General features: G+C 42.2%; 7 protein-coding genes across 9 annotated transcripts in view; 2 read left to right on the forward strand and 5 right to left on the reverse strand.

Annotated features, from left to right (window-relative positions):
- Positions 1-4,407, reverse strand: part of LOC120737773 (junctional adhesion molecule-like) — a 7,331-nt gene extending 2,924 nt beyond the window's left edge. Inside the window, exons 1-3 of the mRNA XM_040038634.1 lie at positions 4,186-4,407; positions 1,366-1,695; positions 441-782 (exon numbers count right to left, since the gene is read on the reverse strand). Coding sequence (XP_039894568.1) covers positions 441-782; positions 1,366-1,695; positions 4,186-4,246 — 733 coding nt within the window. The 5' untranslated portion in view covers positions 4,247-4,407. The remainder of the gene's footprint in view (positions 1-440; positions 783-1,365; positions 1,696-4,185) is intronic.
- A 136-nt stretch (positions 4,408-4,543) lies between these two features.
- Positions 4,544-11,100, forward strand: LOC120737774 (programmed cell death 1 ligand 1-like). The gene is made up of 3 exons (XM_040038635.1): positions 4,544-4,784; positions 9,544-9,882; positions 10,488-11,100. The coding sequence occupies exons 1-3, from the start codon at positions 4,721-4,723 to the stop codon at positions 10,661-10,663; spliced, it is 579 nt and encodes a 192-aa protein (XP_039894569.1). The 5' UTR covers positions 4,544-4,720; the 3' UTR covers positions 10,664-11,100.
- Positions 11,101-17,067: 5,967 nt separating this feature from the next.
- Positions 17,068-19,754, reverse strand: LOC120737775 (butyrophilin subfamily 1 member A1-like). 2 transcript variants are annotated; one of them, XM_040038637.1, is made up of 4 exons: positions 19,625-19,725; positions 19,163-19,264; positions 18,384-18,704; positions 17,068-17,555 (listed from the first exon to the last, which is right to left on the reverse strand). In XM_040038637.1, the coding sequence occupies exons 2-4, from the start codon at positions 19,212-19,214 to the stop codon at positions 17,407-17,409; spliced, it is 522 nt and encodes a 173-aa protein (XP_039894571.1). In that variant the 5' UTR covers positions 19,215-19,264; positions 19,625-19,725; the 3' UTR covers positions 17,068-17,406. The 2 variants fall into 2 exon arrangements, with proteins under 2 accessions (XP_039894571.1, XP_039894570.1); XM_040038636.1 differs by lacking the exon at positions 19,163-19,264 and having other exon boundaries at positions 19,625-19,754.
- A 1,385-nt stretch (positions 19,755-21,139) lies between these two features.
- Positions 21,140-34,215, reverse strand: LOC120737772 (obscurin-like). The gene is made up of 7 exons (XM_040038633.1): positions 34,113-34,215; positions 31,474-31,797; positions 29,965-30,285; positions 28,562-28,888; positions 24,833-25,165; positions 23,401-23,748; positions 21,140-22,983 (listed from the first exon to the last, which is right to left on the reverse strand). Exons 1-7 carry the CDS (start codon positions 34,180-34,182, stop codon positions 22,826-22,828), a joined length of 1,881 nt encoding a protein of 626 aa, XP_039894567.1. The 5' UTR covers positions 34,183-34,215; the 3' UTR covers positions 21,140-22,825.
- Positions 34,216-37,021: 2,806 nt separating this feature from the next.
- LOC120737771 lies at positions 37,022-40,827 on the reverse strand. Its single transcript, XM_040038631.1, has 7 exons — positions 40,694-40,827; positions 39,670-39,781; positions 39,195-39,566; positions 38,923-39,083; positions 38,680-38,843; positions 37,204-37,494; positions 37,022-37,108 (listed from the first exon to the last, which is right to left on the reverse strand). The coding sequence occupies exons 1-6, from the start codon at positions 40,736-40,738 to the stop codon at positions 37,227-37,229; spliced, it is 1,122 nt and encodes a 373-aa protein (XP_039894565.1). The 5' UTR covers positions 40,739-40,827; the 3' UTR covers positions 37,022-37,108; positions 37,204-37,226.
- A 6,227-nt stretch (positions 40,828-47,054) lies between these two features.
- Positions 47,055-54,274, forward strand: LOC120737776. 2 transcript variants are annotated; one of them, XM_040038638.1, is made up of 15 exons: positions 47,055-47,487; positions 47,947-48,444; positions 48,523-48,585; positions 48,673-49,236; positions 49,738-49,815; positions 49,960-50,114; positions 51,445-51,484; positions 51,560-51,757; positions 51,982-52,160; positions 52,245-52,424; positions 52,535-52,648; positions 52,728-52,811; positions 53,034-53,214; positions 53,300-53,458; positions 53,537-54,274. In XM_040038638.1, exons 1-15 carry the CDS (start codon positions 47,367-47,369, stop codon positions 53,701-53,703), a joined length of 2,781 nt encoding a protein of 926 aa, XP_039894572.1. In that variant the 5' UTR covers positions 47,055-47,366; the 3' UTR covers positions 53,704-54,274. The 2 variants fall into 2 exon arrangements, with proteins under 2 accessions (XP_039894572.1, XP_039894573.1); XM_040038639.1 differs by having other exon boundaries at positions 48,673-49,176.
- Positions 54,275-55,259: 985 nt separating this feature from the next.
- On the reverse strand, positions 55,260-57,739 carry LOC120737778 (multifunctional protein ADE2-like). The gene is made up of 7 exons (XM_040038640.1): positions 57,100-57,739; positions 56,836-57,015; positions 56,612-56,725; positions 56,449-56,532; positions 56,046-56,226; positions 55,802-55,960; positions 55,260-55,723 (listed from the first exon to the last, which is right to left on the reverse strand). The coding sequence occupies exons 1-7, from the start codon at positions 57,214-57,216 to the stop codon at positions 55,557-55,559; spliced, it is 1,002 nt and encodes a 333-aa protein (XP_039894574.1). The 5' UTR covers positions 57,217-57,739; the 3' UTR covers positions 55,260-55,556.
- Positions 57,740-61,073: the final 3,334 nt, after the last annotated feature.

The raw sequence follows: 61,073 nt of genomic DNA on the forward strand, positions 1-61,073 counted from the left end.
GTTTCTCTAGTCCAGGGGTGCCCAAGTCCAGTCCTCGATACCGTCCTGCAGCTTTTAGATGCATGCATCCTTGTTCCGACACACCTGATTCAAATGAATGGCTTGTTACCACGCCTTGGGCAAACTTGATGGCATGCTGAAGAGGTAATCCAACCAATACAGCAGCACGCTGCAGCTGTATTGAGTTAGATAGTACAGAGTTAGAGAGCAAGAGAAAGAGCAAGAGAAAAGGAGACTGATTCATAAATGTCTTTGTTTGTGCTCTAACCTTACCCAAACAATGCTGCTCTACAACTCTAGACTACCAGCCACAAAGACAACAACTGGAGAAACATCTGTCTACCTTTGACATCCACCAGCTCATCCATACAACAAACACATCAACAACCAGGAAGCAGCTTCACCTCTGATCACACACACACTCAACTCTACTCACTCACCTGGAGGATCAACAATCAGACTGAGGCTGCTGCTGAGCCTCCATGATTGTGCTCCTTCCATGAAAAATTGGCACTTGTATAATCCACTATCAGTAGCTGTCACATTCTTCAGAATCAAAGATATGTCTCCATCCTTTATCTGGTCGTTCTGCAGATCCACCCGGTTCTTAAAAGATTGATGCTGGTTGGCTGGAACAAGCTGCCCATGTTGGTACAAAAGCACATATTCTGACTCCAGGCCAGCTCTTTTCCACTCTACGCTTGTGTTGTTCTTGTTGTTGTTTGGAGCTCGGCATGTGAGAGTGACATTCTGTCCAGACTCAGCTGTGATGATTTTCTGGTCTGAAAGAGGAAACAACACAGAGCAAAGAGGTTAAAGGTCAACGTAAATTATGATCGGAATTATTATTCTAAAAATGTTTATTTCCGTTGATATTGAGTTTTTGGTCACTCCCAGTGACAATCTTAAGCTCCTCCTGCCATTTTATTAGAGCCACTATCTTAAACCATAAGTCATATCCAGTCTGACTATAATTATGTAAAGCTTCCCTTTCTTTCTTGCTGCTATCCAGTCTCAAACTGTCCCATATACTTGTCTCCGCTCACTCCACCTTGCATGCAGTTTCTTCTTCACCTCTCTTGTGCATCATCCATTGCTTTGGACTCCAGGTCCAATCCCCCTACTGTTCACATTTCCATCTGTGTCCGTTATATTCTGTTTTTCTTCTGCCCACTTTCATTCCTCTTCTCTCAAGAGCATGCTTCCCCCTCTCAGGCTTTCCTCCACTTGCTCTCTACTCTCACTACAGATCATAATGTCATCTGCAAACATCATAGTACATAGTGATTCATGACTGACCTCATCTATCAGTCTGTACATCTAAAAGAAGAACAAGCTCAGACCAGATACTTAAAGTAATCTCACCTGGAAAAACAGTTAGGTGGATGATGCTGATGAACTTCCATGAGAGGGTTTCTTCAATGAAGACATGACACTTATATATTCCATCATCAGCAGTGTTCACATCCTTCATAATCAAAGACACGTCTCCATCCTTCATCTGTCTGTCCTGCAGATCCACCCGGTTCTTAAAAGATGGATGCTGGATGTCTGGAACAAAACTCCCATTCTGGTACAAAAGAACATATTTCTCTACCAGGTCAGCTCTGCTCCACTTTACACTTGAGTTGTTGTTTGGAGCTCGACATGGCAGGGTGACGTTCTGTCCAGACTCAGCTGGGATGTATTTCTGGTCTGAAAGAGGAAACGACACACATCAGAGAGGCCTCAGTGATAATATGATCCTTACCATATGGAGCACCAGCAGGGCTGGACTAATAATCTGGAATACAGGGCATTTTCCCCAATACACTTTTGGGCCAATGGTCCTGCGCATCGGCCGCACAAGCACTGACAGCTAGTAATGTGTCATGCTTTGTAGTGAAGCAGAAGACTCCCAACAGTAGTGTGTTTCCACAGTAGGCTATTTAACTGTCGTCCCAAATATACCACATAGAGCATAATTTCTATGGTGAACGTAAACGCAGTTATGATCAGTGAACAAAGTCCAGACTGCATGTTTTGTGGTCTGTTTTGTGCCTCGGGTTTCTCATTGGCTCACACTAGTGATGGCCAAATGAAGCTTTCTGAAGCACTGAAGCTTGTATTAAAAAACGATTCAGTACTCGAAGCTTTTCAATACAATCCTCTCTGGTGACATCTGGTGGCCAAAAATATGAAGAGCAGCTTGAATCCACAAAATAAAACCAACTGCTTCATTATGATTGCCCACTCTACAGAGTGGAATTCTGTCTGATGTTGGGCCACCGTTGTGTTGCTTTAAACGTCTATTTTTTGGGGTGACAAAAATGTTGTTTATTTCTTTAATAAATAATTTTGACCAGTAAACTCTCCTTGTTTAAACATGCACCATGGTGTGGTCTTTCTTTGCTTGTGACTTCTTGATGTTGGTAAATACAATAATTGAAAAATACCATGTTACATATATATACATATAATAATGTAATGTAATAATGCTTTGGGTGCCTTGAAAAGCGCTATATAAATCCAATCGATTATTATTATTATTATTATTAAAACACATTATGGAGTATGCTTCTGCTGTGAGGTCTTGCCTCCATGCAGGTATGCAATTAATCGCCGGAGAGGTGTATTTATAAATAATATTATATTAAGGAAATTTTCCCAGACATATTTTTGACCTGGGGGTAGAATTGATTGTGAAATGGAAAGGGAAAATGCTTATGAACTTGCAAATTAAAAACATGATGCATTTTCATTTTTATTTAAAAAGAGAATTTGTTCTAGTGTGCGATGGCCGAACCTGTTCCTTTTTGTGGAGATAATTTCTCCTGCCTTAAGGGAAATCCCTTCACATGAAACAGAGGAGGCTGGAGTGCAGAGAAACTGGTAGAGATGCAGTTATACAGTCTACCTGGGCCCCACCAACTATCAGCTGAAGAGAATAAATAAATGAAATTGCTGCACATTTGGCAGACTAACATTTTCAGATTAATTAAACAATAAAATATATATTTTTACAACATTACATGTAAAGAGTCAAGTGGAAGTTTTTCTAAAGTTATTTAATGATATTTATATTATGGAAGCAGATTTTTGACATTTTACCTTTTTCCCGTTTTCAGATATAATAAACACGCACAAAACAAAAGCAAACGGCCAGAACACAAAGCTGGAAAACCCACCCGATTGACAAAAATCAACTCAAAATGCTCCCACACAACAGAACCTCCTCTATTCCTCGCTGGCTCCAAATCTCTCAGTAGAAATATCAGTGGTTCGCTATCTGTCACCATCAAAACACTCCACGAATGATTCGCTTCCTTTTAAACCATTGAATCAGATACCGAAGCAGTTAGGCTCTAAATGAAGCTTCGGACGTCACTGATCACGTGACTCTGGCCAAACGAATCAAGCTTCGATACAGTGCTTCTGAAGCAGTGTGTTGATTTTTTTGACACACGCACCGGAGCTTCAGCTTCAAGCGGCCCATCACTAGCAAAAAGCATATAAATATGACTGACACCCGTAAACGAAGCAGCGTCTGGCTGCAGTTTAAAGAAGAAGCAGATACTCACTAAGAGGAGAAACCGCATCAGCCCATCCAAGCTGAGGCATTTTGATTGCACATGATTTTTCTGAATGTAAACTGAGTACAAATTGTTTGGCTGCTGAGTTTGGTTCTGTTTCTGTTCTGTGGATTTGTTTGCAGTGGCGTGTGTGTTAAATTAAAAGTTTGGTTAAAATATTAAAGAAAAGTAAGAATGCCTGCCGTCCATGCTGTTGTAACAGAAAAAATACAGAAAATTAGGCAATTATAATTAATTAGGCAATTGTTTATTCTCATAGAAACACTAAATGCGAAAGGATTTATCAACACACGAAACATTCATATTTGCCAAGTAAGGCTAAAATATGAGGCTACAGATGATAATAAATTAAGAGCCATTTGAGAGCCCAATGGCCAATCAAATTTCTTAATGCGACAGACACCTCCCCTACCTACGTAGTAGTAAGGTAGAAGTGGTCAAAAGGTGGAGCTGAAAAGCTGAGAGAAAGCAATAAAAGAAAAGAAAAATAGATTCAGCAAATGTGACAAATTAACAAACTGCATTGTGAACAGCAGTACCAGAAACCACTTATTTATATACAACTAGAGATTAGAAGAAAAATATCACGTAGTTTCTAAAAGTTAAATCTCACCTGTAGTTACAAACACGAAGAAACCGAAAATCCACCAGAGTGATTTAGATACAGCAGACATTTCCGTGTTTTCTAGGTCTGCTGAACCGACGTTTAGATTGTTCTCAGTTTCTTGTGATGTTGCGATTTTTTTCTTTTCAACAAAATAAATTTACGTTTAGATAAAGTAGAAAGTCACCGATTAAAATAACAGATCTAAATTTCAGCTGCTCGCTCAAACTCGAAACATTCAGTGTTAGTGCGACGGTTGGTGGGTCGGATCAGAGAATGGGGTGTGGCTGAAAGCAGAGACGTGTTCTACGACGCCAGATTTAACATAGCGTTAAAAGTTTTCTGTGACAGCCAGCCTTTTACCTGGCAAACACAGGCCCCATCCACCTCGACGGAATGGGAAGAGTTTGAGCTCTCAGCCAGTGACCTTTATCTTTAAACCTTAAATTTAAACTAAGGCGTTACGTTTTGCTGCTGTTATTAATGGAAAATACCATCAGACGCAAACATTTGTATCAACCTAGATCAGTTGTTAAACACGGAAATGTTTGTTGGAACTGCGTCGTTATGCTTCATTTTCCTGTTTGCCGGCTTCTTCGTTTCAGCAGGTGAGATTTAGCGATTCCATCTACTCGGTGTTTCTATGGGCTCAAATTATGGTTCTAATTGTTTTATAGTTGTAAATCAGAATGCGTATTTGTGAACTGAGTTTTGCAATATTATAAACCAAAATATCGGAACATTTTATGTTTGTGCATCTATAGATGAGAATTTGTGTGCGTGCAAACAATATTTACACAAGTTACATTTTTTATTTTGTTTTATTAATTAATTTATTATTATTATTTTTGTTAAGTTCTGGTACAGATACAAAGCAAAAACCTATGTGTAAAACTCTGTACTCAGCTCAGAGTTTCAGCTTACAAGTACGGATTTTGACCTGACTTTTTTTTCCTTTTAGCTGATTGGTCAATGTCATGTCAATCACAAATTCAACAATCCAATCAGAGAACAAATGGGTTGACTCTCTAGGTTTGCTCTGGCACTGGAATGCTGCACCTTGTCTTTTGCTCTGAAGGTGCTGTCACAGGTTTACATCACTTTTTATCCAAGGTTTCTGGTTAAGGAAAACCTGTCAGCATTTTTTAGCAGTGACATTGGCAATGTAAAAAGGGATGTAGTACAGCTCAGTCTGAGTATAATCGGTATAATCCTTCAGGTTCTTACTCTCAACAACCATTCATGAAGCAGTCCTGTAACTGAGAGACAACCTGCTCTGGCCAGATGTTAATTTTTTTGTGAGCGGTTTGAATCTTTTATTGAGACGGGTGACGGCTGGCATAAGGTGTAGTGAAACGTGGTCTGGCTGCTCCACATTAGGCTGTGACAGTCAGGGCCATGCAGAGAGGTTTAAAGGGGCGGGTGCTCAAAGTTAAAAAGGGGCACATTGAACCAGGCTGAATAACAACAACACACATTCATCAAGAATCTAATATGGGCAACAAGGCAAAGCAAACGTAGCCGATGTTTTACCTGATGGGTACAATGTTGCTGTGGATAGTGCTGGAGGGCAGGGCTGTGTTGATCTGAGACTGTAGACATTAAAAAGTCCATAGGAGAGATGGTAGCTGAATAAACAAGTGATGAAATAATAACAAATTGCAAAGATTGGTGACAGCGCTTGGAACCATAAAGCAACAAAAAACTGTGAGAAATAATTTAGGCTCTGCCTGTGAATCACTCTTTGCTTCTCTTCTTCCTTCCACCCATCATTTCATATATCACTCTCCACTTGCTGTCTATCTGAGAACAAGGCACAACTTGCTATTGCAATAAACTATAATCTAATTATCCACACCTATTTATGATGATTCCATTTGTTTCACTATCCACTCTGTGCAGGGCAAAGCTTATTACATGTTTAAACTGTAGAGATACAATAATTTTACTGGCCCAGAGGCCAGAGGCCTGAGGGCATCCCACCCCCCGGAAGGGGCCCAGCCGGGCCACAGGTGCCCAGCCCCGCCAGTCAGCCACCAGGAGTGAGCCTGTACATACATGAGCGCCCAGCCCCAGACGACAAGGACCACCAACGTCTGAGGGCATCAGCCACCGGCAGGGAGTGTGGTGAGGGGAGATAGGCCTCCGTACTTTGGAGGGCCTGAGATGTACCCAGAGAGGTTGAGTCAAAGACCCAACCTGACATATAGACACAGACGAACAGGCGCACGCGGACACAGACGTGCATTCCCACCCCATATGCACCACCAAATACTCGGCACTCTCCCAACGTGTAGACAGACACAAATAGACACTGCACAGACAGTCGCACTCCCCAAACATACTCTATATCCCAGGTCCAGGTACCCCCGCCCCCAGAGGGGCAAGCCGCACCTAGACCCAGGAGATGTAACCCTTCTCTCTGGGGTGGAGGCAAGCGGGCCACCTCCTTATCTGCAGTAGCAGGGAGGCCCCGCATCCCAGACCCCAGTCTGACGGCCAGCACCTCCTCCCAGCCCCCCAGCCCTGACGGCTAACAGAACCGGGGTGAGTAAAGACCTCAAACCTCCCTCCGCCCGCTCATATGTAGTGTTGCTGTGTGCTATTCTAAAGTGCATTTAAAACTCAGGAGAGCATGGTTCCTGCTTCCTCTCAGAGAGCAGCACGGCTCCTCCCAAAAATCCTTATTGTCTATATGCATTTAAATTTGAGGGTAGGGCACCAGCGCCAGAGGTGGGTTGGAATACACCGACCATCCTCTCGATGCTGTAAAACATGCCCACCCCCAAGGCCCTATATGTATGTGTTATGTGAGAGTGTGAGTAATGTGGATGTCTAGGTTGTGAGATAAAATTGAGGTACAGGCGGCCAGAAGGGGACAGAGGGGGATTGCCTCCCCTGCACCAGCTCCCCCGCTGACCCCAGTAGGCACCCCCACACTCTGGAACCGACCAGGGCAAGGGGGCCCAGGCCCATCCGGACCGGGGCCTGCAGCAGCAGCACCGCCCAGCCCCACAGAGTCCGGGGCAGCCCACCCGACTCCACCCCAGAGAAAACTGCACCCACCCCATCATCCAATCATCTCCCAAACTACACAAGACAATAGACACCCAGGTTGAGTTCATTCTCCACCTCTCCTATATCTCTCCCCCACCTGCAGAGTGAGCTCCTGTAGAGAGGAGACCACCTGTAAAGATATAACAACCTCCCCACCAGTTAGAGAGCCCCCTAGTAGGGCCGATGCACCAGAGGTCCCCTGCACTGGGGCTGAGCCCCCCTCACGTGGTTGAGTGAACGGGCAACATAATACGGTAAGAGCTTCCATATTTGGTGCAAGAACAACAGAAGTGGACACGCATCAAATGTAATTTCACTACAGGAGATTCAGTGATCATCGTGGAGGACTCGTTGCCTCAAACTCCAGGAGAATCACAGACACAGTTGTGGACAGAAAGGGACGTGTATATCATATTTGCATCAAGAAGTGGGTATTTTCAAAGAGCCAGTTTCTCAACAAAATCAGTCCTCTAAACTGAAGAGCAAGAAGTTATAACTGACTTTCTTTTGTTTTGTTTCGCCCTCTGTACACTCATCATACACAGAACTTTAGTGACTTCAAGTCGGGGTCATGATTACCTCCGTTATGTCACTGAACAATTAACTTTAAAACTGATGATGAAGATTCAAAAATATTACTGTAATTATGTTGGGGGTTTTTGGTTTTTAAAATAGTAATTATTTGAAATATAACAATTAGGCAAAACGTATATTTTTGGTTAATGTTCTGACTTAGGTTTGTCACCATGGTGATATCAATATCAATCTCTGCTTAAAAAAACCCCACCATTGCCAAAAGACAAGAACAGAAAATTAAAACTTTCAATCTGCACTGTATATGGACATTTCTGCTCTCCTTCTTGTCTGAAGATCATAAAATATTACTACTACTATAGTAAAATAAATATCTACCAAAAAGTATTAGCTGAAAAACACGTGTGGTGGAGGAAGTTGTCGAACCATTCTTATGGGAAAAGAAGCAATAAAACATAGTGAAAACACCTCAGTACATACAAAACTGTATCATTTGAAATTTGTGCAAAAAAATTTCAAAGCAATAACAATTACTTGTTATAAAATGTTCCTTATCAATGTTAAATGAATTAATGTTATTGCTGTATATGTTTAAGGTTAAGCTAATTTGAAATATATATTTATGTCCAGCATAATATTCTATAAAGTATATGTTTGTTTTGGGTGTCCTGTGAGGATCTATTAAATAATCTGCTGTCCCTGAGTTCAGAAACCCAGGCCTACATCTTGATTTATATAATAAAATATATTAATAATAAAAGAAATCAGGATTAAAAGGCTTGAGCAGTGTGTAACATGGTTAACTGTGGACATGTACAGGGGAGATTAAAATATTAATAAAGAATCCATTTACTGGGTTAACCAGCCAGCATGCTGGCTGGTTAAACGTATGACTTTCAGACATTCTCATAGATGCTAATAGAAGGCTGAGCCTGCACCTGGTCAGCTTGCCTGTTTTATTAGAGCGGACAGGTTCAGAGCTGCTGACCCCTCTCCATCGTTGTTAAAGCTTTCCTTGATTATTTACTAAAAGAGTTATGAAAAGCATTTTGATGCTCCATTGTTTCTAGATCACACATGTTGACCAAGGTGGTCATCAAGACAAAACTCCTCTTTTACGAAGCTAAATCACTGAAGGTAGTTTATTTGCTAATGCTAGCTGTTTCCACAGGAAGCACAGTTAGAAACTGATCTGAGTGCCTTGAAAACAGACCAGCAGCAGCTTTCCTCACATACTGCTCTCTCATCAGTGTACAATAACAGACCAGATGTTTATCCACAATGTGCATGCATAAACCACCAGAAAACAGCTGCTGGCCTCTCACTTTACCCAGCTCCAGTCATTGTTAATGGGAGGTAGACAACTATGACAATGAAATTAGCAAAGGTGTACATTGCCAACTGAGGCTACAAGAGGGCAGTAAAGTAAATGCTGGAGGCACATTAACTGACAGCCAAGGAACTTTATGACACGGCTGCTCTCAATGATAGAGATCGCCTTACTTTGGTACTTTTTAATTGGTCTTGTTTTTTTGGATTTGGCAAGTCTCGTCCTGACAGAACACCTGTTCTAGAGACAAACACACATATTTTGGTGCTTGTATCGACATTTATTTAATGCAATAAAACTCAAATGTCAAAGGAAACAAAATATAATAAAATAAATAATAAAATATATAGTATAAAAGGAAATAAACAAAATATTTAAAGTCAATCATTCTGATCATAATTGTAATTTGACCTTTAACCTCTCTGCTCTGTTGTTTCCTCTTTCAGACCCAAAGATCATCACAGCTGTGCCTGGACAGGACGTCACTCTGACATGTCAAGCTCCAAACAAACACATCATAGTTGTAAAGTGGAGTAGAGCTGATCTGGGAGATGAATATGTGCTTTTGTACCGGGATGGTCACTTTGCTCCAGATCACCAGCATCCATCTTTTAAGAACCGGGTGGATCTGCAGGACAGACAGATGAAGGATGGAGACGTGTCTTTGATTCTGAAGGATGTGAAGATTAATGACGCTGGAACATACGTGTGTCGTGTCTTCATGACGAGAAAAAGACGCTCATGGCATCTCATCAGCACCACCGACCTTCATGTTGATCCTCCAGGTGAGTGAGTAGAGTTGAGTGTGTGTGTGATCAGAGGTGAAGCTGCTTCCTGGTTGTTGATGTGTGTTTCTAAAGATGTTGCTGATGAGACTTTGTAGAAAGCAGCTGGTCTGAGGTGATTCTGCTTCCTGTTTGTTCTTTTGTTTAAAATCAGGATAATTCTTCAATACTCCTAACACTGTTTGATGTGTTTGTATTAAAGTTGTTTACAGTGTACTTTGGTTGGTGGGGCACAGCTGTTATCACCGAATCACAGGTTCAACAATTTCAGTCTCATAATAAAGAAACACATTTTCAGAAATGATGGTTTTATTTTCAAAGTCTCAAACATCTGTTTTAATGAGCTCGCACAGATCTTCATAAAACATTCGGATTAACCAAACATGAACGCTGACCCTTAAACGTGCTGTTACACACATTGGTGGGAGTTAACTGGCCGTGTTGCCTCTAAATATAAATCCAGTAATTTAAATCAGCAGGTGCAGTTTGCTTTAACAGCGGCCTTTTTTTTTTTTTTTTTTAATCCACAGCAAAATCCACCAGCAGGCAAAGTTTCACACTTTATTTTTTGCTGGAGAAATCTCACACCTGTTTCTCACCTGCAGGTCAGTCAGGAGGATTTGCTGGACCGAGAGTTGGTCTGTCAGTTGCTGTTGGGCTTCTTGTTACTGCTGGGATTATTGCTGTTTTGGGTCTTCTGATCTACAAAAAACTGTGTCAAGGTTCAAACTCTGATGATCCACAGAGCAAAGAACCTTTTCAAAAACCTTCAGATCATTAATCATGAACATCCAGTCTGATGTTATTTCTCTGCTGATCATCATGTTCAGACGCAGACCAACAGTGTGTGTCTGTGCTGTCTGTCAGTGACTCTGAACTACAATTTATTCATCTTCAGGCTTTCATATGAATTTCTGAGCTATAATCTCAGGATCACTGTTTTTTGTGTTACATCTCTTTAGATCTTCTTGCTTTCTTTTGAGTGAAGTGAATGCAACACCAATATGAAATATATAAATGTATAAAGTACAGATCCATGTAACAGCAGCTCGAATGTCTGTTTGGGTCCCTGTGACTTCAACAGTGAGTGGGAGGAGTCTGCAGCAGTCTAATCCTGGCTTTGTAGATACAGATATATGAAGCTGAATGATGTCAACTTCTTCATGCTCTGCTTCTCTTTAACTTTTCTGTGTCAATAAAGGCTTTCATGTAAACCTCCTGAATGTTCATTTCACTGTTTTTAATGTGCACAAGTGAACGTGAGTTTCCATCGTCAGTCTCAGGCTGAAATCTGATGTAACAGTGATTTCAGATCATTGTGATATTTACAGGAACTCTGGGCCTCATTTCTGTGTGTAAAACGCTGAAAACTACAGAGACAAATTCAAAGAGCACAGTGTAGAACAGCTGACTGCAGACTGTTTGATGTGCACCACTGTAACATGTGAACATCTGCAGCTGCTGCTTGGATTGAATGTAGTGAGCCTTCAGCTGTAGTACAACCGTCAGCAGAGATCATTCAAACTGGAGCACAAGTTTAACACAGCCGCTCCACCCAAAGACACCTTCCTAAAATCCAACATGGCTGCTGCGTGTAAACAGGAAGTGTTGGCTTCACCTTTAAAGAATAAGAGGAAGTGGAGCGAGGTCACCCGTCTTTGATTGCTGGTTCACACTGAAACACGAGGAGTCGGAGGGCTTTTCTTCTTCTCTGGTGCGTTTGTGCCTCCTCGTCTGAAGGAGGAGATCAAGTGGAGGAAGCACAGATGTGTCCTTGGCAGCAAAGTTTTACCTTCAGTTTTAATTGAAGGCCACAGCTGGAGGATGGACAAGTCTTCCTTTTTATTAGAAGCTTATTAAATAAAGATGTCTTCATTTCTTTAATGAAACTTTGATATCAGTAAATTATAAAGAAAGATCAGTCAGTATGTAAACACTGACTGTTTGAAATGCTCCCTTTTCTTATTTCCTAGAATGCATCCTAAACTCCTCACGTCTCACTCCCTCTCACTGGAGGAGAGGAGTCAAGGAAATGAGGATTTAAGTGAGCACAAGTGCAGTCCAGCTACAGCTGTGTTTATGATCTCAGGTGTTACAGTGTTCATCACATGTTTTTATGCTGACTTTCAATTCACAACATGGATCAAAGTGACAGACTTTGAAGGGAAGATAGTTTAACACGCTGTTCAAAGAGTCTTCCTCCCTCCATGGTTGTATGCTTCCCCAACCTGCGAGTGAGCGTCCTGTCTCTTGTATTGCCTGCAGTCTCGTGGGTTTATGTGGCCAGCAACACCTGGTGGTGGCTAACACAGAGTTAGGGTTGCTAAGAGTGGTCTGTCTTGTTTCTTCTTTCGGAGCAGAACTACATCACAGCTGAGTCTGGACAGAACGTCATGTTGCGTTTCAAACAACAAGATCACAGTTGTGTACTGGGATGGCAATTCTGATCTACTTAACCAGTTAATCATCTTTGTTTCTGAAGAAAGTGACGACTGGTGATACTTGAAGATACTGATAACACACTCAGAGTACTAAACACACTGTGTACAGGACTGTTTGGTGTTTGCACAGATGAAAATGATACAAACTTCTGACCTGTTAAACCAGCTGATCCAGCCTTTAGTCTGAGCTGCAGTCAGTCACACAAACAGGTTGAACAGGATGTGTTCTGTGCAGCACCTGCATGTAAAACAGAAGCAAAGCTGTTCCTGTGAAATGAAAGTGAAAGCCTCTCTGAGCGTCTCCCTGTAGAAAATGGAGGCTGAGCTCAGTCAGATCACTCAGCCTGCAGACAAAATGGAGGAGTGTTTGAGACGTGCAGATAAACAGTCACAGCTTTGTGTCTGAGGCCTCTGAGGGCTCAGGACCGTCCTGCTGTATCAAGTGCACGCCTCTCTGCACACACCCTGAGTCCTTATTGACATTTTCTGTAAGTCCTCATCTCTGAATGATTACCCACAGTTCATAGTGCTGTGACAGTCAAAGCATTAAGAACAAGGATGGAAATAAATACATACCCCAACCATGAGTTTGGAGGAATGTAGCTCATCATAAAAACACGATGAAGTGTTAACAACAATGAATATTTGGATTATTTTACAGTTTCCTCCTGTAAAGTGAGAGCAGATGTATTTCTTGTACTTCCACAAACAGCAGCTCTTCTTTTTTGTTATCAATGGATCAAGAACATAATTTAAATCTGGAACATTTCATTATCGTCATCATTTTATTTTATTTTATTTTATTTGTTTATAGCAAATGTATTTAACACATTTCCAGCACAGAGGATAAAGCTGATGCTCTGTACAAAGAACTTAAAGCTAAAGTTAGTTTTCCTAACAGTAAAAAGTAAAAATTTTTGCTCATGCACAAAAATGACTTAAAAAAATTCTATGGATTTAACTTCCTGTCATTTGATTGTTTCTCTGTTACTTTATTAATTTAGTTTAGTATAAGTGGCCATGACAGAGGTCTTCATCAATAGGAAACTCTGTAAGTGCCCAGAGGGCTCTGAGGACTGAAGATTTATTCAGAGGAGAGCTGCATGATTATAAAGTGACCTCTGTAATGTGCAGAAGAGCACAGAGCATGACTCACTGTCACATCCTCAGCCGTCACTGTGACACGTGTCTGTATGTACAAATCTCTACTTTTAATAAGATGTTTCAACATAGAGACATGAATCTAACACAGTAACAGCTGTCTTTGTTTCAGATCCAGCAGAGAAGAAACTCATTCACTGACAGAGACAAAGTTTTGTCACTGCGATAACGACTCTGAGCCGATGACTCGCTCTGATAACTCTGATAACATCTCCCTCCGCTCCCAGCAGCAAGTTTTCTTCTCCTGACAGTGAAACTCTTACAGATACAGATGTGATGCTGCTACACATGTTGGTAAATCTGACCCCTAATCTTCTTTAAATTCCAGCCTTTGTAGTGAACACGTTTTTCAAACACCAGGGTCAGAAGCATCACTTTGTCAAGGAGAGATGAGAGTAAGGTCATTCTCAGCACACAGCTCTGTTATTTCCTAACTCCTTATCAGTTCTCCTAGCGACGTTTTGCTGACTGCAGTGGTGTTTTCACTGAGGTCAGAGAAAGGAGGTTAGGAAAGGAGACAGGAGAGACATTTAGAGCACACAGGTAACAACTGCACTGAGCATGAAGGTGTGTCTGAAACATGATGAAGCTCGTCTGGTGCAATGATTGCAGTCTGCTCCAGGGCAGCTGGAGAGTCGTGTTTCGAGTTTTCCCCTTTTGAAAAATACAATAACATCCAGAAGCTTCTTAACAATTTTCAGAAAATAGTCTTTGAATGTGTTTTATTTTATTTCGTAGGATCCATTAGAGTGACAGAAGATACATTTAATGATGTTAGTGGAGAATTGTCAGAGTTTAGTAAGAGGTCAGCGTGACAGTTTATGGTTCACCTCTCTATGTGTTTGTTTCCATCTTGTGTTCTTATATGTTGTTTGTTTGAAACTTGTGATCAGTATTTTAAAGCTCTTAAACTGAACTCAGACACTTAACAAACTGTTCAGACATTGAAATGAATTGTTCCTCTGAGTATCTGAACCTGCTGTTGTGTTGCTTTTGTGTGCTGGTGTCACTGATGGCTGCTGCTGCTGCTGTGACAACAAACACACAAACAGTTTGATGTCATCAGAAATCCCTCTGGAAATTGTTGGAATTAAATAATTTGCAGTGCCTCGATAATTCTATGCTTTTTATTAACAATAAGTGTTATAAAGTTATATAGTATTAAGTGGACACAGCCCTGAGAAATAATTGGATTATCAGATGCCTCTGAGGAATCAAAAGAACAAATGAGTATTTACAAAATACTCAGAAAAAAAAGACAATTTATGGTTTGAAGCTGATGTACTTTCACACTCCAACACTGTTATTATGTCCTGCAGTCTGAGTGTGTAACAGCACTGCCCCCATGAGGTCAAACTGAAGCATTGCACATTATAATTCTCATCCAGTAAACTTTAAACTTCCACTATGGGCTCAAATTGTGCTCATAAATATTTTTTGCGTAGTTGTGAACTGAGTTTTGTAACCATGTAAACAAAATATCTCAAAATGTTATGTTTGTGCATCTACAGATGAGAATTTGTGTGTGATTTGTGTTTGTAAAAAACTAAAGTTACACAAAAGTTAAATTTTTTTGTTAAGGTATGTTTACTACAAAGAAAACGACCTGTGAAACTCTGCGCTCCAGTTTCCTGCTTGTGTGTGAGTTTCAACTTGCAAGTACAAATTTTGACCCGATTTTTCCTCCTTTCGGCTGATTGGTCAATGTCATGTCAACCACAAATTTAACAATCCAATCAGAACAAATGGGTTTGGCTGTAGGAGTGGTGCTTTACTGAGCTGCAACCCGTCCACTCAGGGTCAGAGGGGCAGGAGAAACAGGCTGGGGTCCAGGAATGTCTGTAAAACGAGAGAAGAAGGTTACTAGGAGAAAGCACTAAGAATTACTTGGCCAGCCGGAGCTACACTGATGGTAGTTAGCACAATGATCCAACGAAGAAGCAGACTCTCCCGCGTTCTTAAGTAGTGTGAGAGGGGCATCACTCATGATGAGAAGCCATTGGGTGAATATGGTAGATGACCACAGGTTATAATCCAGAGCTTAACTTCACACAGCTTAGAAGAGGACGAAACATAGCCACAGGGCTATTGTCAACACACCAGTGGAAGCTGGGGGTCATCCGAGGGTATCTTTTGTACCTCCATCACATAGAATGAAGTCCAACTTGGATTTAGCAAAACTGACCTTCCTCTCACATTTTACACACCTTTTAGACAGGTTCCACATTGTTGGATGGGTCAGATGTATCCTTCATAGCCCAAGCTATCCCAGAATTCATAGCGCAGCCCAGCCAATTCCAGCTTCAACAATGGTGGCCGCTACTTAGTTTCAATATTACTCTGATTACGGTTTGTGAGTCATACTTTTAAGATATTTAGACGAGAATGTAGCTGTGTAAACTTCAAATATCTGCTCGGTTTATCAAGACATCACATATTCGTAAAAGTGCTTCGACGTTTTCGGAGACGTCTGTTACCCACCAGCTCGATAGCTAGAAGAGAACACATTGAGGGCACATTGTTTTCAGATCCCTGTGGTGAATTGGTGGTAACTTAAAATGTTATTTTTTGGCTATTTCCAGTGTTTTATTTGTTCCTGAGTAAATCGGTTCAGCTGAGATTAAAGTTATTAAAGTTAGTTTTCACAGCTGAATAAACTTCAAACAGAAAACTGATTAAACAGAAGAGTAAGATGGTGGAGAACGTACTCCAGTGTCCTGTTATATTTTAGCAAGCAAGGAGCAGACGGCGGAGTTTATTACACTCCATCGAGACAGCTGGTGACACAATTCTGAAGGCTAGACCGTCCCATTTCGCAGCCTTGCACTTCCAGCCTTCTCGGTCTTCGGAGGACATGGTCGACGCAAACCGAGAAGGCTGCGTCCTCTGGGTTTTGGGACATAGCTAGAATCTTTGTCCACATCTCCTATTTTTCTCAAAACAACAGTAATAAATTACATTACTTTGACATTTTTTTAAATCGTACAAAAACAATTTGCTATAATTGGCAGCTTGCAATTTACTACAAGTTGCATTTACTGAAAAAATGTGTTGCAGGGCTGGTTTGGATCTTTACAGCTCAGTTACAACACGGCCAAATGTTCTGTGGCACAGACGTGGCGCTGAAGTCACTCCACACGAAGGAAACACAGATGAGCCCTGTGTGGGCCAAAAAACACAGATAGTGTATGTGATTCATACTAAAACACATCAGGGGTGTCTCATTGTTGAATCGGCTGACCTCCATTCATTACCATCGAAACCCACTGCAGGTAACTGTCTACAAAAAACAATAAATACATTCAGTATTTTTTGTCTGTCCTAAATCGTCTGTTTTGATTTACAAAAGTATAAAACTGTATGATTATGAAAGATCTAATTTTGCTGGTTCTTATATAGTGAGACTCATTCACCCATTTCCACACCCAAGTGTTTTCTGTGTGGAGCAGCTTGATGTTTGTATCTTCCCCAAAGACTTCTCAGAGTGCAGACTGGAACACTCAGGGGTGAAACCACCAACCTTTCAACCAGCTCAACCTCTGAGCCACAGTTAGCCCAAAAACATTCAACAGGACACACAGAATAGAAAAGTCAGGAAGTGTTGTTTAATATAATATTGAAATACAGAGCTGAGGTTCAACAGGATGACTGGTGATGTTAGGATGTTTTCTCATTCATCATCATGTTGATCAGATTTAATCTTGATAACATGATAAGAATTAAGCATGATTAATTATTATCAAAGGAAACAAAAGTATAACTTTAAACTTTGTCTATTTATATCATCTGAGTCGCTGTTCTGCTGTCAATGTGATGATGATGCCCAGCATGACATTGATTATCTGTATTTCATCATGTTTGGTGTCAGCACTGAGAGTTTAGAGCACCAGCTGAAGACTCCGTTTAGAGTTTAGCAGACAGTCTAGTCCTGATCATCGGGAGGCTGGAAGGAATCCGGACTCTGTGGCTTTTGTTTTCTGCAGAACGATAAACCAGCAGCAACAGCCACACCTGCAACTATCAGGCCAACTATCACTCCAATAGATCCAGTTCCACTCGGTCCTGATCGATCTGCAGGTGAGAAACAGGTGTGAGGTGTCATGTCTGGGCCAAAAAACCAGAGATACTCTATGTAATTCATACTAAAACACACCAGGGCCGAATAACATGTTGGTCCTGGACCAAGCTCAACACTGGAGATCAACAGAGGTCCCCCCATAAGCCTTTGAGGAAGATTCGGCCGACCGCCATCTGGGTCTGCACAGCCTGTTCTCCACTGCAATTGGTGATGACCCCAGTTTTTATCAACCATCTGTCCCAGTTGCACCTGATCCTGTTCCAGTTGTGCTTGTCCTATGATCCCCGTTACATGTATGGGGCTGCAGTGGGCAAGCTACACCATGTGGACCAGCAGGCACAACTACTCAGTGTTGAACACTTGTTCTAATGTTTTAGGGGAAAAGGGGCAGTGCTTACATTCAATCTTTGGTTTGTATTTGTTTCCTCCTGAAAACTAGGAATCAGTGAGTGGTCTAAGGAGCTTGGAAAGAAAAGCGTCGGGACTTGTTTAAGTTGTTTAAGCTCCTTAGACTACGATGACCTGGATGACTGAGAACCTTCACAGACGAATCAGTGAGTGTTATTCCCGCCCACTATACAGTGATTACCATTATTATATCTTTCCCACTGTGAAGCACTTACAATGTTTGTGTGTCCCCCGACCACTGTTAGGTGATCAAAATAGTAAAGTTTAAATGAAGTGTAACATTTTCACTTACCAGCATGTTTTCAGTGAGATATAGATTCTCTGCTGGGGGATAGAGGAAGCTGTACCTTACTAAAAACCACTGAATGAAGTTTTCTAAATGATTTACAGAAAAATCAGAGTCACTCACTCACCTGGAGGAATTCTCAGATTGATGGTGATGTTTTTCCATGAACGTGTTTCTGCTATTTTAAAAAGACACTTGTATGTTCCCGAGTCAGCAGTGGTCACTTTCTTCAGGATCAAAGACGCGTCTCCATCCTTCATCCCTCTGAGAGCCACTCGGTTCTTATATGATGGATGCTGGTTGTTTGGAACAAAACGCCCATCCTGGTACAAAAAGACATTTTTCTGTCCCAGGCCAGCTCTGCTCCACTCTACAGCTGTGATGTTATTTGTAACTCGACATGGAAGCGCGACGTCCTGTCCAGACTCGGCTGTGATGTTTATCTGGACTGAAAGAGGAAACAACACAGAGCAGAGAGGTTAAAGGTCAACATGCAATTATAAGCAGAATTATTTACTTTAAATATTTGTTTATGTCTTTTAACATTTGGATGGATTTAATGAATGTTATTGTCTTAAAGCCCAGCAGAGGCCTGTACTATAAAGCAGCTTTGGGTTCGGGGTTTTCTGTGCTAGGAAGGTGGTTCACGTCTTATAACAGTGCATTGCCATGGTAACTTATGCTGTGAACCTGCTCCAGATCAGATTAAATCCAGATTAGAGATCATGATGCATAAAATAAATCTATGAACCAATAATGTTTTATAAGAGTTAATATGTGGTTGAAAACAAGATGCCTGCACTTCACTTGTGGAGCTCATGTTAAATTTGTACATAAACTAAGTTTAAATCCTGTTTTTGTATTTAGTCTTAAACAGAACAGATTCAATCACCATTTTTTCATTACCTGACTGATTATCCTGATTTCCATTATCAGAGTAAATAGATGGGGCAGACATGTTGTTGATATCACTTCCCAGAACCAGGCGAAGGTCATTTTAGCCTCATGCTAAACATGCAAAGTGTCAGAAACTACAAGATGTTAGCTTCCACAGAACAACAACATGTGCTGATAGTAAGTGAACATAATGTGTGAGAGAAAGCAGCCTCTCATTATAAGACACTGTGAGTCTCTGCATGCTGCCTTTATGGAGCTACAGCTGTTTGTGTACACTGAACAAGAAGCTTTGTAGCTGCATCCTGACTCCTGACACACGTTACACTTCTTTGTCTCTGTCACATCTGGATTACAGATGTTAACTCCACACAAACTGCACCCAGCCTTGTGTCTCCTCCACACACAGACAGTCTACTTTACTCCTCGTTTTCTCAGAAGGGCATTATGTTAGTTTCTAACAGTAAATCTCACCTGCAGAGACGAACACGAAGACGCTGAAAAACAGCAAAGTTGAGCCGAGCGAGACACTGACAGCAGACATTTCTTAACTCCACCCTTCAGAGTCAGAGAGAGAGACGTTAGGCTGCGCACCGCTGGTCTGAAAGGCTCTTAGCACATAAACCGTACGTACTAATTTACTTACTCGGGTTTCATATGTGATAGTTTGTATGCAGGACTTAGTTTTAGGGCTGAAAATGAATCTGAATAAATCCTGTTTCTCCCTCTCAAAGACTCACAAACTCCTGGCATCCCTGTTAGAAAGAAACATAAATATTTGAGAGTAAATGTTTGAGAACATTAAATTAAAAAAAAATCTGCCAACATTTTAAAATTTTGTCTGTGAAATAAAAAAAAAGGTAAGTGTGGTTGCTGAGAGAGATCTGTCCTTAAATGGACTTTGGCTGATCTGTTTGTTCTGTTAAACTTTGTTAAAGTTTGATATACTTTGATTTGATATGATATAGAAAATTTAAAAAAGAAATGATTTAAAACTCTTGTAAGTCAAAACATGATGGTGGACTAAAAGTTTACGTCTTTCAGTATTACAAAATTACTGTTATTTAAAAAAACAACACGCTTTTAATCTGATCGGTTGAGCTAAGTTATGGCATAAATGTGATGATGAAATTAAAGAGCTGGCTGGAAAGTCGCCCAGTATTCATGAGAAAGCTCCTTTAACTCCAGGGTGAGAGATGGTTTCACTGTGAGGGATCAGGCCTGCTGTCACACAGAGACTGATGACAGACATGCTCGGGGTGAGCCACTCAATGTGTGGAGCAGGTGAGATATGGCGTCGTCTGTGAAACGATTAGTCTGGTATGCAAACTGAAGTGGGTCAATGGTGACAGGAAGTGAAGGAGTGACGTGACCAGTCTCTCTAAACACTTCATCACCATTGGTGCTACTGGGCACCGCGGGAATCATTGCGTCAAGCGGACTGTTGCTTCTTTGGGACAGGGACGATGATGGACTCTTTGAAGCACGTGGGAACCACTGCTTGGGCCAAGGAGAGGTTGAAGATCTCCCGGTGCTAGCTGGTCAAAGCAGGCTCTCAGGACCCGACCCCCTTGCATCTGGTCCTGCTGCCTATAGCGTTCAGTCTCCTGAAAGCTTTCCTGCTCTGTGATGATAAAAGTGCTGTTGTCACTGGTGCACTCTGAGACACAGAACTGTACAGAGGGGTCTGACAGCCTGAATGAAGATACTGTCATTCTTTGTGTTGGACTGCCATCTTGTGTTGCAGTTAAGAATTGTTTTTAATCTTTAAATGCACCGTGCATTTTGTGCATGCTAACACAATTAGAGTGATGAAACTCCATAAAAAGATTTGAGACAAGTAATATTAACTGTATTTATCTTGTACTGATGCTTTTTCAGAAACCACATCTACTCCTCGTGCACCGTCACATAGCACATGAAACTTTCTCTTGCACGTAAATCTCTGGATGTTAACTGTCCCTTAAATTGCAGTAACACAATCCAGTATTAATTGTGTGTAAATATTTATTAACAAGGTGAAGTTGAAGATGACACAGGGTGTAGGTGAGGAACTTTACATTATTTACTCCTTGCAGCACGAGTTAAATTAAGGAAAGTGGCAAACTTCACAGTTCAGGATCAGAGAGAAATATCTACACATCAACTACACCACCGGGCAAAAGTTTTAGAAACATCGATGGATTTCCACTTATTTATTTACTTATTGCAGTTCAAGTCCAATGACTAGCTTGAAATGGTACAAAGGTGAGTATTGAACTTCCACAACAAAAAAGGTAAGGTTACCCAAAACTGTAAAATAATGTACATTTCAGAATTATACAAAAGGGCCTTTTTCAGGGAACAAAAAACGGGTTAAAATTTAAAGCTGTTCTGCTGTAATGGAGGTCGATCAAGCCGTGAGAGCTGGTGCTACTAACTCCTACAGGTGTTTCAACTTTTCTGGATTTCTTCCAACCCTCTGTCTGCATAAAAGTGCTGGAACACACTGTGGTACCACACCCATGAGCACCAGTGAACAGTACTGCAGAAAGTAGTGTGCTGCTATAGAAATGGTGAGAAAAGGGCAATTAACAGTGGAAGAGAGACAGACCATCATAACACTTGTAGAGTATGTTCATACAGAGAAATTGCCAAGAAGAGCACAGATTAATCACGGTCATAGCAAGCCTCAGTTTCAGCTTTGAAGGGAAGACTTTGAGCTGCAGGATTGACAGGATGAGTTGCAGCAGGAAAGCCACATATTAGAATAAGACACTGGATTGCCTGGGCCACGAAACACTGTGATTAGACTAGTGAAGACTGAAAGAAGGTTTTTTGGACTGATGAATCAAAATTGTAAATCTTTGGTTCATGCAGGATCTTTGTACGACGTTGAGTAGATGAACGGATGTTTCCACAGTGTGTGGCATCAACCAGGTGATGGTCTGAGGCTGTTATGTTGGATCCAGGATTGGTGACTTGTGTAGAGTGAGACGCACAGCAATGGGAGCCGTTTTGTTTGTTTACTAAAAAAGCTGATCTCTGCATGAGGATCAGTTTGTTTGGTTCACAAGTTCTTACAAACAGCTGAAGCTCCAACACAAAAACACTCACTGACTCTGAGATTAGAGCTCAGAAATTCATGTGTGTTTGTAACACAGTTTGACTTCAAATTTTTCAGAAGGAATTCGGGAGAAATATCTGTCATCTAAAAAGCTTTAATTGCCTTTGGCAGGTGAAATTACAAGTACACAAGGCTGAACCCCAGTCTGTCTAGAAACATGAACACAAAAACACATGCATAGCCTTGATTATCTAATGTTATCCTTCAGCTTATTCTAAGGCTCAGTTCAGGACATCTTTATTCTTTAACCAGAGACTGATAGAAAACTATTATCAGTGTATGTGTGAGCACGCAGCAAAGACTCTCAAGCGCTCTGCGTCCACTCTTCAGTACTTCAGCCCAGTCTTAGCACCGGAAGAAGCTCATGATCCTCAAAACACAGAGTGCCAACTTGTTCATGAGCACATTTGCATTGTGTATATATTCAAATAATAAAACAGCTTTATTGAATTCTTTTATAAACAATTTATATTTTTTCAACCCTAACAGCCGGAGTCTGAACATTAATCATCAGACATGTTAGACGTCTACAGTCGTCTGCTGGGTGTTCAGGACGACTCATCATGATTTCAGTCACAGACCAGCTCTTGGGGGGAAAGAGGCTGTTCATCCTCTGGATGATTATGAGTGTTAGAATGGCGTCGTTTTCTTTTGTAGATCAAAAATCCAACAACTACAACAACAGCAGAAACACCGATGATCAGTGCAACAGATTCTCCTGTCGGACCTGCAGGTGAGAAACAGCTGTGAGGTGTCAGGTAGGCGACGAGTGAAGAACAGAATCTTTTTCTTTGTCAAGTAGATTAGGTTAAAAAAAAGAATAAAGGGTGAATAAAGAATGACAATTTGGACACTCTGCATTTGAAGTGTTTCAATACTGCCAGAGCTGATAAGAGGATTTATATTTATGGGGAAAAATACCATTTAAATTTCCCCTAGGGTTAGGAGACATATATGTCTTTGTTTCTGCTCTAACCAAACAATGCTGCTCTACAACTCTAGACTACCAGCCACAAAGACAACAGCTGGAGAAACATCTGTCTACCTCTGACATCCACCAGCTCATCCATACAACAAACACACATCAACAAGCAGGAAGCAGCTTCACCTCTGATCACACACACACTCAACTCTACTCACTCACCTGGAGGATCAGTAACTCTCAGACGTACGTAGCTGATATATTTCCATGAGCGTGTTCCTTCCATAAAGACACCACACATGTATGTTCCACTGTCAGCAGGCGTCAGGTCGTTCACAATCATAGACAAGTTTCCATCCGTCATCTGTATGTCCAGGAGATCCACCCGGTTCTTAAAAGACCAATCCTGGTTGTCTCGTTCAAAATTCCCATTCAGGTACGAAAGAACATGTTCACCTTCCAGACGAGATCGCATCCATTTTACGCCTGTGATGGAGTTGTTGTTGTTTGAACTTTGACATGGCAGAGTGACATTTTGTCCAAACTCAGCTTTGATGTTCATTTTCTGACCTGAAAGAGGAAACAACACAGAGCAGAGAGGTTAAAGGTCAAAGTACAATTATGATCAGAATGATTGACTTTAAATATTTTGTTTGTTTCCTTTGACATTTGAGTTTTTAGTCATGTTGGATTTAATGAACCTCTGAACATCCAGCAGGTCACCAGTGACCCACTGAGGGGGAATTTTAGCCTCATGCTAAACATGCAAAGTGTCAGAAACTACAAGATGTTAGCTTCCACAGAACAACAACATGTGCTGATAATAAGTGAACATAATGTGTGGCTCTCATTATAAGACATGGTGATGGGTGATCTGGCAGCAGAGTGCGGGACAAGAAATGGGCAAATAGTTCAAACTGTGAGTGCACTTTATACACATGTATGAAAAGAAGTAATTATTGCCTTTGTGTGTTTGACTGTCTGCTAACCAACTAGTATAGTATCATAGTATTGTAGCACTTTTTTTTCTAATATCTCTCTAATACATTTTTCTTTCACAAAAACTGGCATGCTCAGTCATCCAGGTGACTAAGTCCCCAAAAGTTGATTCTGTTCATCTGGATGTTGCGTTACCAGAGATTTCGTCACTCATCCGAGACACTTGGATGAGTGACGAAATGTTTCTCCCACTGACAACATCCAGATGAACAGAATCAACTATTTGGGGTGTAACAAAAAGCTTTGTAGCTGCATACTGACTCCTGAAACTACAACACATTACACTTCTTTGTCTCTGTCACAGCTGGATTACAGATGTTAAGGCCACACAGATATGTGTCACCTTCATATGCACAAACATAATCAGTATTAAAATTACTCTAAGAAGAGGCTTCAGGGAGACGTTTGCTACGTTGGACTGTAGGACCATCAGAAATGTGTGCAGAAACAAAACAGGCAGCACTGAAAGCAGCTCTAAGTGTTTGTGTTGTTCAATGATTTGTGCACAACAACATCCATTTGTCATCATGTGGACATTTTTCTCACAGACGCCACAACTTTAACACCCACCAGCTCATCCATACAACAACAAACATCAACAAGCAGGAAGCAGCTTCACCTCTGATCACACACACACACAACTCTACTCACTCACCTGGAGGAACGACAATCAGATAGTTGTTAATGAGCAATTTCCACGAGCGCGTTTCCTCCATGAAGACACGGCACATGTATGTTCCACTATCAGCCGTGTTCGCATCCTTCAGAATCAAAGACACGTCTCCATCCTTCATCTGTCTGTCCTGCAAAGTCAGACGGCTCTTAAAAGATGGATGCTGGTTATCTGGATTTAAATGCCCGTCCTGGTACAAAAGGACATATTTATCTCTAAGGTCAGCCCTGCTCCATGTTACACGTTTACTGTTGTTTGGAGCTCGACATGTCAGAGTGACTTTCTGTCCAGACTCAGCTGGGAGGATTTTGTGTTCTGAAAGAGAGAACAAAACAGAGCAGAGAGATGTTAGTTGTTTATTTACTTTTGCATCTGAGTTTTAGGGCCTTGTGGTGGTATGGTAGTTATCACTTTTGCCTCTCGGAAAAGTCCTTGGTTCAAATCCTTGATCTACTCTTTCTGTATTAGCCCTGTAACAGACCGGCATCCTGTCCAGGCTTCACCTGCTACTAACTCAGTATCTGTGATACAGTCCAGGCCGAAAAACCGTGGCTTAGTTAAACAGAAGGAGATAGATTGAAGTTTTTTGCCATTTTTTCTTTCATTCATGTAAACCTGCTACACAGTAAAAAATGGAGTGTCAATATTTCAGAGTAAACCTATTTTAACCTAGATAGAGTATTTACAACTCTATGAGGAGTAAAGCAGCTCTAACATCAGAGTTAAAAGTCAGTGTAAAGTTTGTTAGTCACGCAGTGAAGACTTAACTCCAAACAGTGTTGATTATTACCAGTCCGCAGGCGTGTGCGGCCTCAGAGCTCTAATGCGCAGGGAATTTTCTCCGAAGAGCTGCCACAGTCAGGTAAGTGAAGTTAACGTTCCCATACTGGTGACATTGTTTAAAAGGTAGTTTTAAACTAAATAGGTCTTTATAGTTTCACTGATGTCGAGTGAGGACATGTTAGCAGCATTTACCCATAGGTTTAGTGACATTCCAGTAGCTACATGCTAGCAGTTGCTAAAAGTTCAGATGTTCGTTATCTTCTGCGTTAATATGAACCTAAAACATTTTAACTATGTATTTCTTCTAAATGCTGTCTAAATAATATCATTGTCACATGTCAAATCACAGTTTGAACAACTATATTACCGTTTATCAGTAAGCTAATAATCGCTAATTAGCTTACATAAGCGAACATACTTTCAGAAAAAGTGGGTAACATTACCATAAAGTTAACTTTACTGGTTTAAATTATTTTAAGCAAATGCCAAAGGCATACACTACGCTAGAGTTTTGCTCATTATTTAGTAAGAAATATGTATTTTGTGTAAATTAACTGATAGCAATGTTAATGACATGTTAAGTAATATTAAGTAATGTTTCTATTTTATAGAAAGGTTTAAGAGTACGCAAAAACCAAATCTCTGAGAGATGCAACCAGAAGACGGATGAGAAACATACTTGAGGCTGAGATGACAGAATAACATGGGAATAATTCTTTGTTTATTCGTCTGTAGACTGGGACAGTGACTTGTCTACCATCTTGCTGCTGCTACATCTGCTACCACCAGCTGCACAAGGGCGAAAGAGACCAGGAAAGATGTCTGCATCTCAAGCTGTCAATAACCTCATCAAATTCCCAAAGGTATGTTGTTTAAAATATACTTTCCATCACCTCTATTTACATGGACAGTGAGTTGAGCTAATCTACTGTCAGAGGATAGTCACTTAATACTGTTGTTTAATGTGTTGTTGTAGGCTGGAACCAGTGTACAGCAGCATCTAGACAACATCACCCGAAGCAGTCAGCCCTACCTTCTTACTCAGGGATCCACAAGAAGCAGCATTCACACCTTCATTGTGATTGAGAAGCATGCACTTCCATGTAAAGCAACAGGTTCAGTAGGAGCCCTTGATGAACTCTTTAGGGCCCATTATGTCTTTGGTACATCATACAGTTAATCCCTGACCAACTTTTTTACTTTTCTGCAAACAACTACGACATTGGGGAAATGTCATATTGCTTTCTCTAGTGAGCATCATAGAACTGTGAATTTTAAAGGTTTGTTATGTTAATTAAATGACACTGAAATGAGAAACATAATAAATGCTGTTGCTTTAACCTGTATATTTGTTATTATTTCCATAATGTTGGATAGATCACAGTTATTTAGTAATATAGCATCATAAGATGAATATGAAAAAAATCACACTACAAAGAAATAAAAATGATATATTATTACACATCAGAGTGCTATTATTAAACTAAATTTGGAGTAAAAATAGCTCTATAAAGTGTAATCAAATTACTCTTAACGGTGTGAATAACCCTCAGTGTTAAATATTTTTACACATTTTGTTGTTAATTTTGACACCAAATTGAGTACAATTAACACTGAAAAGTTAACACTGGCCATAGAGTAAATTTAACTCTAATTTTGAGTGGGACCAAATGTTATCTGAAGCAGAGTTAAAATCAACTCTGTAAGTGTAAAATTGACACTTGGTTTTTTACTGTGTAGCATCCACCAGATCATCAGTGTAGCCTCATGCTAAACACAACAGCTAGCGGACCTCTGAAATCCACAGCAACTGGGCCTCGCCAACCATAATGGTATGTAAGAAGGATGGGATATACTGTCTCTGCATTGTTGGCTATCCACTGGACCCAGTAGCAGTTTTTGATACAGGCGACATGGGCGGTTGCCCAGGGCGGCATAGTGGTGGGGGCGGCAAAAAAAAGTTGCTCGGGCTCATGCTGGACTCATGCTGCCCTGACATCATGCCGGCGGATTTTGGGGATGGCATAGGCACTGATCGGTTTTCTATCGCACATTTGCTGGGAGTAAGGGCGCCCTCCGTTGGCGAGGTGCGCCTACTGCAGATGCTTTTCTTTCTGAGCTCTGTAGACATCCAAGGTCCAAAACAAAATGCAGCAGGGACCTGTTTTCAGAGTCCAAATTGCACCGGACTGCCTGATGACTAGACGTTGACAAGCTGTGCTGGCTAAAAAAAAAAGAAGAAGATAGAGTCCTTCAGGCTCTATCTCGGTGGCTGCAGAAGCTGACCTAATACACACTGGTCGATTGGTGTATTGCACACTGATGTTTATAGTCTTTCAGAAGACCCTGCCACCAGTCCTGCCCATGCAAACAGCAGGATCCCTCCAGGCACCAAGGGAGTACTAGTCATCAGGCAGTCCGGTGCAATTTGGACTCTGAAAACAGGTCCCTGCTGCATTTTGTTTTGGACCTTGGATGTCTACAGAGCTCAGAAAGAAAAGCATCTGGACTTCTTTAAGTTGCTTGAAGACGTTTCACCTCTCATCCAAGAAGATTCTTTAGCTCTAGAGTCAAATGGTGGAGAGTCCCAGATTTAAACCCTGTGAGAGAGTCACACAAGAGGGAAAGTGGACCACCCAATGATCCTCTACGTAACCACATGAGCCAAGGTGTGAAAACAGGTTCATCAGCCAAGGTTTCGGGTGAGCTCCACCTAACGCCACCCTATCATGTGATGCCTTAATGCTCACTCACATCCTGGGCCATCTGACCTCAGGAAATCACATGACAGGGTGGGGTTAGATTTGAGCTCACCCGAAACCCTGGCTGATTTTTATCAGCATGTTTTCAGTGAGATTCTCTGCTGGGACTGCTGAATGAAGTTTTCTGAATGATTTACAGAAGTTTACAGTTACCTTGCTCACTCACCTAGAGGAACACTGAGAGTGATGGTGATGTTTTTCCATGAACGTGTTTCTGCTATTTCAAAAAGACACTTGTATGTTCCCGAGTCAGCAGTGGTCACTTTCTTCAGAATCAAAGACGCGTCTCCACCCTTCATCTGTCTGTCCCGCAGAGCCACTCGGTTCTTATATGATGGATGCTGGTTGTTTGGAACAAAACGCCCATCCTGGTACAAAAAGACATTTTTCGGTTCCAGGCCAGCTCTGCTCCACAGTACAGCTGAGATCCTATTTGTAATTTGACAGGGCAGAGTGACGTCCTGTCCAGACTCGGCTGTGATGTTCATCTGGTCTTAAAGAGAAAACAACACAGAGCACAGAGGTTAAAGGTCAACATGCAATTATAAGAAGCATTGTTTACTTTAAAAATGTTCTCTATTTTCTTTGACATGTTTAGTCCCCATGTTAATGTCTTAAAGTCCAGCAGAGGCCTGTACTATAAAGCAGCTTTGGGTTGAGGGTTAACACTGGGTTTTCTGTTCTAGGAAGGTGGTTCGCGTCTTATAACATCCAGTGCATTGCCATGGTAACTTTCGCTATCTTAAGTAGCTAACTTAAATCATGCTTTGAACCTGCCCCTGATCTGATCTGCTCCTGAACCTGATTAGATCCAGATTGAAACATCAATCAGGTTCCACAGAACAAAAACGTGCTAATAATAATTGAACATAAAGCAGTCCTCTCATTATAAGACACTGTAAGTCTGTGCATTCTGCTCTACAACTCGAGACTTCCCGCCACAAAGACGACAGCTGGTGGTTGTCTGTCGAACCCAGACATCCACCAGAGGCCTTTACTTCATCTCTCTGCAGGGAGAGGCTAATGTTTTCAGTAGCCTCTAAAGTCTTTGTGTTTCCCTAATAAGCATCAGAAGCAAATAATATATATACTGTATATATGTACAACTTTCCCACATTTTGTCACATTACAGCCACAAACATGACTCAATTTTATTGGAATTCCACGTGAAAGACCAACACAAAGTGGTGCACACGTGAGAAGTGGAATGAAAAGATAGATGGATGGATGGATGGATGGATGGATGGATGGATGTGTGTATACTTGTTCAAGCCACTGCATGCATACAGAACAGGCCTGTGTTTGAATTCAGTTTTAATATTCAATCTTTATTTGCAAATGAAAAAATGGAAATGGAAGTGTTGCAGAAATTGCATTAACTCATATGTGATGAAAGCTCAGTGGTTTGTGGTGTGTGCGTGAGCGTAGGCAACGTTTTCTTTACAGCATGTTTTCAGTGTCGAATAGATTATCTGCTGGGAGAATACAGAAAGCTGCACCTTACTCAACCAATGAATGAAACACAAACTCCATGCCAGATTTACAGAAAAATCAGAGTTACTCACTCACCTGGAGAAACTTTCAGATTGATGGTGACGTATTTCCATGAGCCTGTTTCTGCTATTTTAACACGACACTTGTATGTTCCAGAGTCAGCAGTGGTCACTTTCTTCACAATCAAAGACGCGTCTCCACCCTTCATCCGTCTGGGAGCCACTCGGTTCTTATATGATGGATGCTGGTTGTTTGGAACAAAACGCCCATCCTGGAACAAAAACACGTTTTTCTGTCCCAGGCCAGCTCTGCTCCACTCTACAGCTGAGATCTTATTTGTGACTTGACAGGGCAGAGTGACGTCCTGCCCAGACACAGCTATGATGTTTATCTGGACTAGAAGAGGAAACAACACAGGGCGGGGAGGTTAACGGTCATCGTACAATTATGAGCAGAATTATTGACCTTTTGTTTAATTGTTGTTTATTTCTCCCCTGTGAATTGAACACACTCGCATAAGACAAGGACTTTCAGAATAAAACAGGAAACTAACAGACAGGGGACCAGACAAAACACTGAACTGACAGACTCACGAGCAGACACAGTAGTGACACCATGGACAGACAGAGGGAACACAGGCAGGTATAAAACAAAACTCTAACACACAGCACACCTACACACAAGACATAACAGAATAAACAAGAACATAGAATAATATAAAGAGTCCTCAGACTCGGGACCATGACAGAAGGTGGTTTGCCTCTTTCAAGAGTGCACTGCCATGGTAACTAGTGCTAACGTTTAACTAGCTAACTTCACTTATGCTGTGAACATAACCTGCTTTGGATCAGATTAAGATCCAGATTAGAGATCATCAGGTTTGAAACATCTATGGACCATTCAGTTCTCCAGAAAATAAATAGCATAACTACTCCTGGATGATCCCTCAGTCCTCTCCGTGCAAAGAATGGGAGGGTCTAATTTTGTTTTGTTTGTTTGTAATTGGGTCTAATGTCTTTGTTTCCCTGATGAGCATCAGTAATAAATAATAAATAATGTCAAATTTTAGATTCAACTTTATCCTGTGATTTTCTATTTTTATATTCTGTTAGAGGCAAAGACATTTTAAAACAGTTGTAGTGGTTCTAAAAGTGTTAATATCTGATCGAAAACAAAGTACCTGCACTTTGCTTGTCGAGCTCATATTAAATTTTGACAAAGACAAAGTTTGAATTCAGGTTTTGTATTTAATCTTAAACAGCACAGAGTCAGTATTTAATCAATGTCTTTTTATCCCCTGACTGATTATCCTGACGTCCAATGTCAGTTTGAATAAACTCAGCATACCCTGGATGTTGATATCACTTCCTAGAACAGGGCCCAGGTCACTAAGGACCATCTCTGGGTAAATTTCTGCCTCATGCTATATTCGCAAAGTGTCAGAAACTACAACCTGTTAGCTTCCATAGAACAAAATCATGTGCTGTAAACCTCTGACCAGCTCATCCATACAGCAAACAAACATCAACAACCAGGAAGCAGCTTCACCTCTGATCACACACACACTCGACTCTACTCACTCACCTGGAGGATCAACTCTCAGGTTGATGATGGTGAACTTCCATGAGCCTGTTTCTCTCAAAAAGACACGACACTTGTATGTTCCAGAGTCAGCAGTGGTCGCTTTCTTCAGGATCAAAGACGCGTCTCCATCCTTCATCCCTCTGAGAGCCACTCGGTACTTATATGATGGATGCTGGTTGTTTGGAACAAAACGCCCATCTTGGTACAAAAAGACATTTTTCTGTCCCAGGCCAGCTCTGCTCCACTCTACAGCTGTGATGTTATTTGTAACTCGACATGGCAGAGTGACGTCCTGTCCAGACACAGCTATGATGTTTATCTGGACTGAAAGAAAAAACAACACAGAGCAGAGAGGTTAAAGGTCAACATACAATTATGAGCAGCATTACTTTAAATATGTTGTTTACTTTAAGTAATTTTAACATCTCAACATCCATCAGTGTCCTGTACTATAAAGCAGCATTTGGGTTCATTGTTAACATTGGGTTTTCAGTGCTAAGAAAGTGGTTCGCATCTAATATGAGTGTATCACCATGGTAACTTACGCTAACTTTTAACTAGCTAGCTTATTGTTACCTCACCAGATCCACGGCCCTGATCCATAGTAAGGAGCGCGCTGTCAAGTGACGCACTTCAAGGACAGTTTCCCGTCTCAAATCTCTGATTTTCTGCATTATTCATTGGCTTATTACCCACCAGTCTACTGTTGTGTACACCGCTCTTGGCCGCTGTCTTTCATTTTTAAGGCTATCTGCTATAAAAAGCCAGGCCAGGAAAACCTCATTCATGTTTTTCTGTGTTTTATTCTCAGTTACTTTGACACAAAGGCATCTGCTGTGATGTTCCCACCTCTGATGAAGTCTCACATGTATCAGTGCTGATAAATGATCAGAATTCTAATATTTCTGACTGTCTGAGGCAAAAAATGAATCGAATCAAAACCTTGTGAATCAGAATCTAATGGATTATAGAAATCAGTGATGATACCCAGTCCAAGTGAGTAGCCTAGGCCTGACAGAAGTGGATGTAGCTGTGTGTAATCGGAAAAGATGAAAAGAACTATTGATAACTTTTTGGTTAAGGCCTGGTCCGTCTAAAATTCATAACCAGTGCTCTGACACAGAGCCATTAACCTCTGAACGCTAGAAAAAGCACAGTGTATCCAGAAAACACACCATAAATGCACTGCCCAAGTGTCCCCTCTCCCCATTGCCTTTCAGCAGCATGCAACAGCAAACAGGTCGTCAGAGGAGTAGTGATGTTTCAGTTACGAACGAAACAGCTCTTAGAGCCGGATCTTTGAAGTGAACGACGCGAGCCGGGTTTTTTTTTTTTCTTCTCTCACCCTCTCTCTCTCTCGCCCTTTTTTTTCCGCTTCACTCTGCACACGAGCCTTGTGCTTATGGATTCAGAAAGTTTATTCATACAGGCCCATATGACAGTGAATATGCATCTTCTTTTTGTTTTCATATTTTAACTTCATATTTAATTGCGTTGTGGTTTGCAGTGTTTTGTATTGTTTCCCTTTAAACTGGTTTAAAAGGAAAAAGCTGAAAATTTATATGAGTGCTTGTGTATAAATACACAAACAACACACATCTGCTTTCAATTGTGTAATTTAAGTGGTCTGGGCAGCTCTGTTTTGGAAGTTCAGTTGATGCTAGAAATGTGTTTTGGAGTTTGCACGTGCTTTGTCTATATTTATACATAAACATATATAAATAAAACCACGTTTTTTTTACATTAGTAATTCCTTTTGTGCATAATTTTATATTTTTGTTAATAATGAATTAATTAAAGCAACAAAACCAACTGAATAGACGGTTGGGAGTCGGAAGAGTCGGCTCTTTTTAGTGAGTCTTGCCGAAAGAGCCGGATCTCTAAAAAGAGTTGGAAATCCCATCACTACAGAGGAGGCCGATATTATGATTAAGTTTAATATTGTCTACATCTGCCAAAGAATTTCAAAGCACTTTAAGCACAAAATTGTTAATTAATCATTTACAAGTCAACACTGTCTGTATGGACATCAAATTCCCCCCCACAGAAGTGCACATGTAAAACTGCGGTGTTCTTGTTTCCTGTTATGCCGTTTTTCTTCGGTAGCTACTCGTAATCCCTTTCCCCCACTCCCTTCCTCTCTCTCTCTCTCTCTCTCTCTCTCTCTCTCTCTCTCTCTCACACACACACACACACACACACACACACACACACACACACACACACACACACACACGGCGAGGGCGGGCCGTCCCGCACATCCTCCCCACAGCCCGGAATACATTTCCCTTCAAGAGAAGGGCATAACATTGTGAAATGTGAACCTAGCCAACTTCTGCTTCCACAGAACAACAACACGTGCTCGTGAAACGTGAACATGTGTGAGAGAAAGCAGCCTCTCATTATCAGACACTGAGTCTCTGCATGCTGCCTTTATGGAGCTACAGCTGTTTGTATACACTGAACAAAAAGTTTTGTAGCTGCATCCTGACTCCTGACACTACAACACACCACACTGACACACACATTACACTTCTTTGTCTCTGTCACAGCTGGATTACAGATGTTAACTCAGCCTCGTTTCGTCTTCGTCTACTTATCGTTTTCTCAGAAGGGCATCATCTAACAGTAAATCTCACCTGCGGAGACGACCACGAAGACGCTGAAAAACAGCAAAGTTGAGCCGAGCGAGACACTGACAGCAGACATTTCTTAACTCCAAACTTCAGAGTCAGAGAGAGAGAGCGAGACTGATGTGACGTCAGGCTGGCTGGACCCGAGCCCACCAATGGTCTGAAAATCTCTGGACAAACAAACGTTACGTAGTAATTTACGCCCTCGGGTTGTGATGGTTTGAGCAGCTGTTTGTAACGAATCTGACCAAATCAGTTTTCCCCTTTTAAAGACTCTAAATTATTGGCATATTTGTTACAGAGAAACGTATATTTGGGAGTAAATGTATGCAAAAATTAAATTTAAAAAAAAACTAGACACCTTTTAAAATGTTGTCCCTGAAAAAATGTGTTGTGTAGTTAATGAGAGATGTTTACTTTAGGCCAGTCTGTTTATCTGCCAATAAGGAAACACAAAGTTTGATTTGGAAAAATTAACAAAATATATTTTTTAAATCTTTTAATGCAAAAAAGAAAAATGATGGTGCACTAAAAGCTTTACGTTTCTTAGTGTTAAATAATGTTACTTTTAAAAAACAGCCACCGTTAATCTGATCAGTTGAGCAACATTATTGCATAAATGTGACGAGGAAATGAAAGTCGCCCAGTTTTCATGAGAAAGCTCTTCTGGCTCAGTTCCAGTGTGAGAGTGTTCACACTCAGCCTGTGAGGGATCAGGGCTGTCACACACAGACATGCTGAGGCCTTTACGTCTGCATTTATGATGAATTTGTCTAATGAGAATGACCACAATTGTATCATAAACCATGAGGAGACACGTGGTAGTTCAGATATTGAAGAAACTCTCTTTATCTTCATTCAGACCTTTGTTCTGCTCTACACTCTGCTGCTCCTCTTTCTCTGTGTTCATGACATACTTACACCAGAAGCTCGGTGGGAACAAAAACAGGGAAATAAATCTATTTGTAGTGAGGATTGTTAAGAAAAGAGTTGGATGTTTTTCTTTCTTTCTTTTTACAGCCTCACTTCCTGCCTGTGCATAACCATTAGAATATATTGATGCCATTACACTTTGGATCTCAGCCTTTAAGTGGATGGACTACACTGATCTTCATTCACAGAAAACATCCACAGTACCTCTCACACAGATAACCATTCTTACACTTAAATGCTGTTGATGGAGGAGAAGAAACCGTCCACAGCTTTCAGTCTCCACATTTGAAGCTCTGCAGGAAACCCTGACAGCAGCTTTTTAGCTCCAAAGCAGGTTTAGCTCTGGTGCAGAGTGTTGGTGACTCTGCCCGTGGACACAGTTATTTCTGCAGGTCACCTTGTTACAGGTGCATTTGGAGGAGACTCAAAGCTTTGTGGCAAGGAGTTTACTGCAGACTGCAGCATGTTTAATAGCAAGCATGATGTGAGCCTGATGTGGCTGATAGCTGCTTCTAGCAGTCTTCATGTATGTGGAATGAGAGGGGAGATGTCATCAGGACCAGTTGCTGATTGGACGTCTCAAAGCTGTGAGTGCTGAAACTTTGTCCTGTAGCTCTTCACTCAGTCCTCACCCTGAGTGTTTAGAGCCCAGCCCCACATATTCCTGCTCCTCAGGAATTCTGGGATTTGGATGAAACACAGCTAAACTGACCTGAAGCTAACACGGAGGTCAAGGGGAGGAGCCACAATACAAGCTGCATCCAGCCAATGGCTGCACTGTTGAGCCATGGATGTGCAGAGAGTCACATGTTTAGTCCCATTTGTAGAAATGTGTCCATGATGAAGACAAATGCAGTCACACAGCTCTGCAACAGCACAAATCACTTTGATGGAGTTTGTTTGTGCTGCTCTCAGATCTGTACAAGATGTGTGTCAACATGCTGCAGACTCACACAGATGTGCTGTGTTAGCTTCATGTGTCCATCTATCACAAACATGCTGCTTCTCCTAACAGGAAGGACTCCTCAGCCGTGTCCACAGCAAAGTAGAATCAAGGCTTTAACCAGGCTTTTATTGTGAAACACTGAACATGTGGAAAAGTCAGCCTGAAAGTCAGGGAGAGAGTGGGCAACGATCCCACAGGAAAAGAATGGAAGAGAGAAGACACATCCAGGGAGGAGAGAGATGGAAGCAACATGTAGCAGCTGATGAAGTCAGGCGGGTGGGCTGTGCACACAGAGGACTTTATGATCTGGTTCTCAGCTTCACCTCTCCATCGCCCTCCCCACGGCTACACTACAGGTGAGCTGACACATCCATCAGTGGAGGCTGTGGGGAGTAAGGAGCAGCAGCTGAAGCAGGTTCATTCGTGTTGATGGTTTACAGGTTTCCTTGGTCAAAGGTCACTCAGACCTTTGACCAAGGAAACCTTTGAGATTCAGCTCTGTGATTTCACCTTCTACTGATGGAGTGTAGACCACATCACCTTCACAGAGGACGACCACACAGTCGCCCGTGTGCAGGCCGATGAGTTCAGTAGCCAGCGACTGAAGATGTTAGCGTAGCTTACCAGTGACAGGAGCCAGTGGTTTTTCCCAGCTGATCATGATGGATGCATCTCCCACTTCCTCCACTTCATGCTCCTTGGGATCATCAGCTTCTATGAAACAAACGTTGATGCATGACACAAACTGTATTTCAGTCTGGCTGCACTTATTTTTAAAATTAAGATGACGAGAAATAAAACCAGAAATGGAGTCAGAACATAAAGTACGAGTGTTCGCACCTGTTGTTTGTCAAGTAGTAAGAATGAGGGTGTCCTCGCCTCCCTCAGGAACCTCGCAGACATTAACAGTGTACCAGAGGTAGCTGTGCAGGACACATCTGACAGAAACAAATCTGTGATGAGCAGAAGTTGTAATCAGGCAAGATTTCAACACACAACACTTTTGAACTGAACTTGTAAATGTCTGAATATGTCTAAGAACAACAGGTGCTCAATGAGCCCGTACTCCACTCTGAAACCTGAAACTGTGTCCAAGGCTGCTGGAGGTCATATCGCTCACAGACTACAGGACAAACAGAGAAAGTCAGAGATTCGTTACTCAGGACAGTCTCATACATGCATTCACTGAGGTGACTCAGCCAGCCTCTCTTAACTTACACGATCCATAAGTGGTGGTGAAGTCAAAATTCATACCAGAGATGGTGTAGGAGTTTAGATGGCAAGGCCACCTCTCTCCTCGGGCTGTGAGATAATTGACTGAAGGACAGTTTACAGGCTGAGATTATTACAAATGAAAAAAAGACATTAAGTTTAGCCCAATCATGGAGGAAGAGGAAACAAACCCTATCAGCTCTCCATTTAAGGATGTACTGGGTGATGATCCACTGAATAGCGAGTCTGGTTGGCTTCCCGATTCTGTGATGATCACCTGGACGGGACGGGGACCACCTGAGACAGAGACACAGGAGTAGAGACAGCTGCTTTACCACTGAGGGGAACAGTCACATCGGTTCTCCAGAGTGGGAAATCATTTTGTTAAGCCAGTAGCTTTACATAACCCAGTTTAACAGTGAGTGGGTGTGTGGGAGGATTTTCCTGAACAGAGCAGAGAAAAAGGTGAGATCCCAGCACAGTTTCCACCGTAGTTTACGATTTTTCCTGTTTCTCAGAAAGAAGCTAACAAAGTGCAAAAACACTTTAAAAACTGACACCAGTATAAAGCTTGTAGTTCTCTTACAGTGTTACCTGACATATAAAACTTATTCTTCCACCACAAACAGCTTGTGTTGCTATATAGTCTCTTTTCCATCCAAGAAACATGTTTCACTGCAAAATTAAGCATCAAACTTCACTATATTCACCCAAACAGGGAGACTGCTGTTTGTAGATTACAGCTCAGCGGTGAAACACAACAGTGCTCGGCAGACTGTTCACTAAGCTGAGGGATCGAGGACAAATTAAAGGGAATCAGAAACGTTTAAAGCAGCAGATCAACGGTAAAATACACACCTGCCAAGAACAGGCTGCAAGTGTCACACACTGATGTGGCAGTGATATCAGACGCAAACATTACCGTGTACATCATTACACGCTGCCTACAAACACTCAGTTTACCTGCACAGGTCCTGTTACAGCTGCACTTTGAATCTCAAGTCAGAATTATTTCACAATCAGAATACTTTATTAATCCCTGAGGAGATTATGCGAGGGAAATGGGGTTAAAGGGGGAGACTGCTGCAGACTTTGGGAGAGCAGCAATAGCTGTAGCTTGTTTGATGTACTACAGCACCACCATGTGTTAGAAATGAGTCATGGCAAAAAGCAGACTTCAAGGTTGTCTGAGGTGCAGTTTGACCTGAACTTTACAAACAGAGAACGACTTCACACAAATCTCTGGATCTCCTGATCAGACACGGTGCAGGCTTCACCTTCAGGTGTACAGACTGTGTAGGACGGGGCTCCACGAGTTACAACAACAAAGGATGTACCACTAAAAGCATGCACTGTGTATCCATGTGTCTTCAGTAGGGTGGAGTTCATATCAACACTGTGTGCACACCTCACTTTGTAGTTCTTCTAGTGTGAATTTATGAATAAAAGTGGAAAAAGTTCAACAAACGCAGTCAGATTTACCTCCAGCCTGCATCTGCACCCCGGGGGTCATGTGGATGAACTCTGGCCCCTCTGTGAGCTTGGAGCCACAGATAAACCCCATCACAGAGTCCGAGTGCTCCTCTGCCATTTGCACCTGTGCAACACAAAACAGCTGTAAGCTGTATGAAGGCTGATGTGTAGTCCTGTAACACATATAGAAAAAAAACCATCAGCTTGTTTGTTACATGTACAGACTGAAGGTTTGAGGTGATCCTGCTGTACCTCCAGGATGTCTGCATGGGTCTTCAGCATGCAGATCTTTGGACCGAGCGACTCAACCAGCTGCAGCAGCTCCTCGCTGTTGGTTACATCAGCAGACACACAAAGGTTGGACTGCTTCTCCTCCATAATCTTCAGCAGCTTTGATGCTAGAAGGTGAATGTCTGCAGATAAAAGAAGGAACAAATGAAGAAGGAACAGAAAATGAGAAACCAAAGAAAACGCCACCAGTCTCTGTTTGGACTTTAAATAATTAAGGTTTTAAAACTACATACTTGCTAACTCGGCTCTTTCTGAATAACTAAGCTGCTTCTTACTGGCAGGAGAGTCGCTGCCATTCTTGGGGCTGAGAGAGAGTGAAGGTGACAGAGTTACTGTACTGATATTTTGTTCCTGGATTGTGAAGCAACACAAATAAACACATGAGCCCCACTGAGGGGAAACTCTGTAAAGTTGTACCTGAAAGTGTTGCTGTCCCGGATGAACTTGTGGACACTCTGGGCGGTTTAAGCGTCGATGCGTTCGGCTGCCTGCAGCACACGGAGCAGCTGAGACATGGAGATGATGGGATGGAGCTTGATTCCCTTTGAAGCCAACATCTCCACACCACCTTGCTCTCTGTCCATTAGGACCACTGCATCCGTCACCTTGAATAAAAACATGTCAGAGGTCATTCTTGTGTGCTGCTGCTCTTGCTGACATCAGTGCAGCGTAACGATCGTATCTTTGCTGTAACGTCAGATTCTGGACCTTCTTTGCAGAGCCCTTCAGCCGTCTCCAGGATGCTGGTGCCGCTGGTCACCGTGTCCTCAATGATCAGGCACGTGTCCCCCTGACGCAACGACCACCAGCCGTTTGGTTCCTGAAGCAGGGTTACAGAAGGCAAATTACGAGTCCATACTGAAGGACAAACTTCCACTTATTCTCAAACTGGGAAATATTAAACAATAATATCACAGACACAGTTAACTATCTGACTGCACTGGATACCTGTGGGTACAGCCTGAAGCGTCAGGCTTTTCAAACATGTGGACTATAAGTCTGTTAGCCTTTTGAAAATCAGTTGAGGGCGGCTCTGTCATGGTCCTGGGTCGTGCGACCCAGTGTTTTGTGTTTTAGCCTATTTTGATGTTTATTCTTTGTTTAGGGTCACTAAGGCAGTCCAGCCATTTGTACATATTACCCGTGTATTAAGTCTCCCTTGCCCTTCGTGTGTTTATGTCTGCGTGTCTCATATTGTCAAGTCCATGCTGTCAGTTATGTCATCTCCCCTGTACTATGTCTCCCCGGTTCATGTGTCTTGTCTAATCTCCATGTTTCCTGTTTTACTTTGAAAGTCTGTATTCACGGTCAGTGTATTCAGTTTCACTCCTTTTGTCCTGTCGTTAAGTTCATGTGTGTCAGCTGTGTTCCCATGTGTGGCCACTTCCCCTGATCATCCCTAATGTGTATTTAGTCTCTGTGTTTCATACAGTCTGTCTGGCGTCGTCTGTGTTATCACCCCCCTGTGTTCCACCCTCGATGTTTCCATGCCCGGTCTGTTGTGTTCTCAGTCATAGTTCAGAGTTCAACCTTAGTTCATTCCCAGTTTAGGTTTCTGTTTAGTTTTGCTTTTGTGCTGCCCTTATCCTTGTTCATTTCTCTTGCATAACCAGCCACAAATAAAGGCTCGCTTTTTGTTAAAGTTCACTACTGCATCCTCGGTTTGTGTTCGCTCCTGGGTCCACCGCACACATTCCGCACGGTCTGCCTCTGCAGACTGTGACAGGCTCACCATAGTCTTTGGCCTCCTTCTGCCTGATGACCAGGGGCAGCTCATGCCGTGAGCAGGTCACTGTGGCCAAAGGCAAGGCTGTGTAAGTGGAACTGCAGCCCCTCTTCTTGCACTCGCTCGTAGATGAGACTCGCCACCTGGAAGAAAAAAATATATATAAAGGAGAGAAAAATGAGCAGTTTAGAGTGATGTGCTGCAGATGATGAACTTTTAATAAAATGTTCATTAAAAAGCTGATACATTTAAATGATCAGCTGTTTAAGGCTGGACAGTTTGAACTGCTCATCCTTATCTTATCCTGAGTGACCTGAAGAGGAGCTGCAGAAAGCTGCTGATTCATTTAAACATCATTGAGGCTTGAGTGAGTGATTAGCTGCTGACAGGTCCAGTCTGATCTGTTTGAACTGCCTCACGCTGTGTGAAAGGAGGAGTTCCCTGAAACTCAACCATTAAGTATTAATGTTACACAGGAGCTGACGAGTGCCTACACAGACACATTTGCCTTCAGAAAGTGCATCCAGCAGACGTTTCCTGTGTCCGGTATCGCTTTCAGCTGTTCTGAAGTCAGTATGCTGTGCAGTCATGAAGGCAGCACGTGGTTACCTGGTGCGTGAGCGCGGGGTGGGACACGAGCACCCTCAGGTGGATATAAATGGGTGCCAGCAGGCCGCTCTTCAGCTTGTATTCTCCAAACTTCACTCCGTTCACGTCGTGGAGCTTCAGGATTAAACTGTCAGTGGAAGCGCTACCAGGAACCCTTGCGCCAAATGTTTCAGAATAAAAGCGTCAATGTATGTTTTGAGAGCATTTAATGTTTACAGATAAAGTAGGTCAGTGAGCATGTGTGATGAAGCCTGGTAGAAAGAGTCGTTGTCTGTGAAAGTTAAAATGAACCTGATGGCAGACATGTTTCATTAGCACCTCAACATAAAGAAGTGCTGAGGGGTGTTGGCAATGAATGTGAGCCAGAGATCAGTGGATGAAACCATCAGAAGCTCATGTTCTGCAAAAAGAGAATACGTTTTTGTTTTCTGAAGCTATTCTGGACATTTTTAAAGTCTTCAGCATGAAGTTGTCGTTCATCGTACTGTGAGGTTACAGGCTAGACTGCTTAATAATGGCCTCCAAGTTTAACCTGACACTTTTATTCATATTTACTTCATATTTGTATTCTGTGTCTCCAAAGTCAGAATACAGTTACATTTTAGTGTCGCTGATTTGCAAAACAAAAGCTAAACTCGGTTCAGACGTGAGTTACAAGTTACAAAACAAAGATCTCAAACTAAAACCCACGTTCTCAGTCCCAATAAGTAAACACAGTGAAGCTCTGCTGTAAGTCTTTCTGACTGAATAAAGTCATACAAAGACAAACTTGCATTATGCAGCATTTTATTCAGATTGCAACTAATCCGTGTTCAGATGTTTTTACGTCTGTTCTGCTGTATTCTACTGGTTACACTTTTATTTTTCTTGATAAGAACTGAGTTATGCTGAGGTACATCCTTATACTATTCAATGTGGAACAACGATATAACTCACTGATTTTCCATGTTGTTGTTGTAAACAACAGGAGGAGATTCATTGTCTGTGTTTTTGCCATGAGCGGCTGAGTCTTTGTGTGAATGCATGTATGCATCTTTTCAAGGAGCGTCAACAGCAGAGGGCCTCCTTTGTTTTTCGGACCTTATTGTCTCTATTTTCTCTCTCACAGTGTCTCCTCTGCCTCAGGCCAACAGTCAGGTGTTGAAAATACCTGCAGTTAACAGAGACATGCGACTCTTGAGACGGCATTTCAGATAGAAACACTGCTGAGCCTGAAGTGTTTCTGTCTACAATCACCAGATTTTACAAGATACAAACACAGAAAGCTGTGTGTGCATCAATAAGAAGGCGTTACACAAAATAATAAATCTTCACCGTTATCATTTACAGCTTTCAGACTAAACTATAACTCTTTAAGTAACGGTGCACTCACTTCGTGGAACGCACTAAATTACTTTTATTTTGTTGTGGGTTAAACATAACCTAAGGTTTCTAACCAAGGTCCTAACACGATTTACAGTCCACAAGTAGAAGTCTGTGTAACTGTGTAAACAGTACACAATACAAGTAATGCAAGTAAACACTGACAGCTGTACCACAGCTATGTCTAGTTGTAGTTGCAGCTTCCATATTTAACAAAGCCCCAATATTTCTTCTTATACTCCTTATAATATTTCTTCAGAGTAAAAGATCTCTCAGCAGAATTATGCAACATTTTAGGCACACTATTGCCCCTATCAACTCAGTGAGCTGGGAGTGTTTATTCTAAACATGAACTACTGTTAAAGCAACACACATGGACTACTGGAGCCCCACACAACAACATCTATACTGTCCAGTCTCTCCTGGTGGACATGGCATCACGTTATTCATGGTTACAAACAATTTTAGACTGATGTGGGCCAAGCCCAGCACATACTTGCCAACATTGAGACCTCAGGTGGAAGCTGCGCCCACCTGAGGACCCGCCCTTCGCGGTCTAAGTGGGCGGGTCATACGAAAGCCGGTTTGGCCGGAAGTGAGCGACTGTGACGATCCAGCCTTCAGAATTACGTCACGAGCTCTCTCGGTGGCGTGACACTGCCGTCTGCTCCTTTTTATCTAAAATATAACCGGACACTGGCGTAAATTCTCGACCGTGTCGTTCTTCTGTTTAATCAGTTTTCTGTTCGTTTATTCAGCTGTGTGAAAACCCCGGAGGAACCTCCCGAGGGATTAATAAAGTTTTATTTAATCTAATAACTTTAATCTCGGCCAAACCGATTTACTCACGAACAAATAAAACACTGAAAAAGGCCAAACAATAACATGTTTAAGTTATTTAAGTAACTTTAGCGAAAGACCGCGGGAGTTTGCTGCTCTCGCCGGAGCTCAGATATTTGAAGTTTACACAGCTACATTCTCGCCTGAAAATACGCTAAAAGTTTATTTTGCGACCCAGAAAGAGAAATAAGAGTAATATTAAAACTAAGTAGCTGTAGTAATAGTAGCCATTGTTGGAAACTGGAATTGGCTGGGCCAATCTGGGATATGGTTTTTCAATTTTGTTGTCCAGGTGGGAAATCGGGAGATATGGGGAGAATGGTGGCTCCGGGAGAGGCACTGAAATTCGGGATTCCCACAGAAAAATCGGGAGTGTTGGCATGTATGGCCTAGCATAGCCTGTAACGTTATTATGACGGACACATTTTATGGGTGAACTTGACTTTAAGTGACTTACAGGTTTCTTTGAAAAATACTTTCTTATATCCAGGTTCTTCCTTTGTGCTGCCGTCCTCCGCTCCTCCTCGCAGCGCAGGCTCGCCGCTGCTAAAACTAAACAAAGCTCCCTGAAGGGCACAGCCAATCACATTTGCCATATTTGTCACATGACGTAGGACTCCAGTAGGGAACGTAATTTAACTCTTTCTGCACCGCTGGGTGAATGAGACGCTGACAGATCTTTTTTTTCTTCTTCATATCGGGTTGTTTTCTTTACTCGAAGACATCAAATTATTGGTGGGGACATGTCCCTTCCATCCATCCATTCGCGTCCGCTTATCCTTTTCAGGGTCGCGGGGGGCGCTGGAGCCTATCCCAGCTGTCATAGGGCGAGAGGCGGGGTACACCCTGGACAGGTCGCCAGTCTGTCGCAGGGCCAACACACAGAGACAGACAACCATTCGCACTCACATTCACTCGCACATTCACACTTATGGACAATTTGGATTATCCAATTAACCTATCCCCACTAAGTGCATGTCTTTGGACAGTGGGAGGAAGCCGGAGTACCCGGAGAGAACCCACGCAAACACGGGGAGAACATGCAAACTCCACACAGAAAGACCCCGGCCTGATGGTGGAATTGAACTCAGGACCTTCTTGCTGTGCGGCAACAGTGCTAACCACCGTGCCACCGTGCTGTCCCTTCCGTCCATGCCAAATCTACGCCTTTGTTCAGCAGGAAATACTTCAACCAACAGATTTTCCTCATCATCATTTCCCCATAACCCTTTAATGACTCTTGAGTACTTTTGAGATTTAAATTACAACAAAATAACACAATAAAAAACAATAAAACTGTCAATCGTGCATAGAAATTACTTTCCTGCACCGGATTGTATTTTCATATGAACCTCTATGAGGTCAGATGTAGAAGGGTTTAGGGCTACAGTGCAAGTGTAAGATTGTTTGTTTCTGGGCAGGATTAAAGACAGAGAACAGAATCAGCATGAAAACAGCTGCAAAATGTCATATTGGTGGGTTTTGTGTGGGTGTTTTGTTTTACTTAACTTTGCTAATTAATAATCTAATTATTGGACTTGGACATGAGGTCAAGGACACTCTAAACCCAGGCACAATGTACATTTCAAATTCCTTTAATTTTAAATATGTTTATATTGTCTATTCTGTAAAATAGTCAGATGTCTTATTAATGTACAGAATTCACCTGCTTGCTGCTACTGCTGCACATTCACCCAATGTATAGACTATATATATATATATATATATATATATATATATATATATATATATATATATATATATATATATATATATATATATATATATATATATAAAATGTTCTTCCTCCACCCCCCACCCCCTCCCATTTTTGCACATGTCGAGGAGCGTGTCAGGTTACATTTCACTGTGTGTTATACTTGTATAACTATGCATGTGACAGATAAAGAACCTTGAACCTTCAAGTTCTTTCTCTACTGGTGACCTGCTTTATTGTAGAGCTGTTTGCAGTGAAAGGTGAGCAGCTGCTAGTTATTTTGTTAATCCCTTGGATAACAGAGACAAAAAGGATACAGCAAATGGATGATAGATGGATGCAGATTGTTTTTTCTCTGTGAGGACAAATTTGAGAATCCCAGAGTTACTAAAACTGATTTAGAGCCACTTCAGTTTTCACAACAGTCAACAACGTTTTCATCATTTCTCTGCAAAAGCTGCATTTAACCAAATCAAAAAAACCAAAAAACCCACAATTTCATTGTGTGTAAAGAAAAACAAAACATTAGAATGTAGAACAATGAGAGCGACGTGTTTAAGATGCAAGATCCAGCTCTTTCACTACTTTTAAGGAGAGGTTTACACTTTTTACTGAATTTATATTGATTTCTGCGTGTGTTGTTGCTGACTGTGTCTAACTGTGAGATACTTGCTGCAGGTCTCCCTTGAAAAATGTTTTTAATCTCAGTGGGATCTTCCTGGTTAAATATAGATTAAATAAATAATAAAGGGACAGATGATTGAAGCCTGTAAGTATTTCTGTGCGTTTCTTTAAGGCACACAGAGCTTTTGGATCACAGCAGAAAAAGTGGAATCAAAACACGTAAACAGTTTGTTCACAGTGGCTCACAGCACAGACACGTGGACATGAAGTCATCGAGTCAGCTTTCTTTTCTGACTCGATGCAATAAAACATTTAAATACTCGTATTCATGAATCTCGTGATAATTTGGGGGTTTTCATGATTTCTTTGAACTTTTGCTTTTCCAGTTGCACTTCATACGTCTTCAATAAAGTATTTTCCACAGCAAACTGTGAATTGCTTGGAAATGGCAGTGTAGCCTTTCCACTTATTATGAGCCTCTACGATCTTCTTTCTGATTTCCTTTGTCTTTGGCGAGTAACAGTCGTCCCTGTCATGTGTTCGAGTGCCCTGTTCCTTGGAGTCTTTTTTATGCTTATTGGATGTTGTTAGGAAGCCAACTGACTTAAATTGAGGTGTGTTTTTAAAGGTGATTCATTACTGTAGGTGTGTTTTGAAAGCAAACATTCACATGGGGCTTTTTACTACATTTGGTACAAAGCAAGCCTACAAATGTATTTTATATTACAAAATGTACCAGAAGCTACTAAATAGCACCAGTGACTCTGATTATATCAAGTTTCATCAATACTGCATAAAATTGGGAAGAAGTTTAGGAAATTGTTCCAGATTTCCTCGGGGGCTAATAATTTTGGCTTCAACAGGATATTATGTGTCTGACAACTCTTTTAAAAAATAACAGTGTAAATTGTCATGTATTAGTGGGAAATGTGTTTTTGCATGAATGATTTTCTTTTCTTCTCTGCATGAAACAGTAAAGTCGCCTTGAGGCAAATCAAAACTGGTTTAACGAGGGCCAAATGGAGCAGAAACAAAATTCACCCGAAAACAAAAAAGCAGATTTGCTTCCCTGCTGTGAGGCTGCCATATATGGAGAGTCTTCTTGCTGCAGTTTCAGCCATTACCAAGCTGCTTCTCAGATTACACTTAGTCCCGCCCCCTCAGCACACAGCTTAAGCCACTGGTGAGGCAGCTTTTCAGCATGAAGGCGTTGCTTTCAGGCTTAACTGCCTGGTTTCCTAGGGAACCGTGCAGCAGACAGGCTGGGCGGAAAAGCGTTTCCGGGTCGGTCAAACTTGGAGAGAGGAGCAGAGAGACAAAGAGGAGGTGATAGTGAGGTGGGGGAGGGAGAAGGCTCCGTGGAGAGGCAGTGGGGGGAGGCTGAGGTGCTGGCTCTACTCTCAGTGTGGGACCAGGGTGGACATCAGCACGTGGTAGAGAACAGAAGCACATTTGAGGGGATTTCAGAGCGTCTGAGGAGGCTCAGTGTTGTGCGCAGCTGGAAGGAGTCTCAGCTAATTCAGAAGCATGAGACTTCAGAGCAAGAGGCCTGATGCAGGCACGTCAGTGAACTACAGCCCAGGAGTGGAAGAAAGGCCACGGGAGGAAGGTGTGGATAGTCAAAGAAGAATCTACCCAGTCCAGCAAGGTAACTGTGTTCAACACCAACTGTACTAATGACGATAACAACATGACTTTGTTCACTTGGGGAAAAAACAAAAACTAGCATCAAAGGATAAAGCTTGCTTGTGCTACAAACTCAGACAATTACATTAACCTCCTAAGTCCTGAACTCTTCCATGGCATGCGTTTTTAATTTCTCTTTGATGTTTGGGCTGATTGGGACCTGTTGAGTGTAAAAACAAAGAATTATCAGAATTATTTTTTCACCTGATTTTTGTTTCTAAGAAAAATGAGATCCACATATGAGGAGAAGAGTAGCAGTATAATGTCCTCGGAGGTGGATATCAGGCCCTTGTAGAGCAAAATGGAGTTTTGGTCTAAATGTGATGTCCATATATGTGGATCCTAGAAGGTTAAAGTTTCTTTTATTTAAAAAAAAAATCACCATTTAGCCAAAAATGACAATGTCTTCATGTTTGCACAGGAATAAAGATTCAATTTCATTCAGCTGTTTCTGACTCTACGAATGTGGCTGAAGAGGGAATCCGCAACTGGACAGATGATGAAGTAAAAGCGCTGCTGTGCGTCTGGGCCGACCGCAACATTCTGGAACGATTGAAAAGCACGCTGCGCAACAAATCCATATTCCAAGAGATGGCTCGGCAGATGCAAAGAAAATATGGGGTGATACGCGACTGGAGACAATGCCGTACAAAATACAAGAATTTGAAATATGACTATAAGATTGCTAAAAGTGCACACGCTGCAGGAGGCAGCAGTGCAGGAAGCCTGGGGAAGTACATGAAGTTTTTTGATGAAGTGGAAGCTATTTTACTGGACAAAGGACTGGAAAATGGGAGCATGGAGATGCAGAAGAGACTGTATGATGGTGAACTGAAAGCAGGGAGGCTACAAACGCCAGCAGGCCACACAGGGCAGATAACAGGCTCTGAGAGTGAGGTGGTCATCGACATGGATGATGGTAAGCATCACGTTTGCAAGCAGTTGTTTTAGATTCAAGACTCCATAAAAATAATTTTCTTATTTTTCCTTATTTAAGATGACAACAGTGATGATTGCAACATGGACGGAGAAATGGAAATAAAGAGAGAGAGAAGTACAGGTATGCCAACAAAGAAAAGAATCTGCCACCTGTGGAGTTCAGCTGCATATGTAAGCTTTTCCTTCCATATCTGTTCTTTTATTCCAGATGCCCATCGAGCACACACAGACTTCTGCTCTGACCAAGTGGTCACGGTGTCGGACGCTGGTCGCAACTGGAGCGACCAAGAGGTGCAGGCCCTGATCCAAGTCTGGTCCGATGAGCGCATATGCAGGAAGCTGGAGAGCTCAACCAGAAAGAGGGACATCTTTGTCCAGATCTCACGCAGGTTACTGCAGCAAGGCATCGATCGTGACTGGAAACAGTGCCACACTAAGTACAGGAACCTCAAGTATCTCTACAGGTCCCTTCAAAGGGGCAAGACTGATGAAGCTGACCCGAGATGCCTCATGAGGTTCTACGAAGAAGTGGACTCCATTATGAATCGCGTGACTAACGACTACACAGAAGAAGATTCGGACAGACTTACAATATCTGACAACTGTGATGAGAAAAATAACGTGGACGGCAATTTGGCAAACACGAGGAGAGCTGTGGAGGACAAAACCTGCACCTCTGATTCTGACTTAACCATCGAGGCATCAAACACGTGTGAGTCAGAGCGGCATAAAATCAAGGAGCATCGTTTGGATCAAGAACACATGTTGATGAGTGAGCTGATCATTTAATCATCAGTATGAATTAGATGAAAAGGTTACGCAATGCATTCAGTGGTCAGTTACCACGAGTAAGATAACCAAGCAGGAACACCACAGACAGCCAAAAACAAAGGTTTTGGCTGTTTTTGTCCCTTAAAATATTTCTCAAAATCTTATATCAACACAACACATTAGTTAGTATTTCAACTAAAACCATAAAATCTGCAGAGAAATTGTGGTTCAGTAAACTGACCCTTTAACACTGAATAGACTTGAAGGTAGAGGGAAATAAATATTATTTTCAAACGACAAACTTTCCGGTTAGTAAACAACTTGGTCCAACTTGAGCTGCAGCCACCCAGGAAGTGGTTTTAAGATGTGTTTTATTTAAAATGAGTCTCGAGGTGGTCGTAAGCCAGTTTTACTTTGTTTAATACCAAGACAATTCTTAGCTTTTGCAGCAAAGAAGCATGTCTATATCTGTTTTTTAACTGCCTTAAATATATTTTTGCAGGTGCTTCTGAGAGTGAGGTCGACAAAGAGAATACTACTGCATCAAACAGAAGACTGAAGAGGAAAGCTGTGGATGAAGGTCTGAAATGTGTCTCCTTCTGAAATAATTAAATATGGATAAGAACACGGCTGTGAGCTAAAACAATGCACAACTCATGAAACCCTGTTAGGAGCTGACATGTTACACTAGTCGTACGTTAACCTTTGTCCTTCTTATTTCCAGACCCTGAACTGCACACATCACTGAAAAAGCTGAACCCTCTCGGCCCTGTTGCTGCTGACAGACTGCACACCCAGTGTAAAGAAGAGCAGGACCACATCCCCATATTAAAGATCAACTCAGTCTGTTCAGTGGCCTCCCCTGCTCCATCGCCACAGGTAACATACACTGATCTCACGTGACCATTACAAAACTGACGTATTCTCCGACATAATAAACGCTGGTGTGGGTTCTTTTAAAACTACCCCAACTACTTGATTAATCGAGTGACAGATTATTATATAATTATTTTTCAAATAAAAATGTCCCACGTTAAAATTACATTTGTAAACTTTAACATGTTTAGGTTTCAGATTGTTTCAGATTGCAAAAACAAAGATGAATTGATTCATGCAAATATTGTAAAGCCTAAAGCTGCAGCTCTATGATGTATGTTGGGCTGACGTTTGTTAATCAAACCTGAGGAAAAGTTATGTCTTAAGTGTTATTCACTCATCCATGTTAGAAAATTCCAGAGTTGGTTTTGTTCACCTGGTCACAGGATTTTTAATGGGAGAAATGTTTCACTGCTTATCCAGGTGACTCCTTCAGTATCAGCTGACCACAACCTTAACAGTGCAGTACTTGAGCAGAACAGCTGCATAACAACTGAAAGCAGCACCACTGACTAACAATGAGCCACCAATTCAGTTTCAGGATCGTCAGTATGCAAACTGGTACCACGAGTACCAATCGCATCACTGTGAGATGATGAGCAATCGTTCAGAGGTGTCATCGCCTTTTCACGTAACGGCTCCCCGCTCAAACCGGGATGTGCACACCGTCACTGTGAGAGTTGCCACTGGCCTGTAGGTGTAAACAGACCACCGCGTCTCAGCCTGATGAGCTAGCTCTTCTGCGCTGTGCAATCTGCTAACCTGTGGTTGTCTGGTTGACTTTCTGAATTCAATGTAATTGGAAAATAAAGAAAAATACATTAAACTGCAAGCTAGTTGAAGGAAACCAGGGTTTTGGTTCATGAAGACATTTCACCTCTCGTGCATGATGGATCGTTGACCTGCCCGGTTTCTATGCAGGTCGTTAAGGGTCCCATCAGTTGAGCTGACGTGTGACTGAATGCATGGGTTATGTGGGTCACATGACCTGTGGTGTGATTCCTATGTGGGACAGCTTCATGAACCAAAAACAAAGTCTAGCTGCTGTCAATTTAATAACTTCAAACTAGCCTGGTCTCAACACCTGTATCTTATGTTTCATCAGAAATAAGAATGTGGCAATCATGTGACATCCTTACAGACAAGCTGCATGATAACATGTCGCTAACAACAGTGACACTTGAAAAGGCGATTTGTGTTTCCACTATTTTCTTCTTTAAAAAAGAAACAAGTGCTGCCTGCTAGGAAATCAAATCTGGCTTTTATGGGCGTAGACTAAAATGAAGCAATTCTTCTGTAAGTTCACTGGCGTGTTGTGTGATTTGTCGTTCAGGCCTGCTCAGGATCCACGAGCGCCATGGCCCCCGCCCCAGGTACTGCACGAGCCTTAATCCGCACTTTAGCGCTTCAGTTAGATGTGCATGTTTTAATTCTTTCCTTGTTTTCAGAGTTGAAAATCGGCCAGAAGCTCAATGAGGGCAAGACTAAACAGATTTTCGAGCTCGTGGACCAGCCGGGACTGGTTCTAGTCCAGTCTAAAGACCAGATCACAGCTGGGAACGCCGTGAGCAAAGATCAGATGGAGGGCAAAGCTGCCATTGCCAACAAAACCACGAGCTGCGTGTTCCAGCTGCTGCAGGAGTCTGGTGAGGTTTTTATTTCTGCACAAGGTTTTGGGAACAACAGATTGCATCAAAGGTTGATTCAGTGACAGGAAACAAACAGCCTAAATCTCGTGCATGAACAGAAATGATAATCATGCAGTAATACTTCATGTATACAAATTCAATAAAATATCGTTTTTAATCTCAGATGTTGTCATTTGTCCGTGAGTTTGAGGTTGCTCTGATATCCACCCTTCTCTCCTCAGGCATTAAGACGGCCTTTGTTAAGCAGCACTCGGACACGGCGTTCATCGCTGCGCGCTGCGAGATGATACCCGTTGAGTGGGTGTGTCGCAGGGTGGCGACTGGATCTTTCCTCAAGAGGAATCCAGGAGTCAAAGAGGGCTACCGCTTTTCTCCTCTAAAGATGGAGATGTTCTTTAAAGTGAGTCTTGCTGCGTGCGGTGATTGTCTCTGTGTGTTTTCAGTCTGAATGTTGTCGCAAACTCATCACTGATTGTGTTTTTAGGATGATGCCAACAATGATCCTCAGTGGTCAGAGGAGCAGCTGCTGGAGGCCAAACTGTGTCTGGCTGGGCTCACTGTTGGTCAGTGTGAGGTGGACATAATGAGCCGCAGCACTGTGGCCATTTTTGAGATAGTGGAGAAGGCCTGGGCCACTCAGAACTGCTCCCTGGTGGACATGAAGGTAGGCTGTGCAGCAGCGCCCCCTGCTGGTTGAAGTCACATCTTGGTGCGATCACTTCTCTACTGTAGCTGCAGCAGAACTACAACTAAGGACTTTTTCTTTGCTTATAGATCGAATTTGGCGTCAGTGTGAAAAGTCGAGAGATTGTGCTCGCTGACGTGATTGACAACGATTCGTGGAGGCTTTGGCCAGCTGGAGATCGGAGCCAGCAAACAGACAAACAGGTGATGGACTGACTTTGATTTATTTTCATGCTGATATGAAAAAGAAACAAGCCTCAAACTTTTCTTTTCCCCTTTGTAGGTGTACAGAGAGCTGAAGGAAGTGACCCCAGAGGCAATGCAGATGGTGAAGAGGAGTTTTGAGTGGGTCTCTGAAAGGGTCAAGGTACAGCAAACAGATGCTTCTAATCTATTCTTGATCTTGTAGGAGTGTTTAGCTCTTTCTTTGCTTTGAACATCCAAACCAACAAACACTGTTTAACATCACAAAAGCCTGCAGCTGCTTCTGATGTAATTCAGGAAAAAACCAGCACAGCTGTACGATTTTTCTTTTGAGCAGGTAAAACTGACATAAAGTGATGATTCAATGGTTTCTGTGTGTCTACAGTTGCTGCTGGAGCCCCAGGCAAGCAGCAGGGTGGTGCTTTTAATGGGCTCCACCTCAGACGTGGCCCATTGTGAAAAGATAAGAAAGGCGTGCGCCTCCTACGGGATCCCCTGTGTCCTCAGAGTCACCTCGGCACACAAGGGTCCAGATGAGACGCTCCGCATTAAAGCTGAATATGAAGGTGAGCTTTAATATTGACGTAACTGCATCTTTATACTGATGTGGGATTCTTTCTAATCGGATCGTTTCTTTATGCTGTGCTGCAGGTGATGGCATACCCACTGTGTTCGTGGCTGTGGCTGGGAGGAGTAACGGCCTCGGCCCAGTGATGTCTGGTAACACGGCTTACCCTGTGATCAGCTGCCCTCCTCTCACTCCAGACTGGGGACCACAAGATGTCTGGTCATCCCTCCGCATGCCAAGTGGTGAGCAGAGCTCTTTACTGTAGCGTGCAGCGTTAATCGTCCGTGCTGTTTTTGGATTTATTTATTTTTGTCCTGCAGGTCTTGGCTGCTCCACCGTGTTGTCTCCTGAAGCTTGTGCTCAGTTTGCAGCGCAGATCTTGGGGTTGAGGGACCACCTGGTGTGGTGCAAACTGAGGGCATCCATGCTCAACACCTGGGTGTCTCTCAAGCTGGCTGACAAGAAGTTACAGGCCTGCAGCCTCTGAAGAGCCCAGCGTGCATCACGCTCAACAAAAGAGCTTTGGTCCATTTAGCACCCTTGAAGCGAACTGCAGGACTGAAAACGACACAATTCATTTATTGAGGCCAAGTTTATAACATGGAACTGTTTCTAACAGATTTGTTATAGTTTCTCAATTTTAATGGAATTTTATAGAACTTTTTAATTTGTTTATTTATTTTTGCATGCATGTTGTTGCTGCCTGTGTTTAATGGTTTCATTTTTGTAACTAGCTGCTGCCTATCGTCAGGTCTCCCTAAAAAAAGGTTTTTGTTTCAGTGGGATCTACCTGGCTGAAAAAAAAGTTCAATTACAAACATTGTTTACTATGAAAACCCATTAACTGTAGATGTTTGTCACACATATGATTGAAGCCTGTATGTATTTGTATGCTTTTTTTTAAGACACACCGAGCTTTTGGATCACAGCAGAAAAAGTGGAATCAAAACATGTAAACAGTTTGTTCACGGTGGCTCACAGACACGTGGACAGGAAGTTGTGTCATGGAGCTTTCTTTTCTGACTCGATGCAATAAAACTTTTAAATACTCGTATTCATGAATCTCGTGATAATTTGGGGGTTTCCGTGATTTCTTGAATCTCACTCAGTGCACGTGCTCATGTGTCTTTAAAATCAAATCAGTCTTTTATGTCTGATAAATATTATAAATATGTGTTTAACACTGTGTATCTAAACTAATTCAGCACCACAGAGCTAATTACAGAAACGTTACTACTTCAAACAAACTCCCTGATTGTCCCCCACTCTGCTCCATCTGGGCGTTTGTGTGCGAGTCATGCTGTGTTTGCCACATACACAGCATCTTTATCTTTAAGTGATTATATGACAGACCGGGTGGCCGAGAGGCTTTGTGTGGTGAGGAGACAATAGCTCTGTGAAAAATTGTTTGTTGCTTAATTTGTTTATGCTGCTCTAAGAATAATGTAACGCGTCTTTGACGAAGTCGTTCTAACTACTATGATTGATGCTTTGACAAAAGCTAATTTACTTTTTTTGCTTTACTTGGGAATGAAAATTCATTTTTTTGAGCTACAAAGTCCCAGAAATGTTATTACACCAAATAAATAATGCATCTTAAACTATAGTGGGCAGAAATCCAAGGCTGGATTAAAAGCTGCTTGGCAAGATGGCTGCGTCTACATCGGCTCACTTCTCACCCTGTTTGTCATGTGCTTCATGGTGTTGTGATGTGAAGCTGTGCAGACGAATTTTTTGTTTTCTGTTCTCATGCTGACCTCCCACAAGCAGCCCAGTATGAGCAGGGGCCTCTTTCCCCCTCCTCCAGTTGCCCATTGAGCTGTGCATATCTTCCAGTTACTACCTGTCTCCCATGTGGTGTCTGTGCTGTGTATGTGTGGTCGGGGTTTGCAAACTTGCATGTGACAAATGAAGGTTTCATTAAAAGTTTTAGGTCTAATCTTAAAGGTAGAGACAGTGTCTGTCTCCTGAATCCCAGCTGGTTCCACAGAAGACGGAACTGGAAGTACTGTGTTGTGACAATAAAGCACTATGAGATCTTTTAGCAGGTATTTATCCATCTGACCTGCAGCCGTACTGGCTTTATTTAAGGAACACTGATTATTTACATTTTTACAAAAATGACACCATTAAAACACAGGTAGCAACAATACACATGCACCAAAATAAATAAACAAATTCCATTAAAATTGAGTAACTATAACAAATCTGTTAGAAACAGTTCCATGTTATAAACTTGGCCTCAATAAATGAATTGTGTCGTTTTCAGTCCTGCAGTTCGCTTCAAGGGTGCTAAATGGACCAAAGCTCTTTTGTTGAGCGTGATGCACGCTGGGCTCTTCAGAGGCTGCAGGCCTGTAACTTCTTGTCAGCCAGCTTGAGAGACACCCAGGTGTTGAGCATGGATGCCCTCAGTTTGCACCACACCAGGTGGTCCCTCAACCCCAAGATCTGCGCTGCAAACTGAGCACAAGCTTCAGGAGACAACACGGTGGAGCAGCCAAGACCTGCAGGACAAAAATAAATAAATCCAAAAACAGCACGAACGATTAACGATGCACGCTACAGTAAAGAGCTCTGCTCACCACTTGGCATGCGGAGGGATGACCAGACATCTTGTGGTCCCCAGTCTGGAGTGAGAGGAGGGCAGCTGATCACAGGGTAAGCCGTGTTACCAGACATCACTGGGCCGAGGCCGTTACTCCTCCCAGCCACAGCCACGAACACAGTGGGTATGCCATCACCTGCAGCACAGCATAAAGAAACGATCCGATTAGAAAGAATCCCACATCAGTATAAAGATGCAGTTACGTCAATATTAAAGCTCACCTTCATATTCAGCTTTAATGCGGAGCGTCTCATCTGGACCCTTGTGTGCCGAGGTGACTCTGAGGACACAGGGGATCCCGTAGGAGGCGCACGCCTTTCTTATCTTTTCACAATGGGCCACGTCTGAGGTGGAGCCCATTAAAAGCACCACCCTGCTGCTTGCCTGGGGCTCCAGCAGCAACTGTAGACACACAGAAACCATTGAATCATCACTTTATGTCAGTTTTACCTGCTCAAAAGAAAAATCGTACAGCTGTGCTGGTTTTTTCCTGAATTACATCAAAAGCAGCTGCAGGCTTTTGTGATGTTAAACAGTGTTTGTTGGTTTGGATGTTCAAAGCAAAGAAAGAGCTAAACACTCCTACAAGATCAAGAATAGATTAGAGGCATCTGTTTGCTGTACCTTGACCCTTTCAGAGACCCACTCAAAACTCCTCTTCACCATCTGCATTGCCTCTGGCGTCACTTCCTTCAGCTCTCTGTACACCTACAAAGGGGAAAAGAAAAGTTTGAGGCTTGTTTCTTTTTCATATCAGCATGAAAATAAATCAAAGTCAGTCCATCACCTGTTTGTCTGTTTGCTGGCTCCGATCTCCAGCTGGCCAAAGCCTCCACGAATCGTTGTCAATCACGTCAGCGAGCACAATCTCTCGCCTTTTCACACTGACGCCAAATTCGATCTATAAGCAAAGAAAAAGTCCTTAGTTGTAGTTCTGCTGCAGCTACAGGAGAGAAGAGATCGCACCAAGATGTGACTTTAACCAGCAGGGGGCGCTGCTGCACAGCCTACCTTCATGTCCACCAGGGAGCAGTTCTGAGTGGCCCAGGACTTCTCCACTATCTCAAAAATGGCCACAGTGCTGCGGCTCATTATGTCCACCTCACACTGACCAACAGTGAGCCCAGCCAGACACAGTTTGGCCTCCAGCAGCTGCTCCTCTGACCACTGAGGATCATTGTTGGCATCATCCTAAAAACACAATCAGTGATGAGTTTGCGGCAACATTCAGACTGAAAACACAAGGAGAGAATCACCGCACGCAGCAAGACTCACTTTAAAGAACATCTCCATCTTTAGAGGAGAAAAGCGGTAGCCCTCTTTGACTCCTGGATTCCTCTTGAGGAAAGATCCAGTCGCCACCCTGCGACACACCCACTCAACGGGTATCATCTCGCAGAAGGTGTGCAGGCAGCCGAGGAGGGGAAATGGGCGTGTCTTACCTTTGCCGGGAGCCAATCGCGGTCCTCAGCTCATCTAACCAGCCAATCACAGCCGGGCATTGATTTCCACGTGAGGAGAAGACGCTCAAACATCAAGAGAAGACGTTTAATTAGGTACAAATAAAAAATAAAAACCTTTGGAGCTTTTTTCGCAAAAGTTAATCGTTTTACTCTTTGATAAGAAGTGATGGCCAAACGAAGCTTTCTGAAGCTTGTGCTGAAAAACGGTTCATTACTTCAAGCTCTTCAACACAGTCCTGTCTGGTGACACCTGGTGGCCAAAAATATGAAGAGCAGCTTGAGTCTACAAATTAACGTGTACTGCTTCATCATGACTACCCACTCTACAGAGTGATTCACTTCCCTATAATCCACTGAATCAGATACTGAAGCAGTTACGTTCTAAAGGAAGCTTCAGTCGTCACTGATCATGTGATGTTTTTTGACACACACGTCGGAGCGTCAGCTTCAAGCTGGCCATCACTAATAAGAAGCTTGTCTTATCAAAAGCTCCAACAGGTCAAAACAGTGTGTTTTTGATCGAATCAATTAGTTTGAGTTTGAACACCGACTCGTGATCTAGAGCTGGTGTCACCCAGAGTTTTGTTTTTAGAGATGTGTAACAGAACCAGGCACAATGGATCCTCTTACATCAGGTCTTAGCTGAAAGAAAAAAGGACAAATAGGAGCAAAGAGGCAACAAGGCTAAATGAATACAGGAAGCATAGATAATAACTGGAGTTAACATTCTAGACAGCAGCTACTGATGTTGTTGAATGTGATGTGTTGTTTTTACTTGTATTGGTCTGTAATGCAGTAATAAAACGCTAAACTCAGTGATCACACTGCAATAATGTTTCCCATTACAAACCACCAAACATGCCTTTGTCTCCTGTGCAGCGTGAGCTACAATCACCTGATTTCAGTTCATGCAGAGGAAGAAAAAGGTGGAATCATCTTACAACCTTTGAGGAGTGAAGATATGGACATTTCTTTGTTTTTAATTATTGGATTATTTTAAGCAGTATCACTGTGGTTGTGACTGTGTGGAACTTTTAACCTCCTAGGACCTGGCGTCCACATATGTAGACATCACATTTTGAGTTATTTAGACCAAAGTACTCGATTTTGCTCTACAAGGGCCTGATATCCACTTACGAGGACATTATACTGCTACTGTTCTATCAACGTTTTAAACGAATATCCTCATATGTGTCTCTTATTTAAAAAAACAACAAAAATAAGGTAAAAAAAAAAATCTGGTAATTCTTTGTTTTTGCATTCATCAGGCCCCAATATGCCCAAATATCAAAGAGACATTAAAATTGCATGGTGTGGAAGAGTTCAGGTCTTAGAAGGTAAAGGCCCCGAACTACCAAAACTGTCTCTGTGTGGTAGTAAATCATTTTATTTAGCGTTTTAGAGTGATTTTTTTATTCTGTTTCCTGGGACTTAAGACCATGAATGAAACATTTAAGACAGAAGGAGACACAGGGGTCAAATGTCACATTTTGCAGAGCCTCTGATCCTCCCACAGGCTACAGCAATGTAAAGCTTTTAGATTTGACTTTTTAAAAGCATTTATGGATTTTACTTGAGTGATTCTTCGTTTATCTTTTACCTCATTGTTCCAGTGAGCGATTAAAGGAAATCTGTCTCACATGCACGTTCAATTTAGGCTCACCAGTTTACCAAACGAGCGTGTGTTTGGATTGTGGAGGAAAGCTGGAGTACTTGGAGGACTGCAGGTAGGTAGAGAGCAAACAATCTCCTCATAATAGGTGTTCAAACCAGTAACCACCTTACTGTGCAGCTGAGTTTAACAAGCACTATCATGAGGCAGTTATTCCTCTGCTGTCATGAGACTGCATCGTGCCCCCAACAAAGAAGTCCAACTGCATGAAAACAATAGCAAAGGAAAATCATCATCTCGATTCCTCTTGTTCTGTGTCAGTATACAAATCGCTTATCAGTACACTAAGCTAACGTTGTAACTAAAGAAATATAGTGATTATAATTTATGATGTAACAAGAAACCTCTCTGATTGACTCTGATGACCTTTAAAGTTATGGTGTAGAGTTTAGAAGGGTTTCCTGGTACACTATAAGTTATGGTGTGATTTAACATGTAGATTTCCAGCTGAGGCATCAAAGCTTAGTGTTTGTGTCCATTTCTGTAATGATACTGAATGACAAGATCTAGTTACTTTTTACAAGATTTCCCCCCCCACCGGTTGTTGGTTGAAAAATGGGTCCCCCCACTTAGCCCACCGAACAACAGGGTTTTGGAACCTTTTTTTTGTTGTTGCCTTTCCAGCTTTTTGTTTTTTTTTTTTGGAATGACGTTTTGGGGGAAAGCGTGTTTTTTGGGGGAAAAATTTGGGACAAAGGGCCCTGTTTGTCCATTAAAAAACAATTGCCTTAAACTTCTCATAAAAACCCATGTTTTAAAACTGCAAACTGAAGGGTAATAGGAAATCAAACCACTCAATACCAAAAATGCAAAACGGGAAAGCCCCTGGTAAAAACCCCAGGGGGGCAAAAGCCCCTAAAGTCCCAAAAAAAATTGTTTTTTTTGTTCCCCCAGTTTGTTCCAAAGTGTCCCCCCCCAGCAAAAAATGACCTTTGCCAGAAAAATTAGCAAAAAACTTCCCCCTGTGGGTTTTTTTCTAAATCCCACCCTCCTTGTTTGGGTGGTTTTTTTCATTATGCCAAGTTTTTTAATAATACCTTAATCCTGAACTGTAATCTTGCCCCTTACCGCTAACTTCCCAATAATTTTCCCCCTCTGGGGTCCTCCCCGTTCCCTTTCTTCTCCTTTCCCCTCCTCCTCTTGCCCCTCCTCTCCCCATGGCCCCTTTGCCCAACCCTCAGAAAAAAAGTCCCGCCACTGTTTTTCCCCCCCCAAATCCTTTTGTTGGGCCCTTTTTGAGCCGTCCCTTGCAATTTTTCCCGGTGTTCCCTTACTGTTGGACTTGTTGTGCCCGTTTCCCCCTGCCCTGGACAAAAAAAAATTGGGGTGGGTCCCCCCCCACCCCCCCCCTAGGAACAGGGTTAGTTGGGGGGGCAGCTTCTAAAATGCCTTCAAGGGCCTTTTGGGGAAAAAGGTTCCTTTTGGTGAGCGTGTGGAGTAAAAAAAACTACCCCCCAACACTGGGGGTTTTTGGGGGTGGGCCATGGGGGTCTGCAGCCAAGTAAAGACTACAGGAAGCTTTGGGGAAACCAAAAAGGAAAAAAAAGCCCAGGGATAACGTGTGGGACAAACATGTAAAAAAACAAGAAGCCCTTTTGCCCCCCCAAAACCTGCCAGAATTGAGGAAAAAGTAAAAAGGAGTTGGTTGGGACCCTATGCCCCCCACAAGAAAATTGGTAAAAAAAATTGTTAAATTAATGCCAGTTTGTGCCGTGTGGAAAAGGGGCGCGTGCTTTTGGGCGCCCTCCCCAACAGACCCCCCTTTGGGGTTTTCCCCCCCCCACCCCCTTCTGAACAAAGCCTGAAAAATGAAAAAAAGTAGCCCGTCCCATAGAGCATCCACTGGAAAAAGAAACAGAGAAATAGTGGGGGGTGTGCTTTCCACAAACATGGAGGTGCATGAGCTCAGTGTTGAAGTTGGGTACAAGTTTTGTTTTTGTGTTTTTTTTTTTGTTTGTTTTGTTGTTGTGGTTTTGTTGGGGTTTTTTTTTTTTAGTTTTTTTGTTGGGCAAATAAAAACTCACGTGTGTCCCCTCTGTTTTTTGGGTCCCCCAAATAGAAGAAAGAAAAATTGCCCCCTGGGGCTTTTGTGGGAAGGTTGGAATAAACCTAAC

The sequence above is a fragment of the Simochromis diagramma genome, unplaced genomic scaffold, assembly GCF_900408965.1.
Source record: "Simochromis diagramma unplaced genomic scaffold, fSimDia1.1 OVJJ01000547.1, whole genome shotgun sequence".
NCBI classification, from domain to species: Eukaryota; Metazoa; Chordata; class Actinopteri; order Cichliformes; family Cichlidae; genus Simochromis; species Simochromis diagramma.

What these genes read in the sequence shown, in the direction of transcription:
- LOC120737774 (XM_040038635.1), top strand. Translation starts at nt 4,721, where the DNA reads ATGTTTGTTGGAACTGCGTCGTTATGCTTCATTTTCCTGTTTGCCGGC. An exon ending in CGGCTTCTTCGTTTCAGCAG is followed by an intron (nt 4,785 to 9,543) that starts GTGAGATTTAGC and finishes TTCCTCTTTCAG; the next exon opens with ACCCAAAGATCATCACAGCT. An exon ending in CCTTCATGTTGATCCTCCAG is followed by an intron (nt 9,883 to 10,487) that starts GTGAGTGAGTAG and finishes TCTCACCTGCAG; the next exon opens with GTCAGTCAGGAGGATTTGCT.
- LOC120737778 (XM_040038640.1), bottom strand. Translation starts at nt 57,216, where the DNA reads ATGATACCCGTTGAGTGGGTGTGTCGCAGGGTGGCGACTGGATCTTTC. An exon ending in GCTCCCTGGTGGACATGAAG is followed by an intron (nt 56,726 to 56,835) that starts GTAGGCTGTGCA and finishes CTTTGCTTATAG; the next exon opens with ATCGAATTTGGCGTCAGTGT. An exon ending in GCCAGCAAACAGACAAACAG is followed by an intron (nt 56,533 to 56,611) that starts GTGATGGACTGA and finishes TCCCCTTTGTAG; the next exon opens with GTGTACAGAGAGCTGAAGGA.
- LOC120737776 (XM_040038638.1), top strand. Translation starts at nt 47,367, where the DNA reads ATGAGACTTCAGAGCAAGAGGCCTGATGCAGGCACGTCAGTGAACTAC. An exon ending in GAGGAAAGCTGTGGATGAAG is followed by an intron (nt 49,816 to 49,959) that starts GTCTGAAATGTG and finishes TCTTATTTCCAG; the next exon opens with ACCCTGAACTGCACACATCA. An exon ending in GGGTCTCTGAAAGGGTCAAG is followed by an intron (nt 52,812 to 53,033) that starts GTACAGCAAACA and finishes GTGTGTCTACAG; the next exon opens with TTGCTGCTGGAGCCCCAGGC.
- LOC120737771 (XM_040038631.1), bottom strand. Translation starts at nt 40,738, where the DNA reads ATGAGCTGCCCCTGGTCATCAGGCAGAAGGAGGCCAAAGACTATG. An exon ending in AGAAAGAGCCGAGTTAGCAA is followed by an intron (nt 39,084 to 39,194) that starts GTATGTAGTTTT and finishes TTTTATCTGCAG; the next exon opens with ACATTCACCTTCTAGCATCA. An exon ending in CCCATGCAGACATCCTGGAG is followed by an intron (nt 38,844 to 38,922) that starts GTACAGCAGGAT and finishes TATGTGTTACAG; the next exon opens with GACTACACATCAGCCTTCAT.
- LOC120737775 (XM_040038636.1), bottom strand. Translation starts at nt 19,694, where the DNA reads ATGTCTGCTGTCAGTGTCTCGCTCGGCTCAACTTTGCTGTTTTTCAGC. An exon ending in CTTCGTGTTCGTCTCTGCAG is followed by an intron (nt 18,705 to 19,624) that starts GTGAGATTTACT and finishes TTCCTCTTTCAG; the next exon opens with TCCAGATAAACATCACAGCC. An exon ending in CAATCTGAGAATTCCTCCAG is followed by an intron (nt 17,556 to 18,383) that starts GTGAGTGAGTGA and finishes TCTCACCTGCAG; the next exon opens with ATCGATCAGGACCGAGTGGA.
- LOC120737772 (XM_040038633.1), bottom strand. Translation starts at nt 34,182, where the DNA reads ATGTCTGCTGTCAGTGTCTCGCTCGGCTCAACTTTGCTGTTTTTCAGC. An exon ending in CAATCTGAAAGTTTCTCCAG is followed by an intron (nt 28,889 to 29,964) that starts GTGAGTGAGTAA and finishes TTTCTCTTTAAG; the next exon opens with ACCAGATGAACATCACAGCC. An exon ending in CACTCTCAGTGTTCCTCTAG is followed by an intron (nt 25,166 to 28,561) that starts GTGAGTGAGCAA and finishes TCTCTCTTTCAG; the next exon opens with AACACAAAATCCTCCCAGCT.